Source organism: Heptranchias perlo, chromosome 30 (genome assembly GCF_035084215.1).
Source record: "Heptranchias perlo isolate sHepPer1 chromosome 30, sHepPer1.hap1, whole genome shotgun sequence".
NCBI lineage: Eukaryota > Metazoa > Chordata > Chondrichthyes > Hexanchiformes > Hexanchidae > Heptranchias > Heptranchias perlo.
Window position 1 is genome coordinate 13,455,583 of NC_090354.1, and position 72,089 is coordinate 13,527,671.

The 72,089-nt window shown below is 40.0% G+C and overlaps 3 protein-coding genes across 3 annotated transcripts in view; 1 reads left to right on the top strand and 2 right to left on the bottom strand.

The window, feature by feature from the left end:
- Nucleotides 1–6,275: 6,275 nt before the first annotated feature.
- dusp3a (dual specificity phosphatase 3a) lies at nucleotides 6,276–30,616 on the bottom strand. The gene is made up of 3 exons (XM_067968941.1): nucleotides 30,081–30,616; nucleotides 22,380–22,606; nucleotides 6,276–15,974 (listed from the first exon to the last, which is right to left on the bottom strand). The coding sequence occupies exons 1-3, from the start codon at nucleotides 30,200–30,202 to the stop codon at nucleotides 15,769–15,771; spliced, it is 555 nt and encodes a 184-aa protein (XP_067825042.1). The 5' UTR covers nucleotides 30,203–30,616; the 3' UTR covers nucleotides 6,276–15,768.
- A 10,121-nt stretch (nucleotides 30,617–40,737) lies between these two features.
- On the top strand, nucleotides 40,738–56,342 carry LOC137299936 (ras-related protein Rab-18-like). Its single transcript, XM_067968942.1, has 7 exons — nucleotides 40,738–40,963; nucleotides 47,400–47,455; nucleotides 47,568–47,629; nucleotides 48,869–48,941; nucleotides 50,118–50,236; nucleotides 51,297–51,363; nucleotides 52,558–56,342. The coding sequence occupies exons 1-7, from the start codon at nucleotides 40,896–40,898 to the stop codon at nucleotides 52,728–52,730; spliced, it is 618 nt and encodes a 205-aa protein (XP_067825043.1). The 5' UTR covers nucleotides 40,738–40,895; the 3' UTR covers nucleotides 52,731–56,342.
- Nucleotides 56,343–69,906: 13,564 nt separating this feature from the next.
- Nucleotides 69,907–72,089, bottom strand: part of LOC137300143 (deoxyribonuclease-1-like) — a 13,479-nt gene continuing 11,296 nt past the window's right edge. The window contains exons 9-10 of the mRNA XM_067969228.1: nucleotides 71,772–71,963; nucleotides 69,907–69,993 (exon numbers count right to left, since the gene is read on the bottom strand). Of these exons, the coding sequence (XP_067825329.1) occupies nucleotides 71,773–71,963 (191 nt within the window). The 3' untranslated portion in view covers nucleotides 69,907–69,993; nucleotide 71,772. The remainder of the gene's footprint in view (nucleotides 69,994–71,771; nucleotides 71,964–72,089) is intronic.

A 72,089-nucleotide genomic window follows, 5' to 3' on the forward strand; every position in this document is an offset into this window, starting at 1 on the left:
TCCAATGTTCATCGTCCAGGCTCACATATGAAAAATGATCATTTGGATTGAGTACTCTAGCACTGCCAGTTCCTGTGGAAATGCACCCCAGTGTGAACCAGCGATTGCCAGACAGCAAGGGAGATAATTGGCCATTTTTTGTCAAAGAAACGTTATTTATTAAGAGATTGCGTGTGTGTCTATGTAAGTGTGCGAGAGAGCGAAAGAGTAAGATTGCACATATGTGCATGAGAGAGATATGCACCCAAGTATAAGTGACACATATATTGTGTGTGTTTACTGGGACTTTAGAAAGGGTACAACACAGATTCACTAAGATACTGCCTGGTATGAAGAAATACAAATTTGAAGAAAGAATTGAAAAATTGGGTCTTTTTCATTAGATCAACGCTAATGAGGGCGCGATATGATATAATTGTTTAAAACTATGAAAGGATGGGACAGGATAGATAGAAGCAGATTGTTTCCAATGGTCGAGGGATCAAGAATGAGAGGCCATAGGTACAAGATTAAATATAAGAGATTTAGGACAGAGGGCAGGAGAAACTTCTTTACACAGATTTGTGAGGCTGTGGAATTCATTTTCAGGGTTAGGAGTTGAGGCAGAAACTATGTTAACATTCAAAGATTAGATTGGATAGATGATTGAAGGAAAAGGGGTTGAAGGAACATGGGGACAGGGTGGGTGAATGTGATTGGAACCGTCCCGACTGTCAATGCCACCATGATAACCACGACTGCCAAAATAAAAACTAGACAGAAAGACTGCCATTTATCCACTCCCTGTGTATTATGGGGGCATTTTCTGAGCCTGCTATCACTGCTTATGTGTTGTCGATGGCTGAGGTACTTTGCCACCAGTACACACTCGGAAAAATTAGGCTTGTTTATAAAAAGTGGCATCTAGCAAGTATCTGTCACACTTCAAAGTGTCGAAAGTATAAAAAGGAGAAAGAAAGGCAACCATTTTGTGCTGGCTTCTTCTGACCTGAAACTGAAATTTTACAAGCACCTACCAATCTGCTGATCTCTTTCATCAAAAGCAATTAACATCAGTGTGCATCTATTTGGAGTAATTAGACTTTGTGGCCTTACATGGGCTGCTTCTTAAACACAGATCCACATTAGCAGCAAGATATAACGACATGCATTGCACAGTATAAAGCTCCTATTGTTTTACAATATATCTTGTGACTTACAGTGGGCCACACTATTGGAGATCTACTAGTACATATTATATAAAACTTGAGGTGAGTTGTGCTCTCTCCTCCCCCGCTTTGTTCCACTCTTTCCTATCCAACCATCACCAGAGCATCTTCAGCAATGGCTTCTGATTCCAAGCCGCCATATCGTTAACGATGGAATTTCTCCAAGGATCAATCCTTGGCCCCTTTCTCTTTCTTATCTACATATTGCCCTCAGCGACATAATTCAACAACAAGAAACATGTGCATTTATATAGCGCCTTTAACGTAGAAAAAAACCCCAAGACGCTTCACAGAAATGTATTCAGACAAAAATTAACATCAAGCCAAAGAAGGGAATATTAGGACGAATGATTAAAAGCCTGGTGAAAGGTAGGGCCTGGACAGCTGAAGGCACAACCATCAGAGGAGTGCATAGATCTCAGAGCATTGTAGGGCTGGAAAATGTAGGGCTGTAGGGTATTCAAAATCATGAAGGGTCTAGACAGAGTAGATAGAGAGAAACTATTCCCATTGGTGGAAGGGTCAAGGACTAGAGGACATAGATTTAAAGTGATTGGCAAAAGAACCAAAGGGTGGCATAATGAAAAACTTTTTTACACAGCAAGTAGTTAGGATCTGGAATGCACTGCCCGGGGGGGGGGGGGGGGGGGAGGGGGCGGTGGTGGAGGCAGGTTCAATTATGGCCTTCAAAAGGGAACTGGATAAGTACTTGAAAGGAAAAAATTTGCAGGGCTACGGGGAAAGGGCGGGGGAGTGGGATTAACTGGATTGCTCTTGCATAGAGCTGGCACGGACTCAATGGGCTGAATGGCCTCCTTCCCTGCTGTAACCTTTCTATGGTTCTATGATTCTATGATTTATAAAGGTTACAGAGATAGGGAGGGGTGAATCATGGAGGGATTTGAACATGAGGATCAGAATTTTAAATTGGAGGTGTTGGGGGACAGCGAGCTAACATTGGTCAGTGAGCACAGAGGTGATGGGTGTGTGGTACTTGGTGCATGTTAGGATACGAGCCGAAGAGTTTTGGATGAGCCACAGTTAATGGAGGGTAGAGGATGGGAGACCAGCAAGGAGAGCATTGGAATAGTTGACTCTGGAGGTGGCAAAGGCATGGATGAGGGTTTCGGCACCACGTGCTGAGACAGGGTAGAGAAATGCAGTGTTATGGAGGTGGAAGTAGGCAGTCTTTGTGATGGGATCAGGAGTACAGCTCAGGGTCAAATAGGATGTTGAGGTTGTGAACAGTTGGCTTCAATCTGAGACAGCGGCCTGGTAGGGGGATGGAATGAGTAGCTAGGTAGCAGAGTTTGTGGTGGGGGCCGAAGACAATGGCTTCAGTCTTCCCAATGTTTAACTGGACAAAATTGCAGCTTATTCAAGACTGGATGTCGGACCCGCAGTCTGACAACACAGTGGCAGTGGAGGGGTCGAGAGAGGTGGTGGTGATGTAGAGCTGGGTGTTGTCAGCGAACATGTGGAAGCTGAGCCCATGTCTGTGGATGATGTCACCAAGGGCAGCACATAGATGAGGAAGAGGAGTGGGCCGATGACAGATATTATGGGGAGATAATAGTGCGGGGGCAGGAAGAGAAGCCATTGTTGGAGATGCCATGGCTATGATTAGATAAGTAAGAGTGGAACCAAGTGAGGGCAGGGTAGAGATGGTGGCCCACAGTCACAGAGGATGTTATTCCTGACTTTGATTAGGTGCTGCGGCAGGGGCGGAAACCTGATTGGAGAGATTCAAACATAAAGTTGCAGGAAAGATGGGCATGGATTTGAGAGGGGACAACATATTCAAGGACATTGGGGAGGAAAGGGAGATTGGAGAGGGGGTAGTAGTTTGCAAGGACAGAAGGGTTGAAGACATGGGATCAGTCAGCTTCCACACGTATGTTGACACCCAGCTCTACCTCTCGACCAACTCCCTTAACCCCCCCCACTGCTTCTATCTTGTTCGACTGTTTGTTCTCCATCCATTTCATATTTTTATTGTCCTCAGTTTTATTTTCTACCATCCATTTTTACTTTATCATGTTTCTGAATGACGTGCCAGTGTTAAAGATCTTTTGAAAAAGATCGAATTGTATAATATAGTGAGTTCAAACACTCAAATGCTGGGGACAAAAAGTTCAACCTGGAAAGTACAGAGAAAGGACAGAAATTATTTAAGTATATATATATATATATATTTGCGTCTTGAAACTCCAGAGAAACTGTTTCAGGTACTGCCAACAAATGGCAGTGAAAAACCTTCCAAAAATATATGGACAACAGCACCACCTGGTGTTGGATAGAACATTCACAAGCCACAAGTTTAGTGTCAATGAGAAGCCGAAAGTACCTTGTACCAAAGCTAAACTTGGAGTGTGAATGAGTATGAAGAAATGAACTCAATCCAAAGTGAGTTTCCCTCCTTCAAGGAGTCCTACTCTGTTTCATCCTGGTGTAAAGTCAGGCCCTGCATTCACACTATAACTGCAGTGTCACAGTGAAGTAAGAAAACATTTGCCTGAGGAAGGAGGAAGTCTCCGAAAGCTTGTGAATTTAAAATAAAATTGCTGGACTATAACTTGGTGTTGTAAAATTGTTTACAATTGTCAACCCCAGTCCATCACCGGCATCTCCACATCACACAGTGAAGTAAAGTTGTTTCCTACTGACATTACAGTTGTTGTGTGAATGCACACTGCAAAGGAACTCTGAATGTCAAGTCGACATTATGTTATCTGAATCAAGACGAGAATAGAGTTAATAAATATTTAGAACTTGCATTTGTATAGCACCTTTCATGTCAACAGGACATTCCAATGCACTTTACAGCCAATGAATTACTTTTGAAGTGTAGTCACTATTGTTTTGTAGGCAAACATAGCAGCTAATTTGCATACAGCCCAGTCCCATAAACAACCATGAGATAAATGATTAGTTAATCTGCTTCTGATGGTGCTTCCCCTTGTCTGCTGTCATTCACCCCATCCTTAAAAACTCCATCACCTCCCATTACCCATATCGTTCTCCCTAAGGTGGGTGGCCAGAGGCCAGAGGTTCCCTCAATCTCAACCTGTTTATTCTCCTCCTCCTACCCTACCTTCCTATCTGTTTTCCCTCAAAGAGGCTTTGTATACTTTCAAAATGAAACCACCTTGTTTTTTTTAAATCAAATTAGAATGTAGAAAGACATTATCCAGCTTTCTCTTTAATTCTCTTTCTGTCTGTCGCCTATGTATTAGAAATTATAATGTCTGTCTCACAGGTGTAAGCAATAATTAACAATTATATTTTCTAACTGTCAACAACACAGGTGAGATAATTAGTTGGCTTTAAAAGTTAACTGGTGATCTTTTTTGGAAATTGAACATTAGTATGATGACACGGTCTCCGACTCTCATCAGCTCTGCCATTTTCTCTCCATCAGCACGATACACTCTCTGAAGTTTATAGAAAACAAAAGCTACAACAGCTGTGTAATCAGGAAATTGTCATTTTTCCTCACTTTTCCATATACACAGCCTCACTTTTATTTTAAAAAATCAATATAAATTTTACCTCAGTAAAAATTTTGAAATCCTCTTGCTTACATAATTATTTTAAGAAAGCTACTGAGCAAACATTTCTAGAAACTAAGGAAAAATATTCAGTACAGTTGACTGAATGGTACCTATGAATCCTAGAAAATTAGGGACACTGCACGTGCTCAGACTGCACAATTCAAATACAACTGAATCACAGCCCAAAGCAAAAATATCATGTCCAAGCCCAGGCCTTCAAGTAAAAACTTTAATGAAGACCTTAAAGAAGATATGTTTTGTTTTTTTTAAGCCCTTATTTTGGACATTAGAAATTTCAGTTATTGAGAAAAAATTGAAGGTGAAAAAAAAATTTCAGAAAACATCTTGAACAATTTGTGGGAGCCCGGTGGCCAGATTGTGCATTCACGGGGTGAGGAGTTTACTTAGGCAAATCCCATTAGAAATGTGAGTATTGGAATTTATAATGGGAAAAAGTTGACACAAAAAGTGTGACAAGAATGTATTAACAGAAAGTCAAATTGTGCAGATAGGAACTGTGCGCAGACATAAGATTTTTAAGATATTATAGATATATATGATAGTTTGAATAATTGAACCCAGCACTAAAACATTTTTTAAGGAATTGCTGGCGGATCCTTTACATCCCCTCATCCAGTGTAATGTTGGTCCAAGTGAGATTTCCAGTGTGTGTAGTGTTGTAATGGAGTCTTCATCCAGCTATCACTGTAGGATTCCTGGTTGCATTCATGTGTGTAATGCATCATTGCCAACACACACCATTTCATTAACAATTTATTACACTTTTGTTTTAATGCACATGTCCTCCCCAATCCTTGCAAGTTGTGCACACTAATAGTGCAAGATCAATAAATGATGAACAAAATCATGTGCACTAGCAACCTATGTATGTAGGATCCATAAGTAACATTAGACATCCTTGAGGTGAATAAATCTCCCCAGAACCACTCAATGTTTGGAGACAATTTTTAAATGAAATTCACTTTGAGTCATTACCAAAAGTTTGTTTTTTCGAATTGGTGCTGTTGAATTACTAACAGCTAAACATCCTTTCACAAATACTCGTTAAAACCCTGCTTTTCCACCTATTAATTCTTTAAGGATTATGGTAGCTGAAAATGTTTTAAAATCACCAGTCAAGGCATCGGTGAGATACTGGAACTGCTGGTGCCCTAACAGTTATTTTTAATTAATGGCTTCCTTTGCTTATAATCATATCATTGATTCTGCACAAAATGCAGACTATACACGTGGTATTGATTCCTTTTGCGAATTTAGAAACTTGGATGATATTCTCTCCCTCTCATCTCAATGATGGATATTTAAAGTTAATCCCTTCTTTGAACCCTTACCGTATATAAATGGTGCACATTACCAGTACAAGGAGAATGCAGCTCCCTTATAACACTAGTACGATAAGAACACCAATCTCAACTTTCACACAGCAGGGATAATACAACATTAGTGGGCATCTCTCTCCTCCCTCAGCCGATAACAAAAACTCAGACATAAATAGCCAGAATTTTGCCTTTTTATTTTTAAACAGGAAAACATTATGCAGAAAAGAAACAAAATACAAATCTCCAGTCAAGTACATTTGCAACAGATTCAGGGTTTTTTGTATTTTTGTCAAAACATAACATTTTTTTATTCAGAAATAAATACACAAACTCAGAAATATATACAGGATTTCTTCAAGTGTAAGGCCTCAGGGGCATATAAACCTACAGTTTCTTTAAAATAGATTTTAATATGGCAGCATGTAGCCTCTGCTTGCTGTTTACATAAAGACAATTATATTCAAGGTGGAAGCTCTCACTTATATATGCTAACATAAACCTGGAGTAGATACATTTCAATCAGCCTTTCTTACTCATAGAGTTCCACAATGGAAAGACCAACCAACTCACAATTTACGCCGTGTTGAGTTTAAAGCCCCCACTCATTGGCCCTTAGTTGCTCTGATCAGGGAACTGGGCTTTATTTTGGCCGGATCGTATTTCTTGAAAATCTTTAGTTTTGTTGTTAAGAAATACCAGTTGGTACTCACCAAGAACCTTGCTGCTGTACCAAACCTTCTCCAGAACCATTTGCTGGCTCCTCAAATTCAGTGGTTTGGACCCAGGCTCAAATTTAATGGGCGGTGATTAGGCTGCAAATCTAAATCTCAGCTGGTTCGCTCATTGACCTGCACCTTAATTGACCTGCAAGGTTCTCCATACCACTTGCATGCAACAAAAATACAAGTAAGGCTGGTCATGTATACTCAAGTTAACTTTAGACAGGGAAGTTTCCAGTTTGAAAGTGTTTCTCCTCCAGGGTGAGACATATATATTATGATTTAGATAATAAATAATTATGCATTTCTTTCCCAAATATATCTGTCAATAATTGATATTTCCTTTGCAGAATACATATACTTCAGACTTACGTAATATACATAGTGTGTTGGGATTACACTGAACAGCTTTACAATCTATTTGGGGTGGTGGGGGGGGGGGAAGAAATTGCTTATCTGCTTTTATATCCCAACTTTTTGAAAATTTTCCTGCCCTACCAGAAAGGCAAAACAAGATGCGTTTTCTGGAGGTATGCAGATTTTGTTCACGCATGTTCAGAAGATAGCAACTCAGCAAATAACCTCTGAAAGAGACCTCAAAAGAGGAGCAACTGAAGACAACTGTCGATCCATCGGTGAGGTGGTAGATGTGGTGTCCACCTGAAAAAAACAAACTGAAAGAAGTGCAGATTAAGGAACCATTCCCATCCACACCCAGAATCCTGGAAGAGTCCTAGATATCCTCTGGATATAGCCAAATACCAAGCTCTAGTGAAAAGAAAAAGATGGGCTAGATTTTCTGCCCATTTTAGTATGAATGGGTGGAAAATCTAGACCAGAGTCAACACACTGGTTCCTGGGACTTCCCATTGGGGCTCTGTTAAACTCCAGCAGCTCAGAAGTACGTCTCCCTTAAGTGGTGAAAGATAGGACTTCTCTGCCCATATCAAAGTAAATTGAGGTGCTGAGGAAGATAGCTCAGTCTGGAAAAATCACATTTTTTTCACGTATGTATATAGAATGGCAATAAAACTACACCATGTACTAGACAAGATGCACTGTATCCAAGACAACTGTAACAATTCTTTTTTTTAAAATGGTTCTGGGTTGGGGGAGGGGAGAAAGAAAAGTAATGAAGCCACCTGTGAGATGGAGCTCGCTCACGGGTTTTGCCATTAAAATGTCAAAAGAACAACTCTTCAGATTTGACATCAACATTCAAACTTTTGCTTAATTCCCGAGAACTATCAGCAGAGAAACACACAATTTCTTCTGGAAATAAGCTGCTTCCCCAACTGAGAATAAAACCTGGAATGTTTCAGTATTTTTAAAAGGGGAGTTGTGTCTATACTGGAGAGCTGCCTGAGGTGTTGCGATGATAGACTGGTCCTACAGCTGTTGCCCAAATATTTTGAAATTTTTATTGTTCCTTTTTAAAAAAAATGAAACGTTGTTTCATTGGTGTGCAGGCACGGTAAAGGGTCTCCTGAGGCCCTTTACCAAACGGCAATGTCCTCCAGTTCTACTTCTCATGAGCTGAAGTAGCCTTGAAGCTGCAGGGCAGCAACTTAGAAAGAAATTCTCCCCACTTCCTCTTGTAGAATTCAAGTCATACCACCACTGTCATCATCATCATCATCATCATCACTCCTCATCTAGCCTTGGTCTAAGTCACTGTTGAGATATCTCTCTCCTTTACAATCTGCAGTCTCAGCTGTCTCCAAGTCTAAAAGCATTGACTTTATAGGTATTAGTAGTACCACTGAAGGGAGTGCATCTTTATCTGTGGCCATGTGCTGAACGTGCCCTAAGTATCGTAGATACCTTGTTTCAATTCTGCCAAGGACAGTCATTCCTATATTGATTTATCATTGTCACTGCAGAGTGTGGATAATAACAAATCAATCTAGGAGTTTCATTTAAATGCCTGCCTGTCTGCCATAAAGGATGACTGGGATGAAAGAACCTTGGTGAATCCTCAGCTTCAGCTGGCATCATTTCTGATTTCCAAATGGCATCCCATTTTTTGAATTGTCCTGATTCAGTTGAAATTCTATGTATAAAGGCTGTTGCACATTCACTTGTCTCCGTAATAAGCCCACCCAAACAGACAAACGCATCTACTCATTTTAGGTGGTAATTTGTCATACTCCTGATGTCCACATCTCTACCCTCTCTTTAGCAATGGATGTAATCTCAGTTCCTTTGGTGCTGATACAGGGCCCAAAATTTCTGCCCATGTCGATGATGATAATGATAATGATAATGGGCTACCAAGAGTACTTAACCATCCAGCCAGAAATTCCTTCATGTAAGTAAGTTTAATTTAGGAGGGGAGGACAAATTGATTTGCCAGACGTGAAATCCAATGTAACGGTCACAAAAGCAATCACCTTAACAGTTTCAAAGATATCAATTTTACATGGAATCATTTCTGCCTTGCAAGTCAACCGTTATCATTGGTAATGCCTCTGTAGCAGAATATGATCTAGGTAATACTGAGCATTTCACTTCTGCCCTATCACTTTCATTACTCGTTTATGAGTGTTTCATGCTCGTGAAATAATCCCATCAATTGTCTTGTACCAGTGTAATATCCTGTACCATTTCCATGTAACTACTTTAACATCTGTTAAAAAATGGTCTCATTCCACGGTAAACTAAACACTGCTGTAAACAGGAAATTAACCCTACTCAAATCAGCCGGAGCTGTAAAATCATTTACAATTTTTGATCAGGATTCCAGATAGAAATTTTAAACGGATAAATGAAATGTTAATGCCAGAGTTAAAATTTCTCTTCCCAAAATATACATCCCATTGAACAAAACCACGGGATTAGCACATAGTCTTGAGCAAACTGCAAACTATTTTTGTCTGAATTTAATACAAGTGACATGCACAACATATTCACCAATAAAAATCATTACTCGGAAACCTTTCCTTCTTCATAAGCGGCATTTGCTTTCTCTATTATTTTAATTATGAGAAAGAGGGGAGAATGCAAAGTAACGTAAAATGTTACAGTTAGTCTAAGATTATACTCAATCTTTTTTTCTGGCTGTGCAATGTCATTCATATTATACGCAGAATCATTGTTTTTTGTTGTCAAATTAGGGAGCAGCTTCTTCTTGCTGATGGAATTACAGTGACAGGAATTTTCTGCCATGAAGATTCCTCCAATCATTTTGGTCAACTTTTCTAGCATTGGAAGTGTTGGTAATAGGAAGGCAGAACCTGACCATAATTGGACCATCCCTTTCAGCATCCTATTAGTGATTTCAATCAGTGGTTGAATTCCCCATTATCGTCAAAAGGATGTCCTAGTTACATTATATTGAAAGAGTGTCATATCTATTACAAAGTGCACACAGTTAATATTTTCAAGGCTACCACCAATATATGCAAACTAGGCAGAGTAAAGAGAGAAACTATGGCTTGATTGTAAACTGACAAATATTAACATGAATTTGAATGGTCTGATTCATTGGTCCTTTATTATCTGTGTTTAAATGAACATCAGAAGTGAGCAAGGACATTAGTGCCTCCAATGTGCATTCTTCTGTCTGACCTGCAATTTTCATCATTAAATCTGTATTCTGTTTTTAATTTTATAAGTACTTTCACAGAAATTTGTACTCCTGGCCAATTATTCCATCATCTCTTTAATTCAGTGGTGTGTATTGGCATTTGAATGCTGCCCCTTCATCCTGCTGAACAAACAGGTCCATTACAGTCACCACAGCTCAAACTGTGACTAGCATTTTAAGAGTTAAGAGCCATCTACAAATGGTCAAAGGCTGACAGTCAACAATAGAAAAACATGCAATGGTCAGATTCTCATTCAAACCACTTTCATCACCAAAGAAATCAATCCTAAATGGCCAATTATTCTCGTAGCCACATAATGCGCCAATAGCTTTAGGGACCTCAGAGTGGTTTGTTTTGTTTCATTCATTCAGAATAAAAAAGACTTTCTCCTTTTTTGTTCGATGAAGGAATATGGTTTTAGTACATTTGTCAGTTTACAATTATAGTATTAACAAACATCAACAAGGGAAGACAAATTGTTTCTCTCGTTAAAAGTCAACTAACCTTTTTTAATGTAACTAAAATGTAAAACATGTTCACATACATATTCAAATACATCATATTTCATTACATTTCTGGATAATCTGTGTACCATGTTGTAGGACTGTGACAATCAAGAACTATATAAGGAAAGTACCATTGTCTGATAAATAAAATTGTTGACAGTGGCAACTAATTAGCTAAGAAATCACTAAAATCAATATCCATTTCCAACTTCCCAATTTAGTTCTTTATTATGCCCAAATCTTACGGTAATTCCTGTTCAGCTGGGTCCATCTGTTTCTCTTCATTTTCATACATGTTGGTGTCACTGCCTTCTCCATAGTTCCCCAACTATAGCAATACAAGTTGTTTGTGTACTGGAGCACTTTCTACTGCTGTAAGGTTACCGAGGCAAGGTGATCAGACACTATATGGATCTGTGCTGCTCAATTAATTTAAGTGATACCCACTAAGCTAAGAAAGAGCCTGCCTAATGTTTACTACTCTTTTGTATCGTAACAGCTCAAACTAACAAGTTCCTTATGCACGACGCAATGCTCAGTTCAGCATTTGTTCTCATCTCCTGGAAGTGCTGACTCATTCTGGGGTACTGTTTTGTGGGTGTCTGCTGGTGCCTTGTCCAGTTGGCCATAGTGAGTGTCAACAAGCTATTTGACTGTGGGGTCATCACAACCAAACCCAATCTATCCTCTCCTGATGGCCACCTATGTGCACTCTTCATCAGCTGTTACAGGATACTAATCAAGAGAAGAAACCCCAGCTGATTTTTTTTTGCCGCTCCCTGACCCAGGGATGCTGAGGTCAACTGTAGAACCCCATTGCCATCTTAGCTGAGATAAGTTAACGTAGCACAGACCGGCAATCAAACCTCGAACCTTCCTGGTCTATATAGCGTGTATTACAGGAAATATCTTACAAAGTAAGCAAAATTTAAAATATACAAAGGGTTCACATTCAGAAGAATACAATAAAAGATGGGCATGTATATTTTACAAACATTTAATACAAAATCAATAATTTTAAACTTCAAATGACATTTGGGGTACACAGAAGTGCTATCTATGATCTGTAGCTAAAGTATTTTTTTCAACTGTATTTGGCAATCCTATTATATGACATATCAATTATACTAATGAAATTTCATACTGAGCCAGCTACTGAATTGTCATCTGCTTAATGCCACAATGGTGATGAAATATATGCCTTGTACACTATATTGATTTACAGTCTATAAATATGAGCTGCAGTAGGCCTCAACAACCTAAATCATAATGTCCACCAAAGGTAAAACAGCAATGCCCTTGTCAGTCTGCATAACCTTGCCTGAAAGAAACGCAACCATGACAACCACAAGTTGCAGCAAAAAATAACGGATCAAGTATAACATCGGTGCAAAAATCTGCTCTTCTTACACTCACCCCAGCCTCAGGTGAACAATCCCCTTACTGCAACAGCATGACAATGTTATTCCGATCACTGTCTATTACAGTCTCCAAATGATATTATTAAATTAGTGTGCTCCATGTTTGAGCTATGGATTCATGCTCCCTGGCAACCAGATTAAGAGGCCTCACTGTTCACAAAAAACCCATGGGGGGCAGGTTTGAGTGACAGGGAGCACTAGAAATTGGTAGCCCAATTTGGTAAAGCAATCATTCCTACCACTGCACTAGCTCTATCTGTTTCTATTTAATACCTGTTCTCAAAAAGAAATGGGAAAAACACAGCAACGTTGAAAAACATGTATCTCAGGTTCTTATCCTTTTCCCTGTTTTCAAGTCAATAAAATAAAAATCCAACCTTAAATAAGTTTTTTTTAAATCAAATACAAACCTCAGGTATCTTACTGCAGAAATGTTACCCCTGAAAAATAAAACACCTTTTAATGCCAAACATGAAAAAATGCGAGCACTGCTTTTAAAATATAAAATTAGTTACACTCCAATTATCTGCCAGTTTACATGCGGATGTCTTGGCACGACATCATCTCACTGCACTGCCTGTTAATGTTTCCTTTCTGTTTATATTTCCTTTCCTTTGTAAATAGAATAATATAATTTTTCTTTGTTATTTTTATTGTATTTGTATTTACTCTTGTGCCTAGGTATTGCTGTACCATATGCTGAAGAATAGAGATTGAGGACCCTCAAAAGACTCTCAACAATTTCCTTTATTCATCCAGAGAGGGCGAGGGGTTTCCTTCTATTATGGTTGAGAATGGAGGTTCCACTGTACAGCAAATTCTGTGTATTAAGAGTAGGCACTATAAAGCTCCTACACACTGGAATCTACACTATTTTTGAAGGTATTTACTATGTGTATATAACTACAGTAACTCCTCATTTACACATGCTAATATACACACACACACCTAAAATGTTGAATATTACATTATCCCCTTTAGAAATCTTTTCTAGCCTTTCATGTAACAAATGTAAAACTATAAATTCAATGTGATAACCAGTTGGCAGCCATTGGCTGCCTGCAAGTCAAATTTGGTACCCAGCCCCAAAATATTAGCAGCCTTACTTATATTAATATATGTGATTGAATTCAATCCTTATTCTTTCCACAGTTCCTGCACATCTAAAGGCAGTATACTCTCTACCCAAAAACAGAGGATGGATCATTCAGCTTATTTTTCCTGGCTGATGACTGTAGAAGACATATGTTTTCACAGTGAGATATTTGCAAGACAAAAACAGATCCCTAACCAGGCTTGCACTGTTTGTAATTTATTCATTATACTCAGTTTTTGGTAGCTCCAAGCCAGTGTTGATTTTCACCCATAATGAAATGTAAAAAGAGCCTCAAGTAAGAATTAAGAGTGCTGTAACTATGTTATATATAAATCTAAGTATGATAGCCAAGTATAATGAAAATCAGAAGCAGAATAAAATGGCATCGTAACTCTCATTTCCCCATCACACCCAAAATTTTCTCCCTTTCCCTCTTGAAGGCAGCCATTCTGGGGTACAGTTCCAGGGGCTCTGGTCAATCTCCACTACATCCCCCAAGTAATCATTCTTCATGAGCATCGACAATGATTATCAGCAGCCTATTTGACCACAGAAGGCATCATATCCGAGCCTGATCCTGTAACTCACTCGACAGCTGCGCAAGCATGCTTTCCTACAGGAGTCACTGGGTAGCGACTGGGAGTGGGAACCCTTGTTGATATTCCCCTCCCTAGCCCATGGACACTAAGGACAATTTCCAGTATCCAGCTGATATCAGCTAACTTAACTTGGACTAGAGATGGAACTTGGGAGCTAACTTGGAACCCTTTCTGGTCTATATGGTTCAGCATTACACCATGCAGTACATTTACCCATTTAGCCATCAGGGAAACTCATATTTTAACATTTAAACGATGAAGGAAAGCTCTTGACCGTACATATCTAGTGACCAAAAACACTGACCATTTCAGTACAAGATTTGGGCAAACAGATAATGCAGATTTTCATAGCACCTGCAAAGCTGAAAATAACAAAGAATTTTAGGTCATGCTGGCTCAGATAATCTCTGTACAGCCCACAGATGGCTGAAAATGCAGCTTTTATATCATATAGTACTTGAACAATTGACAATATGAAAAATATCTGATTGCTACAGTCCTAATATCACACATTTTCCAGACACAAGAACAATTACAACATCTTGCAAACTGAAAATTAGTTAATTAGGGCAAGGACCAAAGCTACCTTTCAACTTTCCTCAGGAGGACAATCAAATATCCCTCCTCCCTCCCCGCCTCCATTTTGCATTTCTCTTTGCTGAAAACAAACCTTTCTAAAATTGGCAGAGATGCAAATTGAGCCATTGCTAGGTTCTCTTAATGTCATGAGCTTTACTGTAATTAAAGGAGCCAGGTTCACCAGTAAATTTGCTGATTTAGGCTTTTAAAATATCAGCACAAACTGTTAAAATGGTGACTGGGTAGCAGACAGAGCACTAAATAAAAGATCTGGGTTGCAACAGTTGCTCACTGGTTAAAAGGTCATCACAATGGCATGGAGGTCAATCATTTTCAGCCCAAGGAGTTCAAACCCATCATCAAGACATAAAGACCAATAGAACAAACTGTCTGTGCTTTATTGACTACAAGAAAGGGTTTTTTTGTGTGGGAAAGCTACTTAGATGCATTTTAGGATTCATATAAGTTGGGAAAACATTCTACAAACTTGTACAAAATGTTGATCATGTTGAGTTTTTATTTCCTTAGATGAGCTAATGGGCAACTGTAACCATCTAATGGTTCTCTGTTGCAGAAATATATTATGGACTAGATTTCCATCCTTTCATACAGGGAGAAAATCTAGCCCTAAATTAAGGAAAGGGGGAACATCTCCAATTCTGATGCTGACTAGATTGAGGGGTTGATATTTATTTCCAAAATATACTAACTTGTCAAGAGTGCCAAGTAGCTCAGCCTCCAGGTATAATGCGCAGGTTTACTGTACCCAGTTAGTACCCCTATCTGTTACTGTCAAGCCAAGTAAATGGCTAAGCACTAAAACAATGTTGTACACTATTTCTACTGATCTATTTCCTTTACTTGGATTGACACTTTCTGTTGGTCTCAATTCAAATCAATGAAGTTCTAAATCTCAATGTGTATCAATCAGATTTGAAAGGTCCTATGAAGTTTGGAGACAATTGAAAGAGATATTAAAAATAACTTTGGGATGATGAAACCCTGCCCTTCTTCAAACAAAGCCAATCCCACTGAAGAAAAAATTGAAACAATGAAACTTTGTCCTAGCCCTAAAGTCAACACGCAACATTTGGTGCAATGAAACCTCAGGCATCTGTAAATTCACACCAGGCACTGGCTATTCCAAAATGGTTATTTAAGATTTAAGTTTACCCTCCTTAACCAGTTTCTCATTTAACTGACAGAGTTGTCGCAGGAATCCATCATTAGGCCCAATCTCTCTTTTCTGGCGGACGGTTAAGAGAGCTGTTTTAACATCCATCTTGTGTCGGAGCATGAGGTAAGCGATCACAAAAGTAGGTGATCGGCTGTATCCTTCCCGGCAATGCACAAACACTCGTCCTAGGGAAACAGAATGGCATACAATTAGCCTTGAATGCCCTGCAAACGAAACACAATAAACAACTTCCTGTCTCAATTATTCTCATGGACTTGGAACAGCCAACTAAAACTGAACACTACTCCCTGTTATCTCATGAATAGTTAACCAGTTTTTCCAACTTTTTGATGATCTTGCATTATTCTTCATCTGCATAAAAAAGGTGACATCCAGTTTTTGTGGATTATTCCATTCTTATTCTTGTTATGTTAAAAGATTTAATTTTTTAAAAAATACAATAGACATATTATAGATACTTGCTGGATATGTATCAGAAATGGGAATTTTCTGGTGGGCTTGAATCATTCGGATATTTCAGGTTGACGATGATATTTATTAGTGGGGGATCTTGCCCCATTGGATGTGTTAGTGTACTCTGACTCAAAGAGCTGTATCCTACAGCGCAGCTAAAGAATGCAAGCTGGCACTATAATATCCACTGAACCAAAATTCCTTGAAGGAACAGGAAGGAATTTAATGAAATCAGCAGGATTTTTGTACAACATAGCAGCTGATAGTTCAAGACACTCAGCAGAGGACGTTTCTTGCAGACAACCTATTAATATTTTCCTTTAATGTCTACCAAAACTGGTGATGATTGGTATTGCCTACATTCACCTGTCAGCAAGCTGGTACACAATGGGCATTTCCCCGTCATGGATATTATTTGCGCATCAACAATAATATTCAATTGAAGGTAAACAAAAATGATCATCTAGGTAAGCCGCCTTTCATAATCATAATTTTAAAATGGTTTTCCTTACTGCCTTAACATGTTTCAGAGCAATACTGTACAGGTCAGAGGATTACTGGGACAAATTCTTGAGATTAAGAATGAGGTCTTTGAGAGGTGAAGTAACAAAACTTGATGGATATAAAACATACACTTAATATACTGCATGGGAATAACTGAATAGGCTTCAGTATGGCTTGTTCACAACCAATCAATACCCAACGACACTGACCAATATCTACTGACCCTGACCCAAACCTGATTCTCACCCAAAACTACTGACCCTATCCAAACCTATTGACTCTGACCCAAACCATAAAAGACTACTTCTCCACAAAGATCGGTAACAAACATTAAAACTTGAATTAGATCCTAGTTACCTGTCAAATGAGTCTAGCCTGACCCAAGCTTGCATTTTGCCCTAACCTTTCCAACTTCAGATCACTTTCGACTTCTGTCTTAGAATCATGCTCAAAATGGATCTGCAAAAGAAAGACTGGATTTCCTTTTAAAATTCTGTGCCCCTGGATTCATCAGCAATCTTGTTATTGTAGCAGCCTTATTGGGATTTGCAGCAAGTAGGTCAAGAAAACACTTCTTTCTGCTTTGAAACCACTTTAAAGGTTTAACATCTGTAACTTGACATATAATCCATGAACATAAGTTACTTTTTAGACCCATTATACCCCAATTAAGACCAAAGTCATCAATCTAATCATCTGAGGCACATTTACTTGTAAGATTTATTGCTCAACATCGACAAAGATGCATCACAGCCAAGACCAATCTAGAGTAGACAAGTATCTGAACTGACTCAGATTGACTTTCTAATCATTAATGACCAAGATATCATTTCTGAATCATATTTGTGGTGCATTATCTTGTTGATCTTATTTGGAATATTACATTATACATTTTTTTTGTAGAATATAGAATACAGCACTGTGGATACAAATTATTAAAATATTTATCATGGACTCTCCCTATTTTATTTTAGTGGATATGCATGTGCTCCTTATCTATCCTGTACTTCTGTGGACCAGAATGGCTATTCAGGAATCAATGAGAAGTTGCGAGTTGACAAACCAGAACTATTGCAGCACAAGGTGACGTGGAACACTAAAACATGCAGCTTTCAACCCATTAGATTAGTACAGTACACACATTCTACGGTATATTTTCTATTCTACTGCTTACTTAATTTTCCCAAATTCACAGCAGCAGCTCTGATGCAGATGAACGTAAAAGGGTCTTAGACTAAAGTGAACCAGCTACCTATGGTGGGTTGCTTGTTTACCAACTGTGGACTTATCAGAACACACAGAATTCCCTAGATTCTAGAACGGTCTCCATGGATTGGAAGGTAGCAAATGTAACCCCGCTATTCAAGAAAGAAGGAAGAGAGAAAACAGGGAACTATAGGCCAGTTAGCTTTGCATCAGTAGTAGGGAAAATGCTGGAATCTATTATTAAGGATGTGGTAACAGGGCACTTAGAAAATCATACTATGATTAGGCAGAGTCAACATGGTTTTATGAAAGGGAAATCGTGTTTGACAAATCTGTTAGAGTTTTTTGAGGGTGTAACTAGCAGGGTAGATAAAGCATAACCAGTGGATGGAGTATATTTGGATTTTCAAAAGGCATTTGATAAGGTGCCACACAAGTGGGTGTTACACTAGATTAGGGCTCATGGGAAAGCAAATGATATGTTAGCGTTTATTGCAAGGGGGTTGAAGTATAAGGGTAAGGAAGTCTTGCTGCAATTATATAGGGCTTTGGTGAGACTACACCTTGAGTACTGTGTACAGTTTTGGTCTCCTTACCTAAGGGAGGATATACTTGCCTTAGAGGGGGTGCAATGAAGGTTCACTAGTTTAATTCCTAGGATGAGAGGGTTGTCCTATGAGGAGAGATTGAGTAGAATGGGCCTATATTCTCTGCAGTTTAGAGGAATGAGAGGTGACCTCATTGAAGCGTATAAAATTCTTAGAGGGCTTGACAGGGTAGATGCTGAGAGGCTGTTTCCCCTAGCTGGAGAGTCTAGAACTAGGGGTCACAGTCTCAGGATAAGAGGTTGGCCATTTAGGACTGAGATGAGGAAAAATTTCTTCACTCAGTGGGTTGTGAATCTTTGGAATTCTCTACCCCAGAGGGCTGTGGATAGTCAGTCGTTGAGTATATTCAAAACTGAGACTGATAGATTTTTGGACACTAAGGGAATCAAGGGATATGGGAATAGGGTGGGAAAGTGGAGTTGAAGTAGAAGATCAGCCATGATCTTAGTGAATGGTGGTGCAGGCTTGAGGGACCGTATGGCCTACTTCTGCTCTTATTTCTTATGTTCTTATGTTCACACCTGTAAGTCTAGGGCTTGAAGTTACACCTTTATTCCTTTTAATGAAAATTTTGTCTGGCTCTAAAAATTAAAGGTCATTATTCACGAATATATCACCAAGATAGCGGTATAGCGAGAACTATTTCTCTACTAATAAGCTCACATCAGAATGCACTGTGGGAATGATGTCATAGCATTTTGGGTTAATATATTGGCAAAGCTTCTTGATGGGCCTCTAAAGGTTCCACTTCTCTGGTTTCTGAACTAATGTTGAGCTGTGCCTTTACCAAATATTATTTGTACGTAAATGATGGATAATTTCAAATATCCTTGAGAACAAGCAAATTCAGCACTGACTGAGATGAAGGATGTTGGCTCCTCACATGACACGATCAACTTTTCAAATCTCATCGACCTCCCAGTTTTTATCTACAGGAAGTGCTTAACTAATGGCACATTAGAATGTGTAGGTCATTAGAAGGTTATAGTTCAGAATTGAACAGCTAACATCAATCTCCATTATTTTCTAATAACAATTTTCATTATAAATTGCTGGTGACCTATGGTTTTCTGAGTTCTGATTTCCCTCCCTCTATTATCGAATTCTTTTACTGTCTTTCTGCCACACACTATATATTACACATAATTCTGTGAGTGGAAGTGTGTAGACGCATATACATGGTGCCACGTCATTACACAAAATATTGGTATTTTAGTGCCACCATGCCATCTTATCTACTGTTTTATTTAATTCCTTCTTATAATTTTGCTCCTTTAAGCCAAATATGAATAGAGTTCTTGTGTAGGAGGAGCCTGGAAGCTTGGCTTTTGCAAGATAGGAACTGAAATTACTTTTGATCCAGGTTCAGTTAACTCCTGTCCTTAACTTGGAAAAGAAATATAGTTGTATAGGACAAAGAAATCCCCTGAACTTCATACATTCGACAGCACAGGGATCAATGCTTACAGTCTCCTTAGAGGCCAATTGTTCTTTGCTGAATATCAAACCAATTTTTGCATCAAATCTTATGACAAGTAAAAGTTTTCTTGGGACAAGTGTGATGCCACTGGTGTGATTCAATCTTAATCAAGGCTACTTAAAACCCAGAAGAGCATGTTCCATTGAGTACCCATGTCTAATTGAATTGCCTTTATTTAAATATGTTATTACATCAGTTAAATTCTGCACTGCTCGGGCATGAGTCAACCCTGGTGTAAATCAGGAGGAATGTTTTTCATAGTTGTTGATCCAACATAAGGCACTATAACTTTGCTATTCATTTTTTATGTAGTTGGAACGTTGGTTCTGGTTCCCCTGTTCTTCACGCTCCCCACGCCATACAATATTCTCCAACTGAGAGGGCAGGCACGTGTCTCAATCCCAATCTTATGCTGCTGCTAAATCTGGCTGCTGGGAAATATGTGAGAATGGCTGACTCTCCCTTCTTCCCTATACGTAGCACCATTCCAATGAGCTACTCAATCTATGAGGACTTTTAAAAACAAAATCATTCTCAAGATGTGGGCGGCACTGGCAAGGCCAGCATTTAATGTCCATTCCTAGTTGCCCTGTGATGGTAGTGGTAGACCTTCATCGTGAATCTGTTGATACAACTGAGTGGCTTGCTAGGCCACTTCAGAGGGCAGTTAAGAGTCAACCACATTAGTGTGGGACTGAAGTCACATATCGGTCAGACCAGGTAAGGATGCCAGGTTTCCTTTCCTAAAGGACATTAGTGAATCAGTTGGGTTTTTACGACAATCTGACAGCTTCATGGTCACTTTTACTGATACCAGCTTCTTACTTCCAGGTTGTTTTTAAACTGAATTCAAATTCTCCAATGGTAATGGTGGGATTTGAATTTGTATTCTCTGGATTATCAGTCCAGACCTCTGGATTACTAGTCCAGTAACATAACGAAAGTGGCCATTCTTCATGTGCAACCACTACACTACCATACCCTCCTGTAGAGGCAAACCTATGTGCAATTATCCCAGTGTGCAATATGTTTATATACCAAATTCCTGTGCCATTGGCCCACTTGTCCCCTCTGAATTCTGCACATTCTGGCTTTATCCTTGTATACAGACGCCCTTTCTGTTCCCTTGCACAGCTCAGTTTTGAGGTTTCAAAATTTGCTATATATCCTTACAACTGAGTTCATGCAGACAAGTTTTTTCATGAGATCAAACAAGATAATTGAAAAGTACCATTGATTAGGGTCATCTTTGCCAAAATAGTATTAATTCTAGTTTTAAAAAACATAGGGGTAGAACTTCCGCTAGATTGTGCTGGTCTTTTCAGCGCAATCCACCTGATCCAGCGCAAGAGATCGAGGAAAATCGCAGAAAATCAAGCGTAAGTTACGTCAAGCGTAAATTGCGCTTCCGCGATCTTTAACGCTGGTTCCAAAATCATTGCGCCCGAAGCCGGCCCCGCCCAGAAAACTAGCCACGCCCCCAAATCGAAATAACGAGGGTGGCGAGTTTTCACCGATTGTGCCCGTTCGCGGCCATTTGAGGAGGGTCTTCAAATTAAGCTTGTTTTCTTAGGTGCACAGGCACGTTTTAAATGATTTTACATATTAAAAAATATTTAATTGACTAAGAAACTGACTCGTGTACACCAATGAAACTAGTAAATGGTTCAGTATAGTTCTTTTTAAGTCATTTTCAGTGATTTAAAATCAGGTTACTCACAGGTGGAAGACTGGACACTCTTATTAAAAATGCCTATTTTTTGCGATAAACCCATTTTCAGCTGTATTAATAAAACTCCACCAGGTTATCGCTCTTAAATACATCAATGAATATTTTTTAATGCAAAGAAAAAAAATAAACGATTACGTTCTATTACGCTGCCCGATTGCGCTGGTTCACGGAAGATTTTATGTTTGTGATTATGCAAATTCATTTTAGCGGAAACTTGAACTTTAACCTAACTGGTGCAATTTCAACCCATTTTGCCGATTGCCCCCAAAGCGGAAACTCTACCCCATAATTTAACATATTTAAATCTGTAATGCCCACCAAAGCTTCATAAAGGGATTTATTTTATTGTATCTTGTAGCTTGTAGCTTGGTGGGTTGCCAGCTCATGCGAGCTGGCATTAGCAACTGGTTATATGCAAGATCACAGAGTGATAGAACCTGTATTTTACCGTTCCATGGCAGAACATGTCAATGCATTCAGGTGCCAACAGGGTTATGGGTGAGATTGCACAGTTCCCTATAAATTCATAAAAATAATAACAGCAAGTACTGTATAATAATATTTCTGCTGCACACTTTCTGCTTACCATCCTTTTGCGCTAATGACTTGTCAATGAAATCTGCAGCTTCTTCAAAATAGGCACTGAGATTAAACGCTTCTGTGTCATTGGCCTTAATTCCATGGTAGATGATTCCTGACCCTGCGTAGAACTCGGCATTGGTGTTGACGTGCATGAATGAGTTTCCTTCTGCACCGTTTAACACGTGTGTTATCCCCAAACGCTCTAATCTCATAAGATTTTGTGCAACAAACCTGTAACAAAAGATTGAAGACCTTAGTCACTCAAAGACTGGAAGTTAGTTACTTCTGGACTCAGACTGATTCCTGGGATGGCAGGACTGACGTATGAGGAGAGATTGGGTCGACTCGGCCTATATTCACTAGAGTTTAGAAGAATGAGAGGTGATCTCATCGAAACATATAAAATTCTAACAGGACTAGACAGACTAGGTGCAGGGAGGATCTTCCCAATGGCTGTGGAGTCCAGAACCAGGGGTCACAGCCTCAGGATACGGGGTGTGCCATTTAGAACCGAGATGAGGAGAAATTTCTTCACTCAGAGGGTGGTGAACCTATGGAATTCTCTACCACAGAAGGCAGTGGAGGCCAAGTCAGTAGATGTATTCAAGAAGGAGATAGATATATTTCTTAATGCTAAAGGGATCAAGGGATATGGGGAAAAAGCAGGAACAGGGTACTGAGTTAGATGATCAGCCATGATCATTTCGAATGGCGGAGCAGGCCCAAAGCGCCGAATGGCCTACTCTTGCTCCTATTTTCTATGTTTCTATGTTTCAAAGGGGGGAATTTTAACCCCCCCCCCCGCCCTAAGATGGGTGGGAGAGGGTCGTGGGGGGTGGGGGTTTTAAATAGTTAAAAATGAGAAACCCGATCCCAACCCGCCACGAACGCACCTACTTCCGGTTTTACCGCGGCGGGTTGTGGGGCGGCCGAGTAACCCACACTGGAGAGGTGGGTCAGTCATTATAATATGTTAATGAGGCTGCGTTCCTCAGATTTTGGCAGCCGCTGCTGCGGGCCTACTTTCCCAGGGCTCGGGATGCGCGGCAGCTGAAGGGAGGTGAGAACTGCTAGATCCAGCAGGTAAGTGCTTTTCCAGCACTGCTTGTGGGCCAGGATGAGCAGGAATGCTTCCCCCCAGGTCCCCAAGCACATAGTCTGTCGCAATCTCTTTCCCCACCACCCCCCCCAGCGCGATCGGCCGACCTCCCACCCCGCGATCTGCCAACTCCCGTGATCTCTATCCATCCCCGCACGATCTCTCTCCTCCGCAGCGATCTCTCCCCTCGCTGCCGCACTCCGAGCCACCTCCCCCACTCTCCACCAACCGCCGATCTCTCTCGATTGCCGGGGACTGTCCCCAGCGGTCCCCAGCTACCGCTTTCTACAGCAGGTTTGCCCGCCCGGCAGCCGGCAAGCCTTCGATCTGGCTGCCGAGCGGGAAACGGAGTAAAAAAATTCTAATGAGGTCCTGCCGTTAAATTCAGCAGGACCTCCGCCTTCCCGGTATTTCCGGGTTTCCCGGCCACTGACACTCGCCCCCTCTCCCTCCCCGCCTCCACGTAAATACCGTAAAGTAACCGGTGAAACAAAATTGTTCCAGTCAAAATGGCTGCTTCGGTATATAATTATTAGGATATAATTGCAAATTGACATGCTACTGTATAAGATCTTCATTTCTGCTTGAAACTGGCTAATGCAATCTTAGAATAATGGTTAATAAAAGTCCATAGATTCGATTTTTTTTTTGTTATACACAGTAATACTAAACAAGTGGAGAAATAAAGCTGAAGTGAAGTGACAATGTGAGATTAGGAAAATGGTCTCCTGGGGTCTGAGATCAAATCCAACCCTTGACTAACATTTAAATTTGGTGCCCTGCACTGGGAGAGTTTCAGTAGTACTTTGATGCTGTGGATTCTCCATCTCAAAGGAAGGGGAAAGGAAAACTTGTAGATCCTGTCCTGCTGCTGCACTCCCAGCAGAAGTATTCATGCCTTTTGTTGCCCAATTACAGCATGAGGTTCAGGTTATTCTAACCTCTCAATTAAGAGGAGGAAAGACAATTATGAATAGCAGCAGAATGAAAATACATATCAAATAAGAAATCCACCCGTTGAACCTGTGGTATGAATACTTCCAGAAGAGAAAGAACACAGAAATATTACACTTAATTCCTTCAGTAATATGAGTTCACTTTTAAAACTTGTAAATTTGGTTTCATTTCAAAAGCAAAATACTGGAAATCTGAAATAAAAACAGAAAATGCTGGAAAAGCTCAGCGAGTGAGGCAGCAACTGTGGAGAAAGAAACAGAGTTAGCATTTCAGGTCGAAAACCTTTCGTCAGAACATTTCAATGGAACAAAAACTCCCAACTGTAAACAAATGGGAGATACACCCACATTCACCATTGCAACAGAATGCAACTCCTTCATGACCCTTTCAATAAGTTGATCTGAGACTTAAAGACGGTATTGCACAGTTGTTACTCCCTTTAAAAAGAATTATTAAATTAACTAGCATGTCTATTTTTTATTTCCTATTTTTCTCCTCTTCAGGCAGTGACTCATGCTGGAGTGCAGGCCCAGGAGCATCAGCTGGCCTCTGATCTCTCATCCCATGTGGCCCATCTTCATCTGATAGCGAGTGTAGGCAGGCTATGCAACCATGGGAGTTAAAACAGTCGACCAGCAGCAATTTCAGGACCCTGGCTGGGCAAGTTAAAAATAACAGCCAGGCTTTGCTGATCTGTTTGGATCAATTCCACACCAGGCAGTGTTCTTACAACTAAGTCGCTAAGACAGCTTGTAACTTGAAAAAACACAACTAAATTACTAGAGAAAAAAATCAAGAAGGGAAATAAAAAGATTTTGATGTTTATTAAAAAGCTTGTTTTAAAACAATGGATTCAGAGATGACAAGTGGTGAATCAGTATGACAGCAAAATGCCTCACCTACTCCTTTATGCATTACTTTACATGCATGAGTAATTAGCAATAGGATTTCATTCCGACTTTTCAAAAGGGACTTGTTTCTCCAAGGATTTTTATTTGCAAATTGTACAAAACTTCAGGAGTCCTGCAGATGAAAAGCCAAGCATGCTTAACAGTCTCTCCAGAGACGATCTGACTGCTCACCAAGTGATCTGAACTTTCTCAAACAGTGCAGCAAACCAGCAGCTGTCTGCCACTGTGAACTGACGTGATTTCTATAATAAGCTGTGCATGTTCCTGGCACATGTAATATTTTCCTTGGACCATATTATTGTTAAAAATAAATAAATGAATCCCACCATACACCCAAACCATACTATGTTTCATTCAATGCATTTGGTTACTTAATTCATGGTAGCTTTCATGTGTAATAAATGCCTCAGCAATAAAGTACAGTATAGATATATGTACAATCTGTAGTCTTCCATGGATTCAGGCTGAAATTACTATAATTAAGCTCTGGATGAACCAACCAGCACCACACCTCTTTGAAAAAACTTTCAACACATGCAAATGCTCCCAGGCCTGTCATAAATATAAAATGAGTCAAATAACCTCAGATGCAATCTTCCCGTTTAAGGGTTCCATCTCAAACAAGCTATGGCAGAATCATTTCTAACTACAAGATGTCAGTTTCTCCTAGATTTTACCAAGCCTGGAGTTAGGAGCTGTGACTCCATTTTCTTCTCAACTCTCCTTTTTTTCACTTGAAGTATCCACTAGATTCAGCCTTACAATGTGTCATTCTCTGAGCTCGAGGAGGCAGTTTGATTACCTAGGTTGATGGATGGGGCAATGGTGAAACATGCTGTTAAACTAAAGCTGTCTTCCATGAAGAAACTGGATGTGAGGGTGGGAGATTCGTCCCCATCCAATGAGTTCCTATTGAAATCAGGCAAAGGCACTGAATGAAAGCTAAGCACTTACTCACAGGGTGTGAGGAACAAAAGGAATGCAGGTCACCTAGGAACACAGGCAGTTCCAGTGCAGCATCGACTGAAATCAAGAACCATGTTGCCAGCTCTCACTTTCATTTTGGGACATTGTGCATGTTGTAAAGAGACCCAGAAGAAAAAAATAACTAAAGGAAAAAAGAATAAAAACAAAAGGATTGTCAAATATCTTATTTCAAATACTGTAGGTCATAGGTATACTGTGCCTGGAGTCGAGCAAGCACTCAGCAACTGGATTATTTTCCTGATGAACCCCCAAGCTCAAGGGACTCCTTCTTTCCCTGGCAACTGTCTGATCAAACCTTCCCAGTCTCCATGCTGGAAGTAGACAGGTCCCTCAACCTCCATGATTCTGTTTTCCAATCGCTGTGGGACTGGAGTGCTCTAATTAATTGTGCCACGGCCTTTACCTACACATAACTATGTCAATAAGTCACCTTAATAGATAAGTGTATATAGCTCAAACCAATGTATGAACAGAACTGTACCAGGAGTGCACCCAATGTTTACTGACAGAATTCTTCTCACAAAGGTTTTGTTAAACAAAACAGCCCGAGCTGTTACTTCAGCGCTTTATCAGATGCAAAGATTTTTTTAAACAAGCCTAGCTATTTAGATCTCATCCTGTCCTTGACTAAGAATGATGTGGCAGTACATCAGGATGATATGGGGCTCAGCAAAGTTTGGTGAAAGGAGGGGCAAAGCCTCACTTTAGAGAGGCTACTGAACCAACTATAATTACTATTTCTAATGAAGAGTTCTGGATGCTGCCCATTAATCTTGGCATGATGGGCACTGCCCCATAGTCCAAACACTGGCTTCTCCCCAATGTCATAATTGTTGGACCAGATATGGAGACGCAATTTGCTTATACAGAATTTGCAAACATCAGTATTTTTTGGCCTATTTTTACGCTTCAGCAGACAGCCTGATGCAGTAAATCAACTGTGACTTTTTGCAGCTAAAATAAAAATGCAATCTGTGCACACTCTGACCTTCCATGTACTGCACTCCTCCTCCAACCCTTGTTGTATATCAAAGTCCTCTGCTTTATCTTTACAGCATCCATAACTAAATAAAGGCACTGTGAGCTCACTCCTAACAAATCCTAGTAACACGTCCATTTGTTTGCTACTGTCTTAATAAATTATTAGTTATATCAGTCATTGCATCCCTTATAGTAACCAATGCCTGGGATGGGAATAGCTGGCACATACAATATAGCAATTTGAAAAGTATGAAATCTACTTTTTATGGAACTGTTTCAAGCATCTGCAGCAGATCTGCCATCTACCCATAATCAGCAGTTTTAAAGCATAAATCTGTGAAATAAGGGTGAACCGAGATGTACTAGTAAGTGAACAGATGCATCTCCCTTTACAACATTTGGGATTAGTGTCAGTTCAGATGGCTATAATTCTCCTTTCAGTATAATTTGGTGGCAGTCCCTATCCCTGAAGTTCCTATCCACAGGAGCCTAAACTCCACAAGCCAAAGAAATAGACCTTTAGCAACATAGGAAGTTAGGAATAGGAGTGGTCCATTAACCCCCTTGAGCATGTTTCACTATTCAATTAGATCATGGCTGATCTGTACCTCAACTCCACCTTTGCTCTGTATTCCTTGATACCCTAACCTAATAAAAATCTATCGATATCCATCTTGAAAGCTCCAATTTATTGAATCTAGATTTCCACAATCCGTTGTGTGAAAAAGTGCTTCCTGATTTCACTTCTAAATTGCCTAGCTCTAATAATAAGATTACACCCCCTTTTTTTGGATTCCCGCACCAGAGGAAATGGTTTCTCTTTATTTACCCTATCAAATCCCTTTATCATTTTAAAGACCTTGATTTGATCACCCCTCAACCGTCTAAACCTAAGGGAATACAAACCAAGTTTATGTGACCTGTCCTCATAATTTAACCCTTCAAGCCCTTGTATCATAAGGTTATTCGAAATTCTCCAAGGTCCTTGCTGGAATTTTAATAGTCCATATCTTAATTACATTACATCATCAAGATTTCCAACACTTTCTGCTATGACAAATTCATTTAAATTACCACATTAATAAAAGTGATAAATTCATAATTCTCACAGGCAGCAAAAATTATGTTTCCAAATGATCAAGATACAAACATAGGATATTGTACTCTCTTGTAAAATGTAGGCTGATTTAACACTGAGTTTAGCATCTGTGTTTACTAGCTATAATCTGACATCATTAGATGGATGCTACACTTACTTAATCAGTCCTTACGATGGCTATCAGCCCTGCCTAAGAGACTAACAACCACTAGTAACACAATCACTTACAGAGTTCCTTTTTTGAAATGGTTTAAAAACAATTATTACAAAAAAGGCTACAATCCACTTCCACGGTGCTTACTCTTGTTTTTTTTTGACACTCCATCTCACACACCATCCTCATGCGAACAGTGGGCTTCCTACTGCCAAATCCCCACCAATGCTGTCCCAAGGTCAACCAAGGATGGTCCTCTCTTCAACTGCCTGGCCTCTGTGTGGCACTATCCCATAGTGCACAGCTGAGATCAGGAGCTCAGCACATGGAAGGCTGTGAGTGCAACACATTGTGTCAGTCGTGAGGTGCTTTCACGTTAGGAGACAATTTTACAATATAACCCCTTCACTGCATCTGCAAGAGTTGTATTAAGGTACAACTAATGTTCCTGGTGGGTGCACAATAAAATTCACTATCAGTTAAATTAAACTAAAGTTTTGTTCCCATTTTCTCCCCACTTTATCTAAAGGTGGTATATATGGCCCTTAGTACCTCACCAAAGTGGCCATTTTTCATGTATGAACGTTAACAGTAAATGGGTAGGCTATTTGACCGTGATGGGTATCAAGGCTGAGCTCAAACCTATCCTTACTTGACATGCACACTTGTACATTTTCTAACGGGTCACTGGACAATAATCAGGAGTGGGGTGCTAGTGGATTTCCATCTCCCCAGCCCAACCCAGGCGGCTAACTATAGCACCAAGATCAGTCAGCCCAGCACTGCACAGGGATTGAATCTGGGACCTCAGGTTAGTTTTTGATCACTTGATAAGGGCCTAACAAAGTTAGTAAAGATCTTTCTACACTAGACAACCTGTGTTTTATTGCACATATATTTTTATTACATACATATTTCAATATGGAAATCGGACCTTTACATTAGGCCCCAGTTGGACTGTGAAGTCATCTTTACACCTGCTGTAGGCAGAGCTCCACAGAAAACTCCAGCGTTATAACCTGACCACCGCTCCTGGGTAGCAACAGGGCAGGCTGCAAACTTAGCCCCTCCGTTTAAATTCGCCTCAGTGAACAAATCCCAGGAAACCCCGATTTATATATATATAAAACACACAGAGATAAACAGAAACTTAAAAATCCTATCAAAAGGTCATTTGTACCTTAAAAATCAACACCTTGTTTCATAAAGAATGGCAACATTATTTTTTTATATATGAATTATTTGTTGGTATTATATGATAATACCAACAAATAATTCATATATATATATAATGTGTATATGTATATAATCTACTAAAATCTGACAGGTTATAAACAATGTTTTACTGGACTGAAGATTTTTTTAAAAACTCAAACATAATTAGAGATACAGTAGCTCAGTGTCCGATCACTTAAATCTATAATCGATTTGCTAATAAGAAAACTAAAAGAGACGATCCGGCAGGTCTATGGCTGCGATGTCTTAAGTTGTCAGCAAGCTGTAAATAAAACACTTACGCATTTCCCACATAGATCCTGGAGTAAACTTCATTGCAGTGCTGGGATGGGAGGCTGTAAAAGCCGCTGTCGTTTGCTAAGAGCTCGTTGAGTTCTTCCACCATCATCCGGTGCTCTGACATGGTCCGTGGCTGCGGCTGGAGGCAGTGGCAGAGGGGCCAGCGGTGCTCTTGACAGGCTGTGTGTGTTGTGTGTGTGTGTATCGGGGGAGGAGGAGGGGGTGGTGGTGTGTTTTATTTCTGCCTGCTGGTCGCCGCCGTTGTTAAACTTCCCGCATCTCCCGGTGCTCGAATTAACACGAAGGGAAGACCTTAGGAAAATGAGGAGACGATCAGCTGTTGCCAGTCACAGCAACAACGCCCTTCTCCGGCAGACGGCAGTCACCCTGGGACACAAGCACACACACACACAGACACAGGCCCCACATACAAATCGCCGGGAATGTATCTTTCTATCCCAAAGGGAAAACTGCAACACTCGGGTCCGACCGCCGGGCGCTCTCCTCCACACCCACTCCACTCCCCACCAAATTGAAACTTGCTGCTCACTCTCCACCCCTGCAAAAATATTACAAACTTTGTTGTGTAGGCAGGAGGATTAACACTGAGGGAGGAGTGGAATGTCATGTCGATGGGGCAGACAGATAATGTCAGTGTGAATACCATAAGAGGGTGTGGGGGCGGGGGTTGTATTTTGATATATGTTCAATAGGAAGGGCAATTTTTGAGCTTCTGTTTGCTTTGCCTGGCAATGCTTTTGGATAAGCACGTGTCAGAATCATAAATGTGTTTACAGCGCAGATGTGGAGATGCCGGTGATGGACTGGGGTTGACAATTGTAAACAATTTTACAACACCAAGTTATAGTCCAGCAATTTTATTTTAAATTCACAAGCTTTCGGAGGCTTCCTCCTTCGTCAGGTGAACGATGTGAAAATGAAATCCTCGAAAACGATGTGAAAATGAAATCCTCGATTTCGAGGATTTCATTTTCACATCGTTCACCTGACGAAGGAGGAAGCCTCCGAAAGCTTGTGAATTTAAAATAAAATTGCTGGACTATAACTTGGTGTTGTAAAATTGTTTACAATTTACAGCGCAGAAGGAGGCCCACTGTGCTGGCTTTTTGTTAGAGCAATCCAACATTAATCCCGCTGCTCCATTCTCTCCCCATAACCCTTTATCTTCTGCTGCTTCAAATATGTATTCACTTTTCTCTTAAGAGATAAACTGGTCTCTGCCTCAACCACTCCTTTGACAAAGCATTCCATAGGACAACAACCTGCTTATTAAAGACATTTCTTCTAACCTCTCTCCTCATTCTTGGTGTTGTAACAATTTTGTTTTTGGAACTTGTGGAATGCACTTTCCCATCTCAGGCTTTATATCCTATTGGAACTATCCTTAGCAAATAATGTGAAGCTCTTAGACCTGGCACCACTCATTACTAACATTAGTACCAGAGAGAGAGAGAGGCCATGGCCATCTGAGCTCATCCCTCCATGGAAACCTTAGGGTGCCCCATAACTGCATCTTGAATTATTCCACAGTTTTTTTCCCCTACTATATCAGAGGACAACTCTTGGTGGAAAAGTGCTTCCTTGCCTTTACCAGTTTACACCACTTTTTTTTATTCGTTCATGGGATGTGGACGTCGCTGGCGAGGCCGGCATTTATTGCCCATCCCTAATTGCCCTTGAGAAGGTGGTGGTGAGCCGCCTTCTTGAACCGCTGCAGTCCGTGTGGTGAAGGTTCTCCCACAGTGCTGTTAGGAAGGGAGTTCCAGGATTTTGACCCAGCGACAATGAACGAACGGCGATATATTTCCAAGTCGGGATGGTGTGTGACTTGGAGGGGAACGTGCAGGTGGTGTTGTTCCCATGTGCCTGCTGCTCTTGTCCTTCTAGGTGGTAGAGGTCGCGGGTTTGGGAGGTGCTGTCGAAGAAGCCTTGGCGAGTTGCTGCAGTGCATCCTGTGGATGGTACACACTGCAGCCACAGTGCGCCGGTGGTGAAGGCAGTGAATGTTTAGGGTGGTGGATGGGGTGCCAATCAAGCGGGCTGCTTTGTCCTGGATGGTGTTGAGCTTCTTGAGTGTTGTTGGAGCAGCACTCATCCAGGCAAGTGGAGAGTATTCCATCACACTCCTAACTTGTGCCTTGTAGATGGTGGAAAGGCTTTAGGGAGTCAGGAGGTGAGTCACTCGCCGCAGAATACCCAGCCTCTGACCTGCTCTCGTAGCCACAGTATCTATATGGCTGGTCCAGTTAAGTTTCTGGTCAATGGTGACCCCCAGGATGTTGATGTTGGGGGATTCGGCGATGGTAATGCCGTTGAATGTCAAGGGGAGGTGGTTAGACCCTCTCTTGTTGGAGATGGTCATTGCCTGGCACTTGTCTGGTGCGAATGTTACTTGCCACGTATGAGCCCAAGCCTGGATGTTGTCCAGGTCTTGCTGCATGCGGGCTCGGACTGCTTCATTATCTGTGGGGTTGCGAATGGAACTGAACACTGTGCAATCATCAGCGAACATCCCCATTTCTGACCTTATGATGGAGGGAAGGTCATTGATGAAGCAGCTGAAGATGGTTGGGCCTAGGACACTGTCCTGAGGAACTCCTGCAGCAATGCCCTGGGGCTGGGATGATTGGCCTCCAACAACCACTACCATCTTCCTTTGTGATAGGTATGACTCCAGCCACTGGAGAGTTTTCCCCCTGATTCCCATTGACTTCAATTTTACTAGGGCTCCTTGGTGCCACACTCGGTCAAATGCTGCCTTGATGTCAAGGGCAGTCACTCTCACCTCATCTCTGGAATTCAGCTCTTTTGTCCATGTTTGGACCAAGGCTGTAATGAGGTCTGGTGCCGAGTGGTCCTGGCGGAACCCAAACTGAGCATTGGTGAGCAGGTTATTGGTGAGTAAGTGGCGCTTGATAGCACTGTCGACGACACCTTCCATCACTTTGCTGATGATTGAGAGTAGACTGATGGGGCGGTAATTGGCCGGATTGGATTTGTCCTGCTTTTTGTGGACAGGACATACCTGGGCAATTTTTCACATTGTCGGGTAGATGCCAGTGTTATAGCTGCACTGGAACAGCTTGGCTAGAGGCGCGGCTAGTTCTGGAGCACAAATCTTCAGCACTACAGCCGGGATGTTGTCGGGGCCCATAGCCTTTGCTGTATCCAGTGCACTCAGCCATTTCTTGATATCACGTGGAGGGAATCGAATTGGCTGAAGACTGGCTTCTGTGATGGTAGGGATATCGGGAGGAGGCCGAGATGGATCATCTACTCGACACTTCTGGCTGAAGATGGTTGCAAATGCTTCAGCCTCGTCTTTTGCACTCACGTGCTGGACTCCGCCATCATTGAGGATGGGAATGCCTTACAATGGGACAAATGCTTAAATGGTGCTCTGGATTGAACTTTTCTATTCCATTTAATATCTTGTATACCTCTATTAGATGACTTCTCATTCACTTCTTTTCAAGTTTGAATTTTTCTAGCCATTCTCCCAACTTAGATCTTTGACATAAGGGATCAGCCTCATGACACTTCTAGGGTTTGGCTGTTTCCTTGTGATGATTACTCATTTGGAGTTTAACACATAACCTATTTTGATGACTCGCTCTTAAAAATATAGCTCCATAAATTAAATGAGTTTGTAATGTGTATTGAAAACTCAATTAAACCGTTGATGAATCATAAGAACATAAGAAATAGGAGCAGGAGTAGGCCATATGGCCTCTCGAGCCTGCTCCGCCATTCAATAAGATTATAGCTGATCTTCTACCTCAGCTCCACTTTCCTGCCCTATCCTCGTATGCCTTGATTCCCTTAGTGTCCAAAGATCTAGCAATCTCAATCTTAAATATACTCAATGACTGAGCATCCACAGCCCTCTTGAGTAGAGAATTCCAAAGATTCACAACTCTCTAAGTGAAGAAATTTTTCCTCATCTCGGTCCTAAATGGCCTACCTCTTATCTTGAGACTGTGGCCCCTAGTTCTAGACTCTCCAGCCAGGGGAAACAGCCTCTCAGCATCTACTGCATCTACCAAATTGTCACTCCGAACACTTCTTCAATCCCAGGGCAAGTATTGGCTGGGTTAGTTGGAATTTTAAAATCTTATGCATTACCCTCTGAAAGTAGCAAGCCTTAACTTGGTTGTTCTTCAGTAATGGGGATACACGGGGGATGGATGGGGGAATGGCATAGGGAGACTCACTTCAGATTATCTATTTGATACCATATTCTGCTCTCGAGCCTATAACACTTATTGAATGTTATTTACAGTACTTGTTCCCCTTCTTGTTCATAATTTGAGAGTGACCTATAAATTCTGACTGCAGAGTGACTACTCCACAAATGTTACTATGTCAATGAAGTTCAGTGATGTCACAAGCTCTATGACAAAAGTACCATTTCAGCAAAATCTGTTGGAGTCTGAAATTACAATGCTTGTTTTTTTCCCCTTGATATTTCCAGTTTTATCTCCCTTTGTCTCCTCCTGAAAGCAATAATCAATACTGGGCTGAGATTCCATGGGCACTAGCAGCCCTCCAAGACCTTACCAAAATAGTTATTCTCACATGTAAGCCTATACAATGAGTCTCAGCCGGCTTTGAATCATGGAGGGTTTCACAGTTAAACCCAATGCTGTCCTTCAACTGGGCCAAATTAAGATTTAAGGAATCATATGAGGAGTGATTCCGCAATCCTATGCTCCAAGCAGGGAAGCCATGCACACAGGGAACTGTGGGTTGGAGATAGGGCAATATTCCTGCAACATTGCTCCTTGCTGTGAGTATGGGTTTGCGGAATAATGCCTATACTATTCAGATTCCAGAACACAAAACTTCCTCTCCGTGACATGGAGCTATTCAAAGCTTCCTTATCACTAGTTCTTTAGTACTAAATTGTTGTCTGATATGAAAATACGCAGGCCACATGAGTCCAGAATTCCAATGCAAAAGCTAACCTGGACACCAATGCAAATGTAGGTTTGGCCTGTTCAGAGGATGAAACGCATACTGAATGTTTAGTGTTATCCTGGATTAAACACAAAATCTTGGAATTATATTCGTCCAAGTATCAAAACCCATATTAGATGAAGTTCAGAAACCTATTAAGCTTAAGACAGGGCCAATAAAGGTACATGGAATTACAAATAGTAAAAGGAACCAAGAATTTGACACCTCTCAGTTTTATTCAGGTCCAAAGACAAAAAACAAAAATTCTGAGAATGTTCAATGTAAAGAAAAACTAAATGGCTGATGCTCATAACCATATGGCTTCCAGTCAGATGACTAATTCTTTGATGACGCTTTGGCTAAAGGGTTTATTATTAGCAGAATATTGCACAAGAGGAACACAAAGACCCATTCTCAAGGCATTGGGCAGAATCCATGAAATTATTCTAGCATATTTGATAGTATGCTCAATTGTTGGCTGATTTTTTAGAAGTCAAGCCAGTTGGCTAGGCAGTTTCAAAGGTCCTGTTTATTGAGACACCCTGTTCCAAAAGGGCATATTTACTGAGATAGTCCATGATTTAATTCAAGCAGTCAAGTCAGAGTCACCAATGACAATGCCTTAACAAGCTGGCAACACAATCATTGAATATTTATTAAATATAGAACCATACCATTTACCAGGGAAATTTCAGACAAGGAATCAATAATATTATTATTAATAATATTCTAAAAAGGTAACCATGATTATTCAATATTTATTTATTTCACTTCACATTTGCAACCGAATAAAAATAGATCCTATCTCTTAAAAGTCAAAATGAATTTTAAGAAAAGTCATTTAAGTATATCAACATAAAATTACACAATTTTAAAGTTTTCACTTTTGTTTTGCTGTTTAAGATAAAATTTGGAGAAGATACAATAAAAACAGGCATCAGTGAACAAGTCTTTGAAAATGTACCGAATACAGCATTCTTAAAATGGATTATATGTAGTTGGGAAATTGGGGTTGCTTTCAGAGAATTTTTCAGATACTTCAACATGAATTGTGGTAGGATGCAACAAGTCACATTTCCACAGTAGCAACAAGACAACCATCATCAGCTATGTGTGTATTTTCACTACAAATTTGGGTTTACCCCTATGGTTTTGAATGTCTTATAGTAGCGTAGATCTGGTTGAGAGAACTCTGAGGTTTTAACCAGTATTTTCGGAGGTATTATTTTTAATCTGTATGCAATGGATCAATTTAGATAGAGTATATTAAACTGAGTACATTGGCCATTCTAAACTATCCATCTACGAGGAGATCTCCATTTGCTGTATTCCCCTACTCTCCCAATATATAAACACAATTATTGAGGAATATGCAGTATCAAAGATAGTTATTTTTCAAACTTTTGTTAGATGATCAAAATAGTCTTTTTTGTGAACAACGTTTTTATATTTTCTGTGCCAATTGGTCTAAAAATAGTAACAAAAACAACATTCTCTACAAAGACGCAATTCAAGTTAACGAAATTCCCTCATCACAAGCAGGTGTATGTTTTTCACACTGACCCTATGTAATTGTTTAAACCTTCAAAAAATTATCTTGCAATTTTTTCCCCAAATTTTTTCTCTTCTCTAGTTAGAATTCTGTGGGAGTAAATGTTAGTTTAATCACTGGAATGATAATTTATCCCAGTAAAAAATATGTATGTGTGAATTACTGACAGCTGTATTAGCATTCTACAGCATTGTTGTTGATATTCTAAGGAACATTCTCTCTACATAATAAACAGACCATCCCTGCAATGACAGGTGCTTTTTCATCCCTAAGAAGATTGTCATAAGTCAATTGTAAATAATTCACCTTATTTGCAAAAGAACACTAGTAATCCACTGTCACTGGTGAGATAATGTGAAAGCAGTGATTAGCAGTGAATAGTAATGTCCAATGTAGATTGTTTGGCGGAATGGACGCGAACACTGCCTTGCTAATAGTCAGTGTAATCTTGGGTCTGCCAAGCCTCCCTCTTTATGTGCTGAAAAATGTAGGCTGCTTACTTAGGCTGTAACGTCCATTGAATATGGCAGTCCATGGGCTGCTTGTAACTTAGTAAGTAATGCACTACAGCAATAACCAGTGTTTGACCTAGAGTTAAAGTCTAATAATGAATTATGCACCAGAGGAACAATTTTGCGAGACTCTGCTCCCAGCAGAGTCTGGCTGGATGGAAACACAGATCGCAGAATCTGGCACAGAACTCAACATGCCTGATTTGTACTGCTCTGAATATCCTGAATAAATAAAAAAATCTTTATTGAGGCCACGTTGATGTCCAGCAAGGGCCTAATTGTACCTTAAAATTCCATGCGAATGCATGGTAATTGGTTGAACGGATAAGCTCATGATTTGGCAGAAGTCTTCTCTCCCAAAGAGCTACTGGTCCATCTAAAACAGGCACATGACAATTTGAATGGCCTAGCCTTTAAGAGTTGGCTTGAAAGTTTGCTTTACTTTGGCTCATTTTCCAGCTTTATTTGAATTTTTATTGTTGCAATACTTTTCTGTTGCCATTTAGGCCTGATGTTTTTTGCACTACAAGACTTTTATTCACCACTCATCCTACAGTAGTCTTGCTTCCAGCTGCTACTTCACTTGCAGTAAGCAAAGTGGTCAGTATGCAATTTCTTTGGGAGTTCGAACGGCATTCCAAGATTAAGAGAAGGAAGATCAGTTCGTGACGGGATACAAAAGGCGGGTATGATTACACCTCAGGCTTCATATAAACACCCATCCTTACCCCAGTACCCACAATTACAGATCAAGACAATCCTATCTGGGGATGATGTGGAGATGCCGGTGATGGACTGGGGTTGACAATTGTAAACAATTTTACAACACCAAGTTATAGTCCAACAATTTTATTTTAAAATTCACAAGCTTTCGGAGGCTTCCTCCTTCCTCCTTCCACATTCACCTGAGGAAGGAGGAAGCCTCCGAAAGCTTGTGAATTTTAAAATAAAATTGTTGGACTATAACTTGGCGTTGTAAAATTGTTTACAACTATCTGGGGATGACAGAGGAGACCTATTTCTGTCATCTCAACGTCACAAGAGAGGCTACACAGAGCAATGCCAGTTCTTTGAGGCCAATCTGCAGACAACTTTTTCTACAGGTCCAGCTCTTCCAGTGGCATTGAAGGTCACTGGTCAACTAAACGTTACCCCACCAGATCCTACCAAAACACCATTGCAGACATATGCCAAATTAACCAGTTGGCTGTCCATAAATGCATCAGGCAAGTGTCACGTTTATTTGCAAGAGCAATACCTTCATCACTTTCCTTGCAGAAAAGAAGCATTAGAATGATAGGGCACACAACTTTTACCAAGAGTGCAGGACATCACAGGTGATATTCACGTGGCCAGCAGGTTCCCACTCCTCCTTTGCCACCACCAGTTGCTCTTGCAGTTGGGACTTATTCCCTTAAATTTTGTACCACCATGTTGTGCTGAAAAATAGTCTTGAGACGCTGCAAGTGGCTTGTGACAGATGTGCCCAACCTATATAACAGCAAGTGGCCAGAAATCATGCAACTGTGTTGAGTTTCGATGCTCTGGTGTGTGAATCAATGGAAGATGTGAGTGTGGCAAAGCTTTCATTTGTACAATGCATCTTGACTATGTGCCCTACTGAGGTACAGGTGTGCATGAGATGCAATAACAGAGCTGAAAGGTTGTGTGAGGGCTTTGGCATGGGTGAGCATTAAATGTGGAATAGATTGACAAGCAACATTTTATGTCAAGGAATCTTGAGACATCAAACTGGTACTGTTGGGTAGATTTACATTAGCAGATACCTTAAAATGTGCTGTCTTCTTCCAAATCTGTTCTGATGTCGTACAGATAATGTTAAGCCTGGCTGCTGCAATCTACCAAGCATGGTGTCCTGCCATTCCCTGGGGAGGATGCCCTGGAGCACCAGTCAAGGCAACACTCCTTGCATCCCCCTCATGCAGCAGCACATCACTTCGCCAGACATCAAAATGAGGTTTGGTTACAGCACAGTTCCACCACATACCTACAAATTATGTTTTATGCCTCCATGGTAATGTTTCCTTCCTTTCAGCCATGACTCTCACTTCTCCCAGCACCCCCCCCCCCAATAGCCTTTGCAAAATCTGCCAATTTTTTGGAATCATTTTTGAGTCTTCAAAAAGGCTCACAAATGTTTGCCCTCAGATGCTGCCACTTCCCTTAAGTAAAAAAAAACCTGAATTTACATAGCATCTTATCACATCCTCAGGATATCCCAAAGCACTTCACATTAATAAGAATTACTTTGGAAGTCCGGTCACTATTGCTGTGTAGGCAAAATACAGCAGTTAACTTGCACATAGCAAGTTCTCACAAACAGCGAATGAGATAAATGATCAGTTAATCTGTTTGGTTGTGTTGTGCTCTGCTGTCTTTCTTCAATTACATCCACCTATTATGCTGTATCTAAGGGTGAAAGGCATATGCTCAAGTTTTGAGAAGGTTTATGACCCACAATCACTAACTCAGAGGCAAGTATGCTATCAGTTGAGCCACATTCCTTTCAATTGAAGCTACAGCCTTTCAGAGCTGAAATCTTCCATATTTCCATTTCTTGTGAGAGGCATCAGTAGCATGGGTAACTTATTTAAATGTGCATTAGCTGCACTCGCATATCTGGTGAGTCCAGCTAACCACTCTACTGGCATGCTAATTGTAACAAAATTGTAAATGTGTTCTTTCTAAACACATTGTCACTACAAAAAGACTTACTATCCATTACAAATAAATAAACTGGGCAATGAAAACAGGTGAGTATATACAAATGATAAACTTATTGAGGGACTCCATTCTTGTCGTTTATGAGATTATCTGGATTATTTTGTTGTAATTTACCGACAGCAATCTAATACCCTAAATAATACCCACAAGAGCATTCTAGCTTCGTAAAAGATATTGCCCCCAGTAAACTGTCCTTTACTCACAGTCCGTCCTGTCAGAGCCTTAACTTAGCACCATAAAGGGGGTTCCGGTCACATGCTGTTTACATCATAAAGTCTACTCGCTTGTTGTTTCTGACATGGTTTCACTGCTGTGCTCATAATAAGTTGAACTTAAGTTCTGAAGCACAAAATAAATTTTAAATATTATATGAGGTTGGGAGATTATAATAAAATCTTTGGATTCACATAACCTCAGAAACCGCAGGAGCTTCTTCTAAATGCCTCGGTAGCCTTTCCAACACACTCCCAGACCTCTGTAATACAGTCCCTGGCCGCCCAGTATATTGAATTACATTAATTTGTAAACAATTTTACAACACCAAGTTATAGTCCAGCAATTTTATTTAAAATTGCTGGACTATAACTTGGTGTTGTAAAATTGTTTACAATTGTCAACCCCAGTCCATCACCGGCATCTCTACATTAATTTGATTTAAAGTTTACTGTACCTCACTTAAAAGGAAAGCGACCTTTTAACAATAATGGATTACAATTTTTTTTTAAAAAAAATGTTAATTTGTCAGAAGTTAAGAACGCTTAAGGAGATCTTCCGAACTTTCGCGATTCTAGCAATTTCATTGGTTCATCATCTGGCCTGATTAAAGCGACGCTGGCCCTGAGAGTGACTGTTGTGAGATCAGTGAAAGGGAAGGGTTAAAGACACGTGTGAAGAAGTTGCGCAGCGAAACGTTTGCGTCATCTCCATGGTGCAACATACATATAAAAAGGTAAAAAAACAGCTGGGCGATCACTGAGAGCGGCGCCGTTTGTTCTGCCCTTTAGAATATTGATACATTCCCCGAGACAATGGAAGAGGAGATTCTCGCTACACTGAAGATTCTAATTATCGGGGAGAGTGGAGTGGGCAAGTCGAGGTAAGAAACAACAAGACAACGTGTCAGTTTCTGGCTGAAATTAACCAGCAACTGGTCTAACCAGACTCGACCTGGGAAGCTTGAAGATGACACGTCAATCCATCGATATAATTATTGCATTTTTTAAAAAAAAAATTTTTTTTTAAAACGCAATATTTCATGACCTTTCCCGGAACTATTACTCCGGCAGACTAGAGAAGCGTAACTGCTTGCGACATCTTGAAACATTTGCCTGAGGAAAAAGATCTTGAAACATTTGCCTGAGGAAGGAGAAAATCTCCGAAAGCTTGTGAATTTAAAATAAAATTGCTGGACTATAACTTGGTGTTGTAAAATTGTTTACAATTGTCAACCCCAGTCCATCACCGGCATCTCCACATCATGCTTGCGACATAATTACTGTATAACATTTTGGTTCCGGTCTCAAGTTAATGGCTTCCTGTTTTGTCCTTAGAAAGCTAAGGTAGTTGTGAGAATAAACCGAATTTACTCAATTTTACTTGCGTATGTTGAATCAATTTAAAGCTGAATGATTTAGAGTGTATTATTCTGATTAATGTAATGCTTAGTTGCTGAGGGTGTCATTCCCAGTGTGTTCTAACCGTATTCCTTGCATGTAAGTCAATATGGATTCAAGGCCCTTGTAACACAATCTGTTACACGGGCCTTGAATCTATATTGACTTACATTGTGAGATTGCCCAAGTTCAAAATCGCATTTTTTTTCATTCTTTCTTCCCCCTCCCTCTTCTTGACCATAACAGAAAATCAGAGATGATTTAGTTATTTCCCCCCTCTCTGCCAGATACTTTCCCCCTCTTTTCTGCACTCGGGCGGGTAACTGGCCAGCGGTATGTAGCTGAGGCCCGAGTGTTAAATACCCCGAGCCTAAAATTTGGGCCTGTGAGTGCGTTCTGTACTTTCCTTGACCCATACCCTCTTGAAACTCGCTGGGAGTCAAGATCGACCCCAGAGCTGTACTGTTCAGGATTCCACATCTGCCTCAATAGATGTGATTTTTCTTTTTCTCCCTCTGCCCATTTCCATATTATTGTTTTGTGCATGGTTTTTTTGAGGTCCCTCCTATCCCTTTTTAAATTAATACATGGATTGCAGGCTACCCCAGTTTGTATGTTCATTCCTTGTATTGGTGTTGAGAATCCTACTAGGGGACAGGTTGCGTTTGCTTTTTTGTTTCCACTACAATTTTGAGCCATCCCATACCTAGGGAAGACAATACTAAAACTGCTTCATAAACCATGTTAACACCCCCCCCCCCCCCACTACTGTAAAAAGTACCTGGTTAAATACTCATCCTAGTATACAAAGCAAAAAGACAAAGTGACCAATGCTACCAATGGCCTAAAGGACTCTTGCTAGATACAGCATATAGTAGATCATTTTTTTGACTTAAGAACATGAATTGTGGATTGTTGCAGCACAGAAATGGGCCATTTGGCCCATCAAGTCTGCACCTATGCCTTTTATATGAGCCACCTCCACTAATCCCACTCCTGCTTGCCCTTTAATAGTTCTCTTTTTCCAAGTAAATATCTAATTTCCTTTTTAACAGTACTTTATAGATTCTGATTCAACAACAGTTTGTGGCAGAGAATTATACATCCTAACTACCCTCTGCCAAATTATTTTCTAACCTCCCCTTTAATTTTTTTGTGATTATCCTAAATTTGTGCCTTTTTTTTAGAAACAATCAATCACTATTTACCTTTATAACCCTTCATAATCTGAAGACCTCTATCCAGTCACTCCTCAGTCTTGGCTCAAATGAAAATTCCCCATACCTCTCGTCTGTCTTCATAACCTCACATCCCTGGTAATATCTTAGTGAATCTATGCTACACTTTTTTTCATTGCTTTTACATCCTTTTTCATATCTGAAAGGCATCTTCTACAGATTTAGTCCCTGCACACTTTCCAAAGACGAGTGAGGATGAGTCTAGAAATTAATCATCCATCAATAATCCATTTTTCATTGAAGAAAAGACAATTGAGACCGGCTAGGATTGAAGCCTTTCATAGAATCATAGAAGTTACAACATGGAAACAGGCCCTTTAATAGAAGGTATAGATCATTGTGATCGTAGAACTAGATGGTGTAACCACAAAATTGTCAGGACTAAAGGAAAATTTTCCCCTCCTTTCTCATTCCTCTACCCCCAGACCAAGTGGTAAACTTATTGCTGTGTGCCTGCATGGACTGTGGTTCAGCTCCAACTGGCTTCTAGGTAGTGCTGCTTAGGCATGTTCTCTGGCTTCACTTTGTTCTGAGTTTTTTAATACAAACTGTTCTGGATGTGAGCTTTCCATATATTGCAGTGAGGGTCAGCCCTAATTCTTTTTCAGTATGATGACTTACACACATACCCTGAATAATATCCAGAACTGTTTCTGTATTGGGGTAGAGGGGAGGAGAATCCACGTCTGCCTTCCTTTTGTAGGACAAGGATCGGTGGTCACCTAAGCCAAATAATCAAGAAAACCTAATTAGATTATGAATAGAGAGGAAGCAGTTTATACAAAAAAAAGTTTTTCAGTGAAATGCTTGATTTCATACTGCTTCATTACCTCCTTATTCAGAATTGGAAGTTGCTGCTCTGAAATCCAACAGATGCCAGACATACCTACTGTACTTTTTCCCCAGCATTTAAGTTGTCCTCTCATCTCAACAAACTCTACCTAGGCTGCTCCTCAATGAGCCTACCAGGGGCTGTGCTCTGACCTGGGAGAAAGGGGGGAAAAACTTATCACTGCACTCTGAGTATCATAGTAGGTACTGCATATGAGGAGGCCTTTCGGCCCATCGTGCCTGTGCCGGATCTTTGAAAGAGCTACCCAATTAGTCCCATTCCCCTGCTCTTGCCCCATAGACCTTTTTTAATTTTTTTCCCTCTTTGAAAGTTACTATTGAATCTGCTTCCATCACCCTTTCAGGCAGTGCATTGCAGATCATAACAACTCGCTGCATTATTTTAAAAAAAAATCCTCGTCTCCTCTGGCTCTTTTGCCAATCACCGTAGATCTGTGTCCTCTGGTTACCGACCCTTCTGGAAACAGTTTCTGCTTATTTACTCTATCAAAACTATTCATGATTTTGAACACCTCTCTCAAATCTCCCCTTGTCCTTCTCTGCTGTAAGGACAACAACCCCAGCTTTTCTAGTCTCTCCACATAACTGAAGTCCCTTATCCCTGGTACCATTCTGGTAAATCTCTTCTGCACCCTCTAAGGCCTTGACATTCTTCCTAAGGCGTGGTGCCCAGAATTGAACACAATATTCCAGCTGAGGCCTAACCAGTGTTTTATAAAAGTTTAGCATCACTTCTATGGGGATGATTTTAAACCCCAAGAACGGGCTGGTGGGAGTTGAAAATAGTTTTTTTTTTTTGGATCACAACCGCAAAATTTTCGGACTTTGCATTCCCAGTGGGAAGCCTGTACTTTTCTGCGCTGACGTTAAACCCGGAAATAAAGCCATGTTGCGGCCCAATAAATGACTACTTTCAACTTTCTCCCGTTTTTGGGGTTTAAAATCACCCCCAATGCCTCTATTAAAGCCCAGGATCCCATATGCTTTTTTAATAGCCTTCTCAACTTGTCCTGCCACCTTCAAAGATTTGTGTATGTGAACCTCCAAGTCTTTGTTCCTGCACCCCCCCCTTTTTTTTTAAATTGTACCATTTAGTTTACATTGCCTCTCCTCAGTCTTCCTGCCAAAATGTATCACTTCACACTTCTGTGTTAAATTTCATCTGCCCAGTTCACCAGTCTGTCTGTCACCCTGAAGTCTCTTACTATCCTCCACATTGTTTACTACATTTCCAAGTTTTGTGTCCTCTGCAAACTTTGAAATTACACCCTCTACACCCAAGTCCAGGTCATTTAATATATATCAAAGAGCAGTGGTCCTAATACTGACCCCTGGGGACTATATACTTTCCTCCAGTCCGAAAACAACTGTTCACCACCACTCTGCTTTCTTTCTGTCCCTTAGCCAATTTTGTATCCTTACTGCCACTGTCCCTTTAACCCCATGGGCTTTGATTTTGCTAACAAGTCTATTTTTTCTGGTACTTTGTCAAATGCTTTTGAAGTCCATATACACATCAACCGCACTACCCTCTCCTAACGAGTGGTTTCCTTTCAGCCAGTTGTGCCTAAATTAGGGTATGGTAGCCTACTGGTTATGGTACTGGACCAGGAGCCCAGAGATTAAGGGGTCAAATCCCACAATGGCAAATTGTGAAATTAAATTCAATAAATCTGGTAATTTGTGGGCTGGTACCAGGGAAAAGGAAATAACCATAAAAGTTGCTGTTTTGTCATTTTATAAACTCTACTGGTTCACTAATGTCCTTCAGAGAAGAGAGCCTGCCGCCCACCCAGTCTGGCCTACACACGACTCCACATCCACACCATGTGGTTGACTGTTAATGCTCTGAGTAATGAGGGATGGAATACAAATGCTGCCTTATTAGTGCTGTCCACATCCCAAGGACAAATAGAAAACAAATCATGCTGCCTGAACCCCAGCTGTGAGTACAGTTTAAAGCTGGGTCTCCTCAAAGAATCCAGTGTTGTGTGGCATTGAAATTTACCCAATTGCTTACATTTCCATAATCGAAGGACTGGAAGCATTTGTTTAGGATGTAAAATGTTTTTCACACATGGAACTTTTTTTTTAGCATTTTGCCTTGCATCATACCAAAGAATTCCTATTGTGATATTCTCAAGTTACCAGTCACCAGTGTATCTGCACAGTATATATCTAAACAAAGGGACAAGATGTGTTGTACCAAATTAACCTCGGTTGGAACATAACTGACAAACTACACTTTTAATTCTAAGTCTAGATTCAATGCACAGTCAAACAAAGTGCTGCACAATACAGTGGGTGAATTAGTGCAGAAAACACTTGCATTTACTGAATATAAGCCCTCTGATTAGCAGTTGAATCTGGTTGTTCTTGAACTTGACTGAATTTAACTTTTTTTCAAGGAGAAGGGAGAATTGAACAAAGTCTTGCTACTTGGGTAGTGTGATGGATGTTGAAAATGACCGTAACAAAAACTTGTCTCATCAAATTGATTCTAATAGGTGCTGAGACCATGGAGGACTGGGGTGCCAATGCAAGACCAACATCTTCCATTGATCTATTGGTTCTTTGTTCAGTGGATCAAATCTGCATGTAAACCTCTGGTGTATTTTCCAAGGTGACATCTTTAGTTTAGTGGCAACATCCTCACCTCTGTGTCAGAAGGCGTGGGCCCAAGTCCCATTTCAGGCTGACAGTGCAGCACTCCCTCAGTACTGAACTGTCAGAGGCACCGTCTTTTGGATGGATGGTCTACCTTCTTTAGTGGACATGAATAGTGTGCCATGGCACACTACTCAAAAGAGCAGGGAAGTTTTCCAGTGTCCTGATCAATAATGCTCAACTGACTTCACTAAAACTGATTATCTGGTCATTTATCCCATTGCTGTTTGTGGGATTTTGCTGTACACAAATTGGATGCCGTGTTTCCCTATATAATGACAAATCTCTAATCTGTGATGTTAGCTGATGCCAGCTGGGTGGCCGTAAGGATGCTTCAATTGGCCTTGGCCCTTCTGCATTAGGGAGAAGGGAAATTCCTGCCACCTTCCTCAGTCTTCCTGCCAAAATGTATCACTTCACACTTCTGTGTTAAATTTCATCTGCCCAGTTCACCAGTCTGTCTGTCACCCTGAAGTCTTTTACTATCCTCCACATTGTTTATTACATTTGCAAGTTTTGTGTCCTCTGCAAACTTTGAAATTACACCCTCTACACCCAAGTCCAGGTCATTTAATATATATCAAAGAGCGAGAGGGTTCTCTCTCGTGATGTCTATCCAGAAAATAGCTAAGCTGTGATGCACCCTCATGCTGTTGAATGGTGGACAAGCCAAACTTTGGTAACCTTGGGAAAGATGGCCCCAGGATGACACACCTGGTGATTGAAGTGCAGAACCAAGTCTGCCATCTGTGTGGAGACTCTCTCTAACCCAATTATCTGAATCTGTCAGATCTGTAGTATTCCTGGACCCAGCTAGCCTGACTTACTAATGGAACTTAGAGGGGTGGACCTGGGACTCTGGCTTGGGATTCCTCCCACTTTGCTGTAGATAATTTTGTAAGCCATTGCTCCAACAGATATGTGATCCTAGCTAGACAAGCAGCTCTGGTAACCTGTGGTAGCTGATACTTGAGGGTGGGGGATGTCTCCAAGCATTGACTTTCTGAATTTGGGTAATTGAGATGTGCTGTTTGTATTGAGGGTAGGTGTAGCCTGATTTTTGAGATTCCTAAATTGGTGTTTTAGATACTCAGCTGGCAAAAAAATAAATTCTGATACAATTTTTTATAAATACTAAATTATATATTTTTTTGTATTTTAGCCTTCTACTAAGGTTCACAGATGGCACATTTGACTCTGAAATTGGTTCAACTATTGGTGAGGTTTAAACTTTTTATATCATTATATACTATAACATTTTAGATGCATGAAAGCCAATTTGATTCTGGAAATACCTATGTTCCTTGATTAAATGCAATTTTTTTTTCAGGGGTTGACTTTAAAGTGAAAGCCATAAGATTTGATGGAAACAGCGTCAAACTTGCAATCTGGGTAAGTTCAACTGCATGATTGTAAAACTGTTTTGTAATGTATAAACTGCCTGTATTATGTGGGCCAGACCCTTCCTTTGATTCTTCCTATCGATGCTGTGACTATTATGTTGCATATGTCCTGCAGGCACACAGATTGGTATTCTCATTTAACAATTCTCTTTCCACTTCAACAATTATGACTGACTGACCTATGTCACCTGGTTATTTTTAGATAATCGATTCGGGGGGAGAAACTATTAGAAGATAAGAGGCACTTGTAGCTGTTCTTTGTGGATTAAAATGTGCATTTAATCTTTAGTTCACTTTTATATCTACTACTTCCAATGCATGGGTGAGCCACTATATAAGGTGAGTTAGGACCAGAGGTACACCCCCTATCCAGTCATGGTGGCTGAGTAGAAGTCTACTGCACAACCTTTTACCCAGCTGACAGAAAAGTGTAGTTCTGAAAACAATCTGGACAAATGGAGAGCTTATATCTGCCATTTAGGTGATTATAATAAAACAATGTTCTGGCAGTTTACTCTTTCCCAAGATCTCAAAACTGTAGAACCTCTTTTATGTCACTTAGTTTTTCCTTGCTTCTTCAAGCATTGAAAACCCAGGTTTAGCTTCCCTAAACATTATTTTCTGATTTACCTCATTTTCTTTCTCTTCTGCCTTTCAACCATAATGGTGTCCAGAAAGGGCCTTGGTCCTTCATTTTGGTTTCTCATTTGTAAGACTTTTCTGAAAAAAAACTCTACCATTCCTTTTTATAACATTAAAGGGAATTTTCTGAGATGAATACTCTTACCTCAACCACCAAGAGAAGCAAAGCTGATCTATCCCAATGAATATCTAGGAAGCACCCCACTCAGTGAAAACTACACTGCCCCTAGACCTGAATCCCTAGGCCAAAATGTTAAATGCTCAAACATCTAGTTAGTGACACTGAGATGGCTTCTATTGCTAAGGAACTTGATGCAGCAGGTTGAAAGTGCCAGGCAGGCATTTTAATAAAGTTTGAAGTCTGTGTTGTAAATCGTGCATAATTTAATTATCTGAATGGTTTGAAGAGGATTTTCACTCCTTTGGATTAGTCCGATCCATCTTGAATAGAATCTATCATTTATATTACTATCAAGATTCATTATTTTCATACGTTACCAGGATCTCGTCATGTCTTTGTTTTACTTTGGTTATTATTCACTTGTGTTGCTAGTCCTTCAGCTCTGATTTTGTTTGATTTTGATAGGATACAGCTGGACAGGAGCGCTTCCGGACATTAACACCAAGCTATTACAGAGGCGCTCAAGGTGTTATTTTAGGTAAGGAGAAATCTATCAATTTGGTATTAAAGGTTCTGTGTTGTCAGCAATTTTTATCTTGCAGGGGAGGAAAATTTGGCCAGACCATTCCTGCTCTGCCGAATCATGCTTCCTTATCCTGAATCAGGATTGACCTGAAGAAAGGGGTTTGAACCTCAAGTAGTGGCTCCTAACTAAACCCTCCCACCTTCCAAGTTGTTGAGTAGAGGTTGGTGCAGTGGGCTCATTGCAGCATCTTAGTGCAGTTTCTGATTTAGTTTAGGGAGGAGACTCGTGTATATATAGTACATGAGCATCATCTAACAGGTACTTTTTTTAGTTCAGCACAATCTGGAAGTTGAAAGCTGCCTTTACATTGGCTCTTAGTGGAATGTTAGGGCCTCTGGTTTCTGATGCTCAGGTCTTCTGTAGCCAGCAACAATCCCTGAATAAACTTCTCAATTTCACTGAGGCCAACTGCTAGGAGGTCTCATTTTATTACTGAGTCTTCCTGATGGTTGTCCTTGAGGCATCTGGTAAGTTTACCTTGGGGCTGCTGCTGGTCGTGTGAAACCGGCAGCCCTAACGCCGCACTACATGCAACTTCTTTTAGCTGCTTTATATTGCAAGAAAAGGAAGTCTGGACTGTACTTAATTTGTTTTACTCGCACTTCTTAATCAGCAGATTAACACCTTATCGCATTATGATGTACATCATTTGAGGGAGTTTTGGTCTGGAATGTGCTTAAGTTGAATTACTTTGCCCACATCTCGGATGGATTTTTGAGCAAGAGGATCAGCCAACAATTCACAATTAATGCAATGTTCCAAGTTAGCAGGTCCTTTTTTTTTCTTTTCAAAAGCATTTTAATTTGCAGCAAACATGAATTTGTAATGGCAAGGATTACATTAGCATTAATGTTCCAAAACCAAATGATTAATATCTCTTTAAAATTTTAGATTACTATCTATTACAAAGTACAATGCTCTATTTGTGTCAAGGGAAATACAAAAAGAAACCAATATGAATTTACAGACATATATTTAGATCATTTCTGGGCAATGTTTTGAAAGTGACCAATAATTACTTTAGCTTGGTGATTTCTAGAAAAGCTGTTCAGACCATCAAATTTATGTAGTTGGCTTGTAGTAACTCTTTTCTCCTCTTTGAAGGTTTAATTTTAAATTTTGTTGCAGTGTATGATGTCACGAGAAGAGAAACTTTTGCAAAGCTCGAGAACTGGCTGAATGAGTTGGAAACCTACAGCACAAAACATGGAATCGTAAAGATGCTGGTTGGAAACAAAATTGATAAGGTAAATTTTAAAATATTTTAGACTTGCAACACTAAAACAAATATCACTTTTTGGATTATGAGCATTAATATTCTTTTGTAAATGCCTTCATGTATCATAGTTTTTGTGTATACAGCTTTCACTGGCAAAAGACTGATTTTTGAATGAGATTTTGTGATCATGGAACTTCAGCTTAAAGTGCTAAACAAAATGACCTAAAGGTTTTGATGAATAAAAGTGGAGATGAAAGATGTTATTTTAGGATTGTAAGAAATGTAATTTGTATCTGGGGGCTATTAGGATGCAAGTTTGATTCCTAACACAGAAAATTTGCAATTGTGCTTGGGATCAAAGGCTGAAGTGATATAGGGAGGAGGGGTGAAAGACCATATAGGATGGCATATTTGGAGCTTGGAAGGAATGAAACAAAAGGAAAGTCAGCTTTTTCTTTAGGAGTACTAGCATCTGTATCTAGATAAAAGAAAGGAGAATTTACAGGTTATAAGACCATTTTGACTTAGTAACAGCATTAAGAAGTGGGTCAGTTCCAGTTCATTTTATAACTGGGAGCAGTAGCCGCCACATGCTCCATCCTGACTGGATGTGGAGTCAGGCTGCTAATGGGGTGGGAAATCAGCAGTTAACTTTAAGATTGTTCTAGCCACTCTAATGGATCATTACCTCTGTAAATCCACCATGATAAAGTTGGTTAAGAACCCCTTTGATCCAAACACCTGGTGCGATGAGCAGTGTAGTCACGAAAGACAGCTGAATAGAAAACATGATTTGCCACAATATAGTACCAGATCTGATGGAAAAGGAAGAGTGGGATATGAAACCTTCCATGCTAGCCAGAATAACATTTGTTACTTCATTGGTGCTAAGCCAAAAAAAAAATTAAAAACTGCAAAGAATTTTTGTGCTGCTTCTACTGTGTCTTTTCACTTGTAAATCTGAATGCAGACTCCATGCCCTGTAATATCTGTAATAAATCCACTATATTTAGTGTGGCTATGTTAGCATGTAACATCTATAGTATGCTGATAGCTTTAAAAATTGTTTTAAAATTTATTTTTGTTAGCAAAATCGTGAAGTTGACCGCAATGAAGGACTGAGATTTGCCAGAAAACATTCAATGCTTTTTATAGGTAAGTGCCATATCTTTGGGCTATTTTTTTCCCCCTGTTCCAGTTCTATTTTTGCTACCAATTTTCTTTTCTCCTCCTGTCCTGAAGGCATTGGGTCCTTGATTGGATAAAGTCCCACAGGTTCTGGGCACCCTCTGGTACTCAACTAACTTCAAGTATGTCACAGCTCACTATCTAGGGTTACGCATGAAGGTAGGACGGAAAAGAGGAAGGGACTGCAGAAATCCAAGCTAAGCTCAATCCTGTCTTTGCCTGACGTTCTCGGGTGCGTGTGCACATAATCTTCCTACAGCTCCCGACCTTGCTGCTCCGGGATCTTGAGGGCACTCCTACTACCATTCCCGCTGAGATCCTCAGACAGGGATTGAAACCTGGGACTTTCCTGGTCGGTGTGATTCCACTATTCACTGTCTTAACCAGGATGTGGAGATGCTGGTGATGGACTGGGGTGTACAAATGTAAGGAATCTTACAACACCAGGTTATAGTCCAACAGTTTTATTTGAAAATCACAAGCTTTCGGAGGCTTTTTCCTCTAAGGAGAAAGCCTCCGAAAGCTTGTGATTTTCAAATAAAACTGTTGGACTATAACCTGGTGTTGTAAGATTCCTTACATTTGTCTTAACCAGGAGGAGCCTTTGAATCATTTTAGAGAACTGCAAAATTGTCTTGGAGCTTCATTGGACTTGGTTAATTATTTGAAGCCATATGCAGTAGCACTCTGACATCTTTGGCATATTTCAAAACCAGTAATTAAGTTGACCGAAGCATTCGCCCCATGGAGAACTGCTTGAGAAGTGGTTGTTGGGCATGTATGAGCTTTTTTTGTTTGTCTCTGCTTTGCATCCTTCACTGCCACTCCCAATTTAGAGCACAAGACTGTTGAGATTATGGTGAGTTCTGGGCAGCTGTGAGCTCCTGGACTTTGATTTGCCTTGGGGAGTATGAGCAACTTCCCAGAGTGTTCCTGAATTAACTGCAGGTTTGTTTTTGCCTTTCCTATTGATGAACTGTGTGCAAGGTTGCCTGTAGACTGGATGGGGCCAGACTTGATAGGCTGGATGGTCTCTTTTTGTATGTATATCACTATGTGCGATGAGGAGGAAAATCCAATCATCGTAGTAAAAACAGCCTTGATGTTTGTTTATCTGTTGGGAGATTACTAAAACTCAATGTATTTTTTTTGTTTTTGCAGAGGCCAGTGCTAAAACCTGTGACGGAGTAGAGTGTGCATTTGAGGAAGTGGTAGAAAAAATTATCCAAACGCCAGGACTATGGGAGGCTGAGGGATACAATAAAGGTGTGAAATTATCTGACTCCACAGCCAGTCAGGATGGAGCATGTGGCGGCTACTGCTCCCTGTTATAAACGAACTGGAACTGACCCACTTCTTAATGCTGTTACTAAGTCAACAGTATTTTAAGTGTTATTTGCCACGTTGTCTGTAAGCACAAAGCTGCTGTCAGCTAGGATCTCGGACAACTAAAGTGATATGAGATGAGAACTCTTTGCCTTAACAAAGCCTTTTATGTACCTTTTTTTGTTAGAATTGTAATATCCTTCTGACAAACCAACACAGGCATGTGTGTCGTTCCACTTTAATGTTTCCCTGTCTTAAATCCAATGTGGTATTTTAACTAACCTGAAGAAGTTTCAGATATAGATTTCATATTGGTCTGCAAACAGTACTGATACTAATCAAAAATGGAAGGCTGTGATATGTTATAATGGTCTCAAAGTTGTGTGGACCAACGTAAGGCTCATTGTTCCTTCTGAGATTTAATGTTATTTCCCTGATCTTGATGAGCTTCATCTGTGTCTCCTGCCTTTTGTGCCTGATTTCAGGTGACCTTTGGATATGTGGTCTCCTAACATCTTGTCTTTTTTTCCTTTTACATGATGAGGGACAAATTAGGGAGCTGCTGATTTGTTCCCCTCAAGGACAGAGCCATGGTTTGAATCCAATCTTGGGACCTCTTTTTAATGTTGCTGTATCCTTCTGCCCTGCTGCATAAATACAAACACTACAAAGGCACTTGAATATATTATAGCTCTCTGGTGCAAAATCATCTTTCAATGCCATAAATTCAGAATTGACATGTTTATTGGATAAACATTTATTGCTAAGACTTAACTCATTGTGGGCAGTCTGTCTATAAACGTTACTCTTAAAAGGACTGTGTTGACGACATGGCTTACCGGTGAATATGGTTTGTATTGTGGCCTTCATTGGGTGTACGATAATACTGATCTTGCATTGGTTTGTTTGCAATATTAAGTTTTAATCTAAATCACATCCCTGGGTAGAGGGTGAAGGTAGCACTACAACAATCTGCTGCAGCGTGATCTGCTCCTATCACCACAAAATGGCAGCTCCACCATGAATGGTTTATATGCAGAGCTCCTGATGACCTAGGCCTTTTTAACACTGGTTTCACTTGTGTTTTAAACTGTTTGCACAATTTCTAAAAGGAAGTGTAACCTATTTATTAATGTCTTTCCAAATGATCCACCACTTAGACTCTAGTTGGGATTTAAGTGGGTAACAGTATTCACAAACTATTTTCGAAAGGGAAAGAAACTGTTGTAAGATGGTTCTACGAAAGTTCCAAATGTACTTGTAAGGGTCAGAGTTAATAAATAGCAACTAAAAAAAAAAATCCCAAATTTTTAAACACTGTCTTTTGTGCCTGATTTTTTTTTAAAAATCGTCTTGTGGGAAAGCTGGGTTGTTGTGAATTGGATGGTTGTAGTTGTTCCTCTTGGCTTTTCTTCCCTCTGTTCCTGAAGGTGTTGGCTCCTTGCTAGGGGATAGTTTCATGGGTGCCAGGTGGCCAATTCATCCAACTGGCTATTCTTCAAAGCTTAGACTTTGAGGCCTGGTGTTTTGCTCTGCTATCCTTGCCCAAATCGGGCAGGAAAATTGGATGGGGAGGCCTAGTGCTGCCTCCCTGCTCAAACTAATTAATAACTGCTCCTCCCTTCCCTCAACAGAACTGATGCTGGCCGCCCTTTCCCTATCTGCTGTATACAAATGCCAGCAGGGAGGTAGGGCCCACTTTCCTGGCCCACTTCCTTCATTCACCCCTCGCCACCATTTCAGGACTGCCAAGTGAAGCCTGGTGGTACCCTGGGGTAGTGGTGGAAAAGCCCCACTCTCCCAACTGAGGGAGCGGGCCTTGTAGCAGCCTCCACTTTGGCCCAATCCCATACCTCCTGAAGGCCTCTGTCTCTGAGGGCTTCAGTAGAAGACTTGATTCAGCCTTTGGGACTCTTCTGCCCCTTTTGAGTGGCCTCCCTCCTGTGTTTGTGCCGCACCTGCAGTCCTACTGCTGCACTGCCTGGATTTTCCTTGATCCCCTGGCATTCATGAATACAAAATAATCCTTGACCCAGGGAGCTGCACTAGGATGGTGGGCAGAAGTCCCACCTGACCATGTAGGGGTAGATTGAGGAAAGTCCAGCCTTTGAGTATCAGTAACTGAGCACGATCTTCTCACCCAGACCACTTGCAATAGTGGGTTTGTTAGATATTTATTAGGAGCAGGAACCCTGTCTTTTATTTTCTTCCTGCCACCCCCACCGCCCCAAACTGGGCCAGTGAGGAGGCCATTTGTAATGGTCCTACCACTACCCCAGCTGACATCAACTAACTTGGCACAAACCAGAATCACACCTGGGATCCTCTTTGGTCTATGTGGCTAAGTTAATCATGGTCCTAACTAATTGAGCCTTATATTGGATATCTGCAGGATTCAGCAGCTTTTGTTAGATTACAGTTTAAATGATTACAAAGGAATCTGCCTCTGTTGAATGGTATTTCTAAACTTTTTGAAGTGGAAAGAAAAAAAACTGCTAATAAGTTCCATCTATTCCTTCATGTGATATCCGTTTGTCGGCCTGCTGTTCTCTTCTGTGTGACCTACTTCTGAACTGAGCCTGCAAGACATCCTGAATAGATTGCCCCCAGCAGCATTTATCTTTAACCTTTTCTAAGCAGCAAGAAGGTTATTGAGAGTTTATTTGTGTTTTAAAATGTGCTCACCACCCTGCAGCCAAGTAAGTTTCTTACAGGCTTCCATGGAAGTAGTAAATCTTGTAATATTTTCAGTTCTTGTGACCTTTTGGATGAAACACCATTAAGATGGCACTTTGAATGGTTTGTTCTGACAGAGGGACATGTATTGTGGATACATCATGTCAACTTTTGGGTTTTATCAGTGTAGAGTACAATCACCACTTGTGGCTTTTTAAGGCAAAATTTTAACATTCTTGTGTGGTATAGGAGTTAATATTATGTGCAATAATTTTTGACTATTTCTGCAATGTCAGCATCACAAAAAAAGGTCTCTTTCTGGTGTGATAGATCTGTCTTGTTTCAGATCTTAAGAATCTCTGCTCTTTTCTATATGTTGATTTTACTTAAGTGTTAAAAGAGATCAACTCACCCAGGTGATATTTTGGCTTTTGCAGTTGTCCCATGTGGAGGTCCTGTGAGCAAGAGTCACATAAGTTTGCTTTATCTAGAAGGTGTGTAAATTGCTTGCCCAGACTCTTGAGAAGGTGTCATGGTGCCATTTGAAATCTATTTTCAGTTGTTAATCCTTTTTTCCCCACTTGGCTTCAGAAGGAAAGAGGCATGCATTCAAGCTGGAGTCCAGGTATTCCAGTTCATTTCTCCATTACAAGCTGTAAGCAACTCCATGAGGTGTGTTTGTCAGTTTTTTTGATGTGGAGATGCCGGTGATGGACTGGGGTGGACAAATGTAAGGAGTCTTGCAACACTAGGTTATAGTCCAACCGCTTTATTTAATCAAGGACACATGGTACAAATTTCTAAACACTGCTACTTATTTTGGAATGGTTTAAAATAATAGTGAGAAATCAAATATTCTAAGACTGTGTTGCTGCTGAATTGATCTGTTTTCTTCTGTTACTTCTGTGTCTTAATAAACATCAATTAGTAATTTTCAGCATAAACCATGTGGTCTATTGGTATGCTAATTTTCCACTTTTTTTTGACAGAGCAGAAACTCTAGGGGTATCTCTGACTGCTTCCAGTGCACAGACTAACCGTAAAAGGGTTCATTGTTCGCCCTGGGCAGGCTTTATCTAAATACTTTGCACGCAAAGATTCTGATCCTATGGAGTGTAGGCTCAACTGTGGAAGCTCGTGCTTGTGTGGTGCATGAGTAGAAAGTATCAGAGCTTAAATTGTAACAATTGGCTCTTCAAGATGTGGCTTTAACGTTTTTTTCTGGTGGGGGAGGCGACTCAGTGAAAATCCTGGAAGATGTAATGTTTTTTTCCTTCCTGATCCCTTGGAAGGTGGGATAAGAGATTGCTTCTGATATTTGCTGGTGGTGTGGGTATACATCCATAAGGAATTGAATGTATTGGGTGAGTATCTTATGTTTTGAAGCTGAGAAATCCCTGTGGTTCTACCCTCTTATGTACAGGCATTCCTGGAACAGTATAAGAGACTGCCACTAGAGGGATAAGTGTTCATATTCTTGTATCCTACATCACTGGCATCATTGGGCCACTCAACATGCACATGTGCCGGGAGGTGTGGGATATACCTCGTTTCTATTATCCATTTGCACACAAATCCACCAGTGTTAATTTGAAATATTTCCATTAAGCATTAGTTTGGGGCAATTCATCACTAACTAATTGCCTTCTGCCCTCTGGTAAAGGGGATCATTAAATATTTTTGGGATAGGTGGTGGCAAGACTACAATACTGATTATAGACATTGTAATAGAGAGGGTGCAGAAGAGATTTACTAGAATGGTGCCAGGGATGAGGGACTTCAGATATGTGGAGAGGCTGGGGTGGTTCTCAGAACAAAAATTTTAAGGGGAGATTTGATAGAGGTGTTCAAAATCATGACTGGTTCGACAGAATAAATAAAGAGAAACTGTTTCCAGTGGCAAAAGGGTCAGTAACCAGAGGATGCAGATTTAAGGTGATGGGCAAAAGAGCCAGAAGTGACATGAGGAAACACTTTTATGCAGTGAGTTGTAATGATCTGGAATGCACTGCCTGAAAGGGTGATGGAAGCAGATTCAATAGTAACTTTCAAAAGGGAATTGGATAAATATTGGAGGGGGGGGGGTGGTGGAATTTACATGGGAATGGAAATAATTGGATAGCTCTTTCAACAAGCATGATGGTCCAAATGGCTGCCTCCTGTGCTATACCTACTATGATAATCCTAGCCTTTTTGGTGCCTGATAGTGATCCAGTGCAGTTTTAAATTGGACTAAGGGTTGTAAATGGAAGTATGAAATGGCCCTCAATCTTGGCTCGAGATCCCTAATGCACAGAACCTGCTGCATCATTCATTCCATACAAAGCTAACAAATGGAAATTGGTGTTTGCTGGTGGAAACTGATTTTCAACCTCTAATGTTAATTGTCCATGTGTCTTGGCAACAGTATTCACAGAATACCTCAACAGAACTGTTAACGAGATGTAAAGTAGGCTGATGTCTTGCTGTTGTAAGTGTTGCTGCAGGGGAGAAAATCCTAAATACTTTGTAATGAAGAAAAATGAACTGTAAGCTGTTAGATTTTGGTATGGCAGGGTTGTTCAACCTGTAGCTCCTGGGCCCTGGAAGTTCAGCCCAGACAGAATAGCACTATTTGCACCTGTATATTTTGTTTTGGAATTTCTGGACAGAGCTGTTTCCAGTGCAAAAGCAAAATACTGCAAGTTGCTGGATATCTAAAATAAAAACAGAAAATGCTGGAAACACTCAGTGGGTCAGTCAGCATCTGTGGCAAGAGAAACAGACTTAATGTTTCAGGTCGATGACCTTTCATCAGTTCTGCTGAGTGTTTTCCAGCATTTGCTGTTTCTAACACTCTTGCCTCCATTGTTGGGTAAATCCAAATTGGAACAGCAAGATCTGTTGGTATTAGGATCTTGAGGTATATGAAAATTAAGAGGAACATGGATTTTAAATGTGACCCTTTGCATACCTACACAGCCCATAAAGACCCAAGGTTGTTACACTTCTGTTGTGTGGCAATGTCTTGACAAAGGAAAATTAATCTTTACAGCCTGGAATAAGCTGTAGTGATGCAAACAAATGTTTGGTGACTAACAAGGTAACCATTGAACTTTAGCATTTTGTTAATGTGCTTGTGTTGTGCTCAAAAGTCTTGATTTAATTATTTAAGATCTTGTGTTGACCCTTTACTGAACTTGGTGAAATCCAAGTTTTTTCTAAACCACAATAATTGGTATAAACTGAGCCTGACTGCAGCATGCTTGAGGTAATCTAGATGGAATTTCAAAATATTTTCTAAGTAGTTAGTGGTTTTGTAAACAATATGGTCCCGATTTTAACCGAGTTTTGGGTGTGGGTAGTGAGGTGAGTTGGAAACTTGCCCATTGCTCCAGAAATGAGACCCTAACTATTTTAACTCCAGGGCCTCTCTTAAATCCTGCCAGCTAACTTCTGCCCACAATGGGCGGGTAGAATGGAAAATGGTGCAGCCCATAGGCCACCTGCCGAAGCAAGGTAGTTGGCCAGATCAGATTCTGTGGGCGTCTTGTTTGGGAAGGGAGGCAGGGGAACACTAAGCTTTCCTTGTGGGGCCTGCTGCTCTTGCTTCCTCAAAGAATAGAAGGCAACTTGCCTTTTTTTTTTGGCCTCCTGTTATTCCTGCCAGGTCCTGACTGGCTTTGACCTGGCCGGTAAGCTACAGTGGCATCCCTGCTTAGGCTTCAGTTTACATATGCATGTTGTAACCCAACTGCAATTTTAAGTGCAACTGCACTGACTTTGGGCAGGTGTTCTTGCTGCCTGCTCAGGGTTCCAGGTTAAAATCGTGGACAGCAGGATCCTGACAATTTTCAGCGGGTAAGTATGGGCTAGTTTAACTGCCCCGCCCTGTTTCCGCCCGTGGGTAGGGTTAACCTTAATCTCTTGAAAATTGGAGCATATAGCTTTCGAAGTAACATTTTGCATAGATGAGGACAAGGGAATTTAGAAGGTGCCCACTTTGGCAAGGTGAAGAAGAAAGCTTTTCTCCAGAAAGAAAGACTTCCATTTATATAGTGCCTTTCACGACCTCTGGGTAAATCAAAGCATTTTACAATCCAATGAAGTACTTTTTGACATGTTGTCACTGTTGTAAGGTAGGAAGCCAATTTGCACACAGCGATTTTACTCAATTCCTGTAGCATCTCAGACTTTTTATGCTTTGGGGTTTGGGGGGGGGGGGGCAAAAGTCTGTCTTTTTTGCATGTGCTGCGGGAACAGTCGTTCTTATTTTCATTATGCAAAAAGTAAACTTAGCAGCAAGGAATGACGTAAGAAATAAAAACAGAAAATGCTGGAAATACTCAGCAAGTTAGGCAGCATCTGTGGAGAAAGAAACAAAGTTACATTTCAGGTCGATGAACTTTTGTTAATTCTGACGAAGGATCATCGACCTGAAACGTTAACTCTGTTTCTTTCTCCACAGATGCTGCCTGAGTATTTCCAGCATTTTCTGTTAGATTTCCAGCATCCGCAGTATTTTGCTTATGACGTATTTTAAAGTCAGGTTAACAATAGAGGCATTTATGATTCATTGGTTTAGTATACAGGAATGGACTGTTAACCGATCATTATCTTGAAAGCCAAATGGTTCTTGGTGCTAAGTAACCTTGGTACAGCCTGGTTTAATAATGGTTTTAAAAACAATTTGATGTGAAAATTATGCCCTTCAGCCATCTGAATATTGTATTTTAAACTGAAATGAGTATATGTCCCCGCAGTATGAACACCCTAGGCTGATTTTTGCTTTTATTAACGTCACATTGTAAGCAAGGATCATCTATGGTCAGCAAAGAAAAACCTTTTTGGAAACACAACAATCCACTACATTTCCCCCCCCGCACCCGGAACTCATTTCCCTAAAACTCACCACCTCATACTCACAACCCTTCTCTTTGACTGTTTTTGCTCCCCAAACCATCCCCTCAGTCTCCCCCTTTTTGAAAAGCACTTTGAGACATCGTCCTTCATCTGAGGAACTCTGATATAAGTTGATGTTATTAATCCAGACTTGAAACAACACACTAGCATATGTTGACGTTCCATGTTCAACTTGCTGGTTACCAAAACATTTGTGCTGTAACCTTAACTTTTTTTTAATATTTCCTTCTGCCTGTGTACACAGGCACACGTACACACACCCACAACCCACTTCTGTATGCAATTCTCTTCCTGATTGGCAAAAAAAAAATTCCTCCCTGGCTCATTTTAGGGTAAACACATTTCAGCATAGGAGCAAGATTCAGTATTGGTGAAAACAGTGTGTTTCAGCTTTCTATAACTCTTGCCCTCTAAGTTTTTTAAGAAAAAAAATATGGCCTTTAGTGCATTGTCCCAGGACCATTGAGTCTTTACCTTAAACTGAGTAACTTGTACTCTAATCCTTTTTGCTAAGTGTACAACATTCCCAAAGTCTTGACAATACCTTTTTTGTATGTAAAAGTGCTAAATTTCTCAATAAATTTTATTAATTGTGTAAGTTTTGCTAATGCTCTGTCTCCCTCTAGTGGATAATGCATTAGTACTGTATTATAATCAAACTAATGGTCACGTGCTTATTTCACATGTACTTGACCTCCCCCAGGCTTTGTTACTCCAATCATACATGAGAAGGGAATTGGTTATTTACTACTGTCTGAATTGTAAAGATAGTTAGCCTACTCATCCTGGAAAATGGTTTAATAATTGATGTTAAATCATGGTGAGTGTCTATATCCCCTTTAGCAGAACATATGCCTTCATAGTGTTCAAGGCAGGGGTGTATCCTTATCAAAAGCACAGCTTTGTTTATTCAAACATATGTTTGCAGATTTTAAAAAAATAACCCAAAGTAACTTTTCAGCACTATGCCATTAGTATCTACAATTAAAACATTGGATCCTAGGCTTGATGACAATTGCAATCGAGCTGCTTCTTGGCCATTTGGGATGTCTTCAATCTTCATCTCCCTTCCTATCTAGGAGGGAGGGAGACATTCCTATGGAATGCACTGGTGGATAATTAAAACTGTATAGTGGGCCAGATGAAACAGTTGTGTAAATCAAATACAGCACAGGGACTTGTTAGTGCACCAACAGTTTAAATAGAGGATATAATGTGTTTGGATGTGGTGAACCTTTTTTATCACAATTGAATTACATACAAATATTTGCATTAACAGGATGGATGTCACCATTGTGAAATTGTAATTGCACCAAACTCCATGCTGAATAAGCCAATATTTGTGAAGTTTATGCCTTTTTAAAGTTTATTCCTTTTGGAAGGACTGGCTCTGTGACAGAATCCTCAGCTGTTGTATTTAATGAGATCAGCAGGAGAGGGATGCTAAATGTAATGAGATAGGCTTGGTGTCATGGTCCTGTGAGGCTATCATTCTGTGTAGGAACTTCAGTTGCTGATGTGGATTATGATATTGGACAAGATTTTCAGTGACCCAGCTACAGGAATGAAGAGTGAGGGACAATAAGGATCTTCAGTTAAATATTTTACATTTGGACACATTTTGATTATGTTGGAGCTGATTTTTCTGACTGGCTCCATGAAGGTGAAAGAATTTATTCTGTCTGCTGTACTTAATAAAATGGCCACTTTTTATGGGTTGGTTGGATGAGAGGGTATGGAGAATGTAAATACTTTGTCATATACATTGCTTTGATTTGTATGTTGTATTTCTAGATTACTAATATTCCTGAGTGCAGTGGTGATCCTGTTTGCTTTGTTCATGTCATTAATATACTGCGCCAGTCTTTTCTCTTGTATGGTGTACAAAAGTAAAATTTTGTTTTATTGCTGGTGATGTCCTAATATAACTGGCATATTATGATTTGGTGTCCAGTTGCTTGGAATGGTTCCTGTCCATGTTTCTTCTACCCCTCTGTAGAATATTCAAGCTCTTTGTTCCTTTGATCATACATTTTCAATGTTGTGTTGTGCTTGCATCTTAAGGTGATGCTTCTCCAGTAATCATTTCAAAGTGGAATGTTTTTGTGAACTATGTTCTATTGAGCAATGACCTTGGATGTAGCCAGATGTGCAGTGTCTGCCCTTGTGTGCACTTTTTTTAACTTGCTGGGCAGCTACACTGGGCGTGGCACATTCTCTCTTCTGAGAATTAAACACTGCAGTGGGCTCATTCTAGCGATTTTAGTTTTGAGATTGGGATTTCTGAGGAGGTACAGTGACAGTGGGTACTTGAGGGAAGGGAAGCATTAGAGAGGACAACTAAAATGATAGCTGGGATTAGGCACCTGAGTTATGAGAAGCTGCAGAATCTGAGATTTCTTACACTGGAAAAGAGAAGGCTCAGGTGATCTTGAAGATTCAAGATGAACTGGGGATGCAGGAAGAATGTCCACTTCAATGGAGATCGAAGAGTCAGGTTAATATGAGCCAGGAGGAGGGAAGTGCTCTAGTGAATTGAGGAGGAAGAGGAGTGCTAATGTGAACTGGGAGGAGAAGATTAAAAGGAGATATTACTTTTGTGAAATGTGAGAGTGAATACCTCCTATCAAGGAGAAAGTGACTCTTTAAGGTAGCCTTTGGGAAGTAATTGTCTGTTGAATATAGACAAACTCGTCACTTTTTAAAAATTAATTGTGAGCTAATAGTTTTTGAAATAAATCAGAATGCACCTTTTTTTGGTGTGAAAATGCATTATGTTGGGGAGCATGTCTCTGGATCCACTCTAGAAATGAGCACCAGTGGGGGGAGGGGGGGATTTTGACGAGTGTAAAATTTTAAATTTGCTGCCTGCACTCCAGCAATGATCAGGACAAGTAAAAACAAAGTTTACTTATATCCTAAGCTCTTAGTTCCTTTTTAAAAAAAAATCATTTTTTAACTATTTGCCCAATGTAATGCTATAATCTGTCAACACTTACTCCTCAATTACTTAGGTCAGAATATGAACCTTTCTTTAAAATCCCATGTAAGAAACTACAGAAACACTAACTTTACACAGGACTAGTTGATCTCCCATGGTTTTGCTCAAAAGGAAAAATTAGTTAAAATAATTGAGTTGAGATTATTTTGTCATGTATATTCCGGTTAATATGGACTGTTGGCTGTCAGGTCATTTAACCATTGTGTTTTTATTAAATCTCTGGTCAGATCTGATGTAACTAAAGAGTGTACTTTAAAATTCTTTTTCTTAAAAAAAAAACTGTCAAAGGAATCAATTCATGGTTGTAAAATATCACTGTTTATTTAAAAGCTCAAGTCAGCACATGGAGGATCAAAGGCAATATTTTAATAGCGATAAATATAAAATGGGCTTTTTAAAAAAAAAAAATCTTTGCTTCGGAGTAAATTTGCTGTGTATTTGTACCCAAAGACACTTGTAATCGGAGTGTAAAGCAAATACCCAGCATTAAAGATCAAGGAAAATTGGGCACAAGTATGTAATTTCGTTATGCCCGAATATCCTCACCTGTCTATTGATCCCGTGCTCTAACACAACTCTGCTCATTATAATGGCTCTGCACCCAGACTAAAGTACATGTGAATTTCCTGTAATTATGCTGGTTCAAAAATTTAAGCCTGGAATATTAGGTGCAGCAGGAAACGGCAATTTTTGAGTTTTTCCTGCAAGACCATACATTGTGTCTTCTGTTTCTTTGAATGCATTTTTTTTCAGTGACAACCGCAATGGCTGTCTAATCCTATGTACAAAGCAGCTCCAAGTCCTTTTTTGGCATTGGATGAGTCATAACTTACTTGCAGTAGAACTGTTACATTTGACCCCCAGCATTTCTGTAGTTCTGAGGATTTCCAGATATGGGGCAAAATCTCTTGACTGTTTCATTTGGATTTCTGATGCCCCATTATATAGTATAAAATTTATGTGAAAGTATCATTTTTGCTACATAGAATTTTTTTTCTCATTTTCTGTTGCAATTCAACAGCTGTGAAACATGTTGAAATTTCCTAAGGACATGAAAGGTGCTATATCATTGCCAGTTTTTTTTTCTTATATCTAGTTGCTACAGAGATGCCTGGTGGTGTGTTGGTGGAGAATGTATGAGGAGCCTTTTGTGTGTCTCAATAGAGGAAGAAAAATGCCTCTTTAATACTATACTTGTCATATGATCAACCTTGTTGAATGCCACAAACTAATTTATTACCCTATCATTTCCACTTAGCAGTTATGCTCAGCAACAGAATAATGGCAGCAAACAAAGCTTAAATAAAACAACTTTTTATTATATGGCATAACTTTACTGAGAACAAGTTGAAGACTCTAATCCAAATTGTTTGACAATGAATTACAGCCTTGTAATTAATTCCCAAGCACCCATTAATCAAATCAGGATAGTTTTTTTTTATTGGTTCATGGGATGTGGGCGTCGCTGGCAAGGTCGGCATTTATTGCCCATCCCTAATTGCCCTTGAAGGTGGTGGTGAGCTGCCTTCTTGAACCGCTACAGTCCACGTGGTGAAGGTTCTCCCACAGTGCTTTTCGGAAGGGCGTTCCAGGATTTTGACCCAGCGACGATGAAGGAACGGGAATATATTTCCAAGTCAGGATGGTGTGTGACTTGGAGGGGAACCTGCAGGCGGTGGTGGTCCCATGTACCTGCTGCTCTTGTCCTTCTAGGTGGTAGAGGTCGCACGTATGGGAGGTGCTATCGAAGAAGCCTTGGTGAGTTGCTGCAATGCATCCTGTGGCTGGTACACACTGCAGCCACTGTGCGCGGTGGTAAAGGGAGTGAATGTTTAGGGTGGTGTATGGGGTGCCAATCAAGCGGGCTGCTTTGTCCTGGATGGTGTCGCGCTTCTTGAGTGTTGTTGAAGCTCCACTCATCCAGGTAAGTGGAGAGTATTCCATCACACTGCTGACTTGTGCCTTGTAGATGGTGGAAAGGCTCTGGGGAGTCAGGAGGTGAGTCACTCCCTGCAGAATACCCAGCCTCTGGACCAGCCATATAAATACTGTAGCTACAAGAGCAGGTCAGTTAAGTTTCTGGTCATAGTCTGCTGGAAAATAACTTGTGGTAGTAATATTACAATTTTTAAAGTTATATATACTTGACACTCAGTCAATTGATTATTACTGCTTCCTCTGTTGCACTACCTCTTGTGCTCACAGTATTGCACTGAAAACCAGAGTCTTAAGTATTGCAGTTCTGCTCTTTCATAGAGGGGTTTTGATAAAGCCTCTTAATTCACTCCCAGGTACCTAGTATGCTGTATTTATTGGCACACATTTCCACATATGTGGTTTATGTCTCATCTTCAGGGAAGAAAAAAGTGCATCTTTCACTACAGTCCAAATAGAAATTTAATTGAATGCAAAAGAAAACTAATTTTAATTGAAAGATTTAAAAGGACATTCAGCCAAGTCAATCTAAAATTCAAACATGCCTACCCTATTATGGACTTTCTTCTCTCACCATCTGTTGATTCCTTACCTTAGGGTTTTTTTTAAAAAATGGACAGTGTTGTTAAACATTTCTCAATACTGCATCTCAACAGCTATTGATCCAACTTTTTAAAGGTATCAATTGATCCTGAATCTACCCTGTTTCTTCCACATATCCATTAACCCATGAGCTGGGGTGATTTTTTTTTTTCCCTAATTAGTAACTTTGTTCCAGGATTGTGTCCCCTAATCCTATGCTCCTATAACTTTGCCTTGTGCTCCAGATGCACTTGAGTAATGGCTTTGCCTTATTAATAACTGCCTCATACATACCAGATACATTTGAGCATAATCACTCTCAAATACTTATTGGCATGTGCCAAAGGAGACCATTTCACATTATACACATCTTTTTACTGTTACCTTTTTCTCTATATATTATCTCATTAAAATCCATCTGCCATATCAAAGCTCATCTATTTAATTGGTCAAGTCTCTCTGAAGATAGTCAATCTCCTTTTTCACTTGTTACCTGTACACAGGCCACAGAAATTGTCACCACCATCTCTGGCCCACCATTTACTACATTACAAGCAGAGGATTTGTCACCATCCTCTTGTGTTCAATCTACCCAGATAACTTGTCAACTATTCCATGAACCTTCAGCTTCCTTACTCACCTCACATGAGGAACTTTTATCAAATCCCTTTTGAAAATCCAAATAAACTATATCTATTGCATTACCCTTGAGTTTGCAAAAAAAACTCCTAATTTTTTGCATTTTTATGTCCAAACTGAGATCTTCAGCGTCTCTTTGTCTATTCCTCTACCTCTGCCATTCCCTCTCATTTTTGTTAGGAATAGGTTGTTTATTTCAATTTTTTCAATCTGTTATTTCCCACTCATATATTTTAAAAGGAATAAATGCTTTGGAGTTATCAAAATATTTTCATTTAAACATGTGGAGTTGAATGTAGCTAATCAGATTTTATTCTTTACATAGGACTATCAAAACAACCTATTATTGATTTAGGCAATTGTGATTTTCATTAACCCATTCCCAGTCAGAATGGTAAAAATGAAGGGGGGAGGAGGAAGAGAGAAACACCAGTGGGTTGGCTGAAAGTAATTAACCATAATGTCAAAGAGCAGTAAAATGATTAACAATATTTTGATTCAAAATATTCCAATAACAGCTGCTTGGTGATGTAGCTGTTCACATACTTTGCAGTTCCCTGGAAATCTAAACATAGATCAAGTGATACTCAACATTGACAGTGTTACGTGCAGTATTACATTATCAAACACTGGATTGATTATGGTTGATTTTAAACCGAAGGATTATCCACTGACAATATGAAATATGGATGTTGGAAAAATTTAATATACTTTACCTTTTTTTCTGACACACTCTGCATGTGATTTCCTTGCTGAACAATGAGTCTGATTGACCATGTCACCTTGTCTCTACCAATGCTGCTGTTGATGTATTAGGGGCTGGATTGACTTGGCACCTGTTTGTACCTGCAATTCTGTACACAATAAACTCTTGTCTGAGTACTCGATTTGCCAATCCCACCAGGTCACCCTTGCACTTGTTTTCAAAATTAATATTTAAAAGTTCAGAAAATAAAGGAATGACAGTGGAGTAGAGCTTGACTTTGTGCGATCATGTAAAACAAGTGACAGTGAAGCAGCAGCAGGTTTTACATCTCTTGGTTTTTTTTTATTCCCATTGACTTCAATAGAAATTAAAATTGAGAGATGTAAAACGGGCTGCCACTTCAGTCACCTGTTTTACACAATCACAAAGTCAAGATCTACCCTGTGTTACCTCGTCTCATCTGTGTTTGTGTATAAAGTGGGATACACAGTTTGCTTTGGGTAAGGCTGTGACAAATGTAACTTTTTATTTTATAGTTTAGCTAAGAAAAAAATGGAGGTCATTCTTTGCTAAGTTTCACAATTGAAGACAAGACAGTATGCTAATAGAGTAATGCCTTGTGTTTGAAGAAAAAATTCTTCGCTCAGAGGATGGAGAGTCTTTGGAATTCTCTACCCAGAGGGCTGTAGATGCTCAGTTGTTGAGTATATTCAAGACTGAGATCGACAGATTTTTGGACAGTAAGGGAATCAAGGGATATGGGGCTAGGACAAGAAAGTGGAGTTGAGGTAGAAGATCAGCCATGATATTGAATGGCCGAGCAGACTCGAGGGGCCGTATGGCCTACTCCTACACCTATTTCTTGTTCTTATGAACACTGATTTCCTAACTTCTGCAAATAAATTTTTGATTTTCAAAAGTAAGGAGTCCATATAATTCAGGGATCCTCTCGTAGTCTATGCGCCTCATCTTTGAGGATACTGAGTAGGAACTCCCATGAGTAAACACCTCCAATGAATCACCATCAGAGACTGTATTGCCAAGAATGTGCTAAGAGAATTTTAAAAAACTACTTCCTGAAAAGGATCTAATTTGTCCTTTTGTGACCTGATTGCAGATCTATTGTTACATTTTGTGCATGTATAAATGTAAACAATAGCTATCTTGTTGCTTCAAAGTACTCTTTCATCCATCAGTAAATCTAAATGAGTAGTTTTAGGCTATACACAGTGATCTGATGGCATATTATTTTCTCACCTTTTCAGGTAATGGGAAATGTAGTGGGTATCCCAGTTAGTTATTTACCATGATTGGGGGCTAATTATTAAACCTGAACTGTGCTAACCCATATCCAGCAGAGTATAAAAATGTAGTTTTCAGTTTGTGGAGAATATAGTGCAGTTGGGAGCACAAGAAATGTGGGCAGAAATCCTGAACTGTAACAACTATAATAAATTATTGCTCTGTTATTGAGGATATCTGTTTGGGACTGCTGTGATTTTTTTTCTTTTACAAGTTAGGGGCCTAACTGAATAATGAGACGCTGTGACGTTATAACTGATTCCAATTGAGATAACATGAAAATCCTAAATTCAATTCAACACTTGAAAGTAGCTGCTTATAAAGAAATGGAGTAGCACATTTTTTCCAATAATATATGGTGCTCATTCCACAGTAACATGTCAGAGCCCAAATCTAGACACTATTTTATTTATGTAAATGATGTCCATGATTAGGTTTCTTTTTGACTCATTGAAATATGAACACGAGCAATAGAAATCAGCCAGTCAACCTGAAACATTTTCATTCTCTCAGGAAAAGATGCACTTGAGCAAGTTGTCATTTGGAACTACTGTTGCAGAATTGATCTCCAATAACAAAGTGCACCTAGGACAATGTTGGATCATTTATGTTGGTTGGGTGATTTAGATGTTAATAAACCTCCTAGAAGCAGCTTCAAGGCTCATTTAGCTGAAAAGAATGGACATTTGTGTTTCTAACGTGGGGTGGGGTTAATTCAATGAGGTGAGATGATGGAATTCAAAAATGGGTGCTGTGAGCTTATGGTGCCTTTCAGTGCTGCATGATTTAATACTTTTTTGCTTGGCTATTGTAGTTCAGGGCCAATGTAATCTTCCACATTTTAGCTCAGACTTTTTTTAATTCTAAGAATTGTAGCACAGTCATAAGTCAAGATCAAATTTTAAAGGATAAATCTGCCTTCGTTATAATTAATGTCATTGGATATGTGAAGGAATAAGTGAAACTTTTTTTTATGTGTACTGAGTTACTTCATCTCCGTGGGAGTGCTACAATTGGTTTTAACATCACTGGGCTAGGAAGGGGGAAAATCAGCCAAGATTTCTGCTTCTAGCTGCTATCCAAAAACTCTTGCTGGAAAGTACATCTAGGGAGATGTGGTGAGGACTTGGTCAAGTAGCTGTTGGCACATGAATAATGGCCACTTGAGCAAGGTACTAGATGGTGGTCGGTGTCTGTGAAACATACCCCAAGAATCAGCCCCTTTAGGAGAGCGGGGGAAACCTATATAACATGCACTTTGAATCCAGGTAGTTCCTCGGTGTTCAGGAACTGAACGTGCCAGACAATGCTGCTTTTAAGCTTGAATTTGGTCCTTTTTAATTCTCTGATACCTTGTGCCCAATGTGCCTTTTCTGGTTCTAAGTATTCTGGTGATAAGTTTATTTATTTAATAAAGCTGAACACACACAATTTCAATTATCTGTTTTATTCTTTGTTTCTGGAATTCATTGGAATGTTTGGTTAAGCTTTCATGCCTCTTATCAACTTTCTCACCATTACATGGGATCTGGAAGAAAAAGAAATCACCAATAATCCAAATGGTAGAATAATTGGCCTGGAATTTCCTAAAACCTTACACCGTCGAAATAGCCGATCTATGGTATGAGCCATCACAATGGCACAAATTTTCCAAGAAATTATGGTGTAAGTGACTCATGCCATTACTAATGCTATGTCAGAATTTCCTGGGACCCTCTGTGTTACTCCTCGCTGAAACAATGAGAACTCTATTATCATAGCTCTGCTCCTATAAAATCCATGGAGATGTGAATTTGTTGCATTGACGCTGATTTGATCACCATTGCCATTGAGACTGAATCAGAATGATGCTGGTGACCTGACAGTGGTGTGATTGATATTGAAAGAAGGGAGCTGCAAAATTTCATTAGAGAACCTCAACAATTTTGGCAAGTGACTTAAGGGTTAAATGAACTTAATGATAATTATATTTAGTAGAATAAACATAAAATTATTGAGATGTGTATTAGCAGATCTAGCTGACCACCCTTAGTTGAAGACACTGGCCAACCTAAAACAGAATTTTTACCCTTTGCAACAATATAATTTCAAGGCCTTTGACAATAACTTTAAAATATAACTATAATTATTTTAGCCTAATGGTCAATTCACCATATCTTGGAACACAGGATTTGAATTTGAAATGAGTTGGTAGTATGTTTCTAGATGTCTCCTCGCCATTTCTTGGTTGCTCTTTTTGAGCAGACTTTTGGAGTTCATGGCAATCAACGTTCCTCCATCTTCGACCAAGAGGATAATCTTTTCATCCAGCTCTCTCTAATCAGATATGCTTTTACCTTTAACTTTGGATAAACACCCAAATAATTCACATAACGCTGTGTGGTATCTGTACTACTTCGAGCTGGAGATTTGCTACATCTTTTTACCCATTAGCATTATGGGGTCAATACATTGGCTGTTGGCTGTGCCACTTCTGAATTGCCATTATCCTCACTGTGGCATAGTCTAATGAGATCTCCAGCAAATTTTGGCATAAATTCACCACTGGAGGATTGGGCTACACAATGGTCTGTCTATCTTATGACATTTGTCGCCAAATTCGTCATTCCAGGAAATTCTGGGCCAATGTATCTCTTAAAGGTGTAACTGCAAATACAGGAAAATCAGGTGGGGACAAGTGCACGCCAATAAAGGGAGACCAGCTGATTTTTCATCCAGTGTTTCCTCATAATTCAGACCTTTGACATCAGTGATCAACCTCATAGCTCTTGTCTACTACCTCCAACACTAGAATGTCTCCCTTTAGTCTCGGTGACCAGAACTGCACACAGTACTCAAGGTGTGGTCTGACCAGAGTGCAATAAAGTTTGATCACCACTTTCTCTGATTTATATTCTACTGTTTTGTCTACAAAGTTCAACATTCTGTGGCTTTGTTGATTGCTACTCTACAATGTTTCGATATTTTGAGCACTGAGACTATTAAAACTCAGTCACTTTCAACGTCATCATTAGCTATTTGAAGATGTGCCTTCTCTGATTCCACTGACCCGCCTAGTTTGGTACCATCTACAAGCGATAGTTTGGTATCATTTTACCCTGTCTGGAATGTGATCCTCCTGCAGAATGCAGGTGTGAGACAAAATGTGCTTAGTATGATGTTTTAATTGAAATTATTTCATCAGCTTGCTTTGTTCTCCGAATAGCCAACTGAGTCAAAAGGCATGAATCTGCACTTATCATCTATTAGAAGGGGTCTAACATGTTTTGGATAGATATTTTGCAAACAGGCCCTGCCATCACAAACCTTAACAATAGTTTCTATAGTCAGCACAGCAGTCGTTATATTTGGAACAGCTTGCAGTGCAGCTGCATGGAAAGTCAGATGAATATGCACCACACCGTCCAGCACAGGAACTCATATCTACACCTTTGCAGCTGCATGGACCACCACTGATGCCGCCACTGATGCCAATATGCATCCAAGTATCATAGTTAGCTATAAGATGAAGAGAAAACCAGGTAAGGCAAGATAAATCTCCACACTGATATTTAGAAGAACTATCTTGTGGCAAACATTTTTCAATTAATTGCAAACTCATGTATTTATTTTCAAACAATATTC

Bases quoted from the DNA above. Each gene is read 5' to 3' on its own strand.
- dusp3a (XM_067968941.1), bottom strand. From the start codon at position 30,202: ATGTCAGAGCACCGGATGATGGTGGAAGAACTCAACGAGCTCTTAGCA. The intron at 22,607-30,080 runs GTAAGTGTTTTA...CTTTTGTTACAG, and splicing joins AGGATCTATGTGGGAAATGC to GTTTGTTGCACAAAATCTTA. The intron at 15,975-22,379 runs GTAAGCAGAAAG...CTGTTTCCCTAG, and splicing joins GTCATTAGCGCAAAAGGATG to GACGAGTGTTTGTGCATTGC.
- LOC137299936 (XM_067968942.1), top strand. From the start codon at position 40,896: ATGGAAGAGGAGATTCTCGCTACACTGAAGATTCTAATTATCGGGGAG. The intron at 40,964-47,399 runs GTAAGAAACAAC...TTTGTATTTTAG, and splicing joins AGTGGAGTGGGCAAGTCGAG to CCTTCTACTAAGGTTCACAG. The intron at 47,630-48,868 runs GTAAGTTCAACT...TGATTTTGATAG, and splicing joins GCGTCAAACTTGCAATCTGG to GATACAGCTGGACAGGAGCG.